The 62,405-nt window shown below is 32.8% G+C and overlaps 11 protein-coding genes and 1 long non-coding RNA gene across 12 annotated transcripts in view; 3 read left to right on the plus strand and 9 right to left on the minus strand.

The window, feature by feature from the left end:
• The window catches only part of LOC122610831 (V-type proton ATPase subunit D-like), a 747-nt gene extending 548 nt beyond the window's left edge, over positions 1 to 199 (plus strand). The window contains exon 1 of the mRNA XM_043783788.1: positions 1 to 199. This exon is cut by the window's left edge and continues 548 nt beyond it. Within this exon, the coding sequence (XP_043639723.1) occupies positions 1 to 199 (199 nt within the window).
• A 98-nt stretch (positions 200 to 297) lies between these two features.
• On the minus strand, positions 298 to 3,011 carry LOC122579675 (WRKY transcription factor 72A-like). The gene is made up of 5 exons (XM_043751893.1): positions 2,771 to 3,011; positions 2,527 to 2,568; positions 1,839 to 2,363; positions 1,630 to 1,743; positions 298 to 1,140 (listed from the first exon to the last, which is right to left on the minus strand). The coding sequence occupies exons 1-5, from the start codon at positions 2,891 to 2,893 to the stop codon at positions 508 to 510; spliced, it is 1,437 nt and encodes a 478-aa protein (XP_043607828.1). The 5' UTR covers positions 2,894 to 3,011; the 3' UTR covers positions 298 to 507.
• A 13,957-nt stretch (positions 3,012 to 16,968) lies between these two features.
• On the plus strand, positions 16,969 to 17,349 carry LOC122610832 (cysteine proteinase inhibitor 5-like). The gene has a single exon (XM_043783789.1). It carries the CDS (start codon positions 16,969 to 16,971, stop codon positions 17,347 to 17,349), a length of 381 nt encoding a protein of 126 aa, XP_043639724.1.
• A 1,887-nt stretch (positions 17,350 to 19,236) lies between these two features.
• On the plus strand, positions 19,237 to 19,647 carry LOC122610833 (cysteine proteinase inhibitor 5-like). Its single transcript, XM_043783791.1, has one exon. The coding sequence runs from the start codon at positions 19,237 to 19,239 to the stop codon at positions 19,645 to 19,647; it is 411 nt and encodes a 136-aa protein (XP_043639726.1).
• Positions 19,648 to 19,887: 240 nt separating this feature from the next.
• Positions 19,888 to 27,833, minus strand: LOC122579357 (single-stranded DNA-binding protein WHY1, chloroplastic-like). The gene is made up of 7 exons (XM_043751521.1): positions 27,478 to 27,833; positions 27,305 to 27,396; positions 27,053 to 27,145; positions 21,455 to 21,549; positions 21,308 to 21,381; positions 21,144 to 21,232; positions 19,888 to 20,436 (listed from the first exon to the last, which is right to left on the minus strand). The coding sequence occupies exons 1-7, from the start codon at positions 27,671 to 27,673 to the stop codon at positions 20,317 to 20,319; spliced, it is 759 nt and encodes a 252-aa protein (XP_043607456.1). The 5' UTR covers positions 27,674 to 27,833; the 3' UTR covers positions 19,888 to 20,316.
• A 531-nt stretch (positions 27,834 to 28,364) lies between these two features.
• Positions 28,365 to 30,636, minus strand: LOC122579173 (pectate lyase 1-like). Its single transcript, XM_043751286.1, has 4 exons — positions 30,436 to 30,636; positions 29,419 to 30,031; positions 28,748 to 28,990; positions 28,365 to 28,660 (listed from the first exon to the last, which is right to left on the minus strand). The coding sequence occupies exons 1-4, from the start codon at positions 30,543 to 30,545 to the stop codon at positions 28,433 to 28,435; spliced, it is 1,194 nt and encodes a 397-aa protein (XP_043607221.1). The 5' UTR covers positions 30,546 to 30,636; the 3' UTR covers positions 28,365 to 28,432.
• Positions 30,637 to 32,421: 1,785 nt separating this feature from the next.
• LOC122579172 (pectate lyase 1-like) lies at positions 32,422 to 34,518 on the minus strand. Its single transcript, XM_043751285.1, has 4 exons — positions 34,343 to 34,518; positions 33,577 to 34,189; positions 33,133 to 33,375; positions 32,422 to 32,651 (listed from the first exon to the last, which is right to left on the minus strand). Exons 1-4 carry the CDS (start codon positions 34,486 to 34,488, stop codon positions 32,424 to 32,426), a joined length of 1,230 nt encoding a protein of 409 aa, XP_043607220.1. The 5' UTR covers positions 34,489 to 34,518; the 3' UTR covers positions 32,422 to 32,423.
• Positions 34,519 to 38,071: 3,553 nt separating this feature from the next.
• On the minus strand, positions 38,072 to 39,404 carry LOC122610834 (pectate lyase 1-like). The gene is made up of 3 exons (XM_043783792.1): positions 38,772 to 39,404; positions 38,431 to 38,673; positions 38,072 to 38,320 (listed from the first exon to the last, which is right to left on the minus strand). The coding sequence occupies exons 1-3, from the start codon at positions 39,402 to 39,404 to the stop codon at positions 38,096 to 38,098; spliced, it is 1,101 nt and encodes a 366-aa protein (XP_043639727.1). The 3' UTR covers positions 38,072 to 38,095.
• A 2,402-nt stretch (positions 39,405 to 41,806) lies between these two features.
• LOC122579622 (pectate lyase 1-like) lies at positions 41,807 to 44,539 on the minus strand. The gene is made up of 4 exons (XM_043751828.1): positions 44,300 to 44,539; positions 43,524 to 44,160; positions 42,285 to 42,527; positions 41,807 to 42,191 (listed from the first exon to the last, which is right to left on the minus strand). Exons 1-4 carry the CDS (start codon positions 44,392 to 44,394, stop codon positions 41,967 to 41,969), a joined length of 1,200 nt encoding a protein of 399 aa, XP_043607763.1. The 5' UTR covers positions 44,395 to 44,539; the 3' UTR covers positions 41,807 to 41,966.
• An 808-nt stretch (positions 44,540 to 45,347) lies between these two features.
• LOC122609947 (alpha-amylase 3, chloroplastic) lies at positions 45,348 to 50,203 on the minus strand. Its single transcript, XM_043782908.1, has 13 exons — positions 49,857 to 50,203; positions 48,787 to 48,917; positions 48,524 to 48,578; positions 48,324 to 48,437; positions 48,132 to 48,252; positions 47,691 to 48,043; positions 47,013 to 47,611; positions 46,737 to 46,926; positions 46,550 to 46,656; positions 46,229 to 46,478; positions 46,028 to 46,150; positions 45,775 to 45,942; positions 45,348 to 45,683 (listed from the first exon to the last, which is right to left on the minus strand). The coding sequence occupies exons 1-13, from the start codon at positions 50,172 to 50,174 to the stop codon at positions 45,525 to 45,527; spliced, it is 2,688 nt and encodes an 895-aa protein (XP_043638843.1). The 5' UTR covers positions 50,175 to 50,203; the 3' UTR covers positions 45,348 to 45,524.
• A 1,072-nt stretch (positions 50,204 to 51,275) lies between these two features.
• Positions 51,276 to 55,932, minus strand: LOC122578404 (B3 domain-containing protein REM5-like). The gene is made up of 5 exons (XM_043750360.1): positions 55,692 to 55,932; positions 53,632 to 53,812; positions 53,277 to 53,547; positions 52,928 to 53,028; positions 51,276 to 52,463 (listed from the first exon to the last, which is right to left on the minus strand). Exons 2-5 carry the CDS (start codon positions 53,713 to 53,715, stop codon positions 51,822 to 51,824), a joined length of 1,098 nt encoding a protein of 365 aa, XP_043606295.1. The 5' UTR covers positions 53,716 to 53,812; positions 55,692 to 55,932; the 3' UTR covers positions 51,276 to 51,821.
• Positions 55,933 to 57,495: 1,563 nt separating this feature from the next.
• LOC122580353 lies at positions 57,496 to 60,402 on the minus strand. The gene is made up of 3 exons (XR_006320777.1): positions 60,185 to 60,402; positions 57,967 to 58,147; positions 57,496 to 57,874 (listed from the first exon to the last, which is right to left on the minus strand). It is a non-coding gene; the product is annotated as an uncharacterized LOC122580353 (long non-coding RNA).
• Between the last annotated feature and the right edge of the window lie 2,003 nt (positions 60,403 to 62,405).

Raw genomic sequence — 62,405 nt, forward strand, 5'->3', positions numbered from 1 at the left:
GGAAAACACCGTGGTTTATATCAAAGGCGAGTTGGATGAACTAGAAAGGGAGGATTTCTTTAGACTAAAGAAGATACAAAGTTACAAAAAGAGAGAGATTGAAAAACAGCAGGAAGTTGCCAAAAAATTCAATTTTGAGACGAAAGGGGCAACGTTCTTATCTGCAACTCGAATGAAAGATGAAGACATAATATTCTGATATCAAGGTTAGTCATGATAAATTTACCCCAGTTATTGCATTTTTCCTACTACTTAAGAAAGACTTCATTCATTTACCTAACTGAATAAATGTTCTTTTATTTGAACAATGTTACATTCCATGAACACCGACATTTATGTAATGCTTCATATTAATTTGGTCTATGTACACCAACAGTATACCGTTTACATTATGATGATGGCTTCTTATGGGATATGCATATATATGTTACGTTATAAGATAAACAAGAGAAAACGAAAACAAAACTGTGTTCACTTTAAACTTACAACGGAAATATCAAGTCCTTATCATATTCTGGCCTCACCTCCGACGAGTGATTTAAGTGATGCTGCCAACGCTGAACGGAAATTTGGGTTTGAGGTTAAAGCTTTGGTGGCAGCTGCAATTGTGTCTGCAGAATGTTGTTGTGAACCAGCACTAGAAATATTCTTGAAGTTATCATATTGTGTTTGTCTACCAAAGTATGAAAACGGAATAGAATTTTTGTAGTTGGATTCAAACGAGGAAGAAGAAGAAGACGATGGAGAAGAAAAGTTAAGACATGTAGATGAAGAGAATCTCGGGGCATTCATAAACAAATTTGTGGAATTTGATCTACTGAAATGGGGATTTGATGTGAGATCAAGGGTAATAGTTGGGTGAGATTGATACGTAGATATTGTGGTCTTTGGCAGATAAAATGGGTATTGAGATGCCCCTAAATTGTAAGGCTGCAGGCCATGGTTGCTTGACAAGGTGGTGGTGGAGGAGGCAGCAGAGGTGGTGAGACCTGGTTGTGAGGTTGATGACGTTGATTTCAACATTGAGGCGGCGGCTGAAGTGGTAGAAGCCATTGCTGTTGCTGATACCGAAAGTGGATGGTTATGGGTTCCTTCATAAGTGGTGATCAGTACTGATCTATCTTCAACACATCTTTGCACCTGAAACATGCTTGACTAAGTTAGAAATAATTAAGAATCCTCTTAATTAGGCTTGATGGAAAAATCTTTTTTTATGCATATTAATATGTATCACAACCAGTTTCGACCAGTTACAACCCGCACCGAACATTTAGCCATTTTGACTTGTTACCCAACCCGCCTAATCCACCCATTTTGACAGCTCTCCATCAAGCCTTTACTTATCACTTAAGTTAAAAGTTCTTTCTATGTTAACCTGTGACCTTTTAATCAACAAACAACTACACAAGTAGGCACTAAATATCTTGTGTTGACTTTCAAAATTCAACTTCTCAAGATGGTTTTTTTTTTTTGAAAGCCTAGTATTTTATTACTTCCCCAGTGGGCTAATTAATTATGTACAGAGTCAACTTTGTATGATGTAAGACCATATACAGTCAGGTTATGGAGTTATTCTCTTAGGAGTATCGTTCAAGAAATTAAAGCAGCTAGCAGGAAGAAGAATTTTACATGTTTTCTAACTGGGCAAGATGGTGACACCGTGCATCTGTAATATGCTCGAGGGCATGGATTCCCTTTCGCTATCTTTTGTCCGTATTTCCTCCATTGGCATCCATCATTCATCTGTATGTATGTTAGTTCATCAAAACTCAGCATACATATTTAGACTCTTATGTTAACAAACGTCATTACTTGAAAGATTATTAATTAATTATTACCGTTTGGGTGTCACATATAACTTTTACAGAAACTCTAGCTTTCTTCAATGGGATCTGATCTAATAAATTATCCTCGCTTCTTTCCGTCTTCAAACTAGGAAGTGGCAGCGTCCCCAATGAATGACTTCTTTCATCTTTCTTCATGTCGATAAAGTCAACTCTAGCAGGAGTGGGATGATCATATTCACAACCCAATCCTAGTTTAAGCTCTTGACCATCAGCGCCGCCTTCTTCTTTGTCTTTGCTGAAGTTATTGACCACCTTCTTTGAGTCGTCTCTCTTGAGTAGTGTACAACTTGAAAGAGTTCCAAGGCTCAAAGAAATGAGTTCATTATTCCCATCGCCTTCATGATTATCAGAATCCATCTTTTCCGGACTTTTAGGAACATCTTGTTGGAAAAAGTCATTAAAATGCATTTGCAATGACTTGTAATCCTGCAATACCCTGGATAACTTGTGTTTCAACTTTTCGTTTTCTTCTTTAACTTGACCCATCTCAGATTTAACTAATGAAACCCGACCATCCTGCAGGATAACACCAACATGCAAATTAATCGCGATCAATTAGTTTTCATGTACATATAGTTGACCACAAATCCGAAAGAAAACAACAAATATATATACACTTTCATATTTAAATAAGTTTGGTTATATATCATGTTTTACATTTTAAATACGTTGTACGCACCTGCTTGTAATCTTCAGTATCGATCTTGTCATTCTGCATTGCCTGCTTAACGTACAACGTAATTAAACACACAATAAGGTTAATTGACGAAGTCCTAATAAAATCATGATCAGGTTCACAACCTAAACAGATTATATCAGAGGTTAAGATTGTATGCTAACTTAACCTCTTATAGTTTGACCAGTACGTAACAAAAAGATCAACATAATTAATTAATGTAAGTCTGAAAACTAAAAGCACGTACCTGGGTTGAGGTTTTTGATATAATGGTCTGATCATCATCATCATCAAGATGGACGGTGGTGTTGGATTTTGCTTCTTCTACATCAACCTCAAAAAAACTGAACATAGGTTTCTCCATGTTCATGAAAGTTTAGCTCTATATTGATGATATATAGCAAAGATATAGCGAAATGCATAGATTGTGTTACTTATAATAGTCGATCTTTGAGATCACCAACTGGGTTTGACCAAAGGAACTTGTAACATACATATATATATATATATATTTTGTTAGACTTATTGTCTTTGCATGTTGCATGTTAGTTAATTGTATTTCAACTGGGTTTGTTAAAAGAATATAAATCTATTCAGTACAAGTTTCTTTATCATAATAGTTAATTAGCCGTCTTAAAACCATGTGGATGGACGAAAAGTCTATGATAATAAATTTTTTAAATATTTAATTGACTACTTAATTAAATGTTCTTTTTTTTTTTTTCTTTTTTTTTTTTTTTTTGTTGACGTATGTATCGTTGATTTCACTGGGATTTGTAATTTACTCCGTTATTTTTATTCATGTTGTATTTCAATATGTTACTTTCGTTTATGTAATATCAGAAATCAATACAACAATTTTATGAATGTCTAGATAAAAATGAACCATTGCCACGGTATGATGGTTATCATTTTCCTTAAAAGGTCGTAAAATCCTAGAAAAACTAATAACGCATAACAAGTCCATCATTTAGTAAAATAAAAAAAAAAAATCTAAGAAATTATGAAAATAATCGACATCGTTGCCAACTGCGATGGATGCAATCACGTTGGCCCGACAAGCAGGGCCGACTATTAGAGGGTGCATGGGGTCCTAGTGAGTCAGGTCCACCTTCTTTTAGGGGCCCACAATTTTTTAATTTTAAATGTATATTTTTTTAAGAAACTTATTTACTTTTTTACGTGCCCTATTATCAACCATAAAGTCCATGACTTTAGACTTGCCGAGTGCCGATCTGACATCTCAGATGCGGGATATATTCCACGTCATGGCCTTACAAACACTCTAACAAAAACGTCACATATTGGATACACAATTACTCTTTGAAACTTACCAAACAAAGAAAAATCAAGAGTGCCTGATTTGGTTACTGTCAACATTTATTACTCCCTCCGTCTCATATTAAGTGTCATAGTCTGACTTTTTGAGTCTTTTTCTTTCAACTTTGACTGTAAATATTTTTGTTTGTATTATATAACACTTGATATAACATATATGAATTGATTGAGTTTTGAACGTACTTTTTTATTAATATAACTTTAATCGACTTATATATAACACAAACAAATATATTTACAGTCAAAATCAAAAAAAAAAAAAATTCAACAGTCAAAATAAGACAATTAAAATAGGACGGAGAGGGTATTTATATTTTATGACCAATTCAATAATCTAATTGGAGGTTAGATTAATGTCACAAAATTTACGTACTGGGCTAATATAAGCAAACATTATCTATTAAATTTAATTACTTATGTCAGCGGGCATGAGTGATGAGATAAAATTTGATTAATATTATTATTATTAGTATTATATATAGTTGGACACCGGAGCAAAATAAAAAGAAAATCGAAAAGTCAAAGGGGTTGAAGATATGATTTAGTAGAAAGAGACACCAGGGAACCATGGCGGCGATCAGCTTCAATTCAAATTAATGGGCCACCGGTTTGACTATACGGGCCTATACCTCTTACCTTTTTTTCAATTCTCACGAACATCTTTTGACGTCAAGCTTTCGTTCCTTGACACGATGATTACGAATTAACACACTACCTACACTTGAAGTCCGTCTTGCCTTCGTGAAAATATATCACAGATAATATTTCACCTCCAGTACTTACTGTGGAGTTGATCTCCTTCGACTAAAGCCGGATTTATTCATATTCATTCCTTCCCGTAAAAAAAGGATACAACGATATTGTTACTTAGCCGTCGGCGTCATATCGATCTTAAAAACCTACTTTTTTTTTTTTTTTTTAAGTTAATTGCAAAATTGGTCATGGTGGTTTGTCCATGTTAGTAACTACTAGGGATCCATTTTCGCCTTTTCGAGTTTTATTTTAACGGGATCTCTATTTTGAAAATTTTTGGTAAAATTGGTGCCATTTTACAAAACGTGCCGTTAAGTCTTCACATGGCTATCACGTTTCATTGGGCCAACGTCATGGCCTTACAAACACAAAAGGGACTCCAATTCCTTGGTAAACCTCGAAGAAGAACCCCATTGTAAACATGAAAAAACCACAACGACTAATCTTGCAGTACACATCTTGAGATTTTTTTGATTTAATTCTAAACTGCAACAGACATGTGTCCGTGCGTCAAGTTTCTAATTAGTAATTTATATATACTTAAAGTTGTAATAATGAGATGTACTTTATATAATTTTTTTTATTTTTATTTGTTGAAAACTAATTGATATATAAACTTTTATTATTATTTTAGGTTATGAACTAAGATGATATTGCCCTTACACGTTATGGTCACTTTGAGACTTATCTCTACCTAGGTAGGTAGAGAGAGTGCTTACAGATTCTATCTAAATGGTTAAAAAGACCTCTAATTTTTGTATGGAATGAGGATTGAATCCTGATTTCTGTTTCAGAGTCTAAAATGTTTAACACTGATCCAAATCACATTGTATTCTTTCCTTTTCCATATCATCACACATCACCAACAATTACTTTAGATAAAACATATGCCACAAACATATCCTTAAACAAAGACATATGCCCACAAACATTATAACTTTGGATATACTCCAAATACATTGAAGATAGTCTTAAGTACTATATAACATGTATGTGTTGAATATTATTTGTATCACTATAGATAGATCTCAGCAAATATAATACGATCTAATAATTTACAATGTCTTTTATAATAGCACTAGGTTTTAGACCCGTGTCCGACACTGGACACGGGGTTTACGATATTATCAATATTAGATCTTCATACATTTAATTAATAAAAACTTATAATTTGGAAGATATACGGTTCTAAGTGATATACTTTGCAAATTGTAGTACAATAACCACATGTTCGTCACAATCATTATTAGCTAATACACATTGATGAGATGTTTGTAATAGTCATTCCACATGGCACATGCTACCATAATTTCTCTATTATATAATTTTTTAAAACCAATTGTACTCATAATGTTAATTATTATGAAAGATTATTATTTATTAAAATATAAACATACTTGTGATCCCGTATTTGACATTCAAGTATACGTGTTTGATCATGATACGACCCATAACATGAATATGTTTATTTTCAACCACTGTCCAATGATAATTAGATAACAATTATGATTGTTTTCATATTGTTTGATAACAATTAGGACTTTTGATTTGAGTAGCAATTGTAACTTTAAAAAATTAAATAAAAATACTTTTTGTAACGTTTTTAAAAAATTTAAAAAAAACCTTCTCAAATTGATGGCTAAAAATAAATATAATTTAAGTATTTATGGATAAAAAGTGTAAATTATTGATGGAAAACAAAAAAGTGTAAATTAATGAGACTTTTTCTACAAATTAATATAAATACCAATATAATATATTTGGATAATGATTATTAGGATTTCTAATTTATAGTTAATCTAAATGATGACATAAGCGAGAGTCAATTTGATACAATTGAGCGATTTGATTGATTAATAAGTCAATAGTTTAACTGTCTTATAGTATATATTAAGATTAAGATTAAGATAAGATTAAGATTAAAATTAAAATTAAAATTGTATAATTACTACTAAAATCTTAATATATTTACAATAAATTTAATTTATTTTTATATAATTAATTTTATATATATGATAGAACATATTATTGAATATATATTAGCTATTATTTTATTAGATAAATATTAGCTATTATTTTATCGGATATATATAAGCTATTATTATTTATTTATTATATTAAAACTGTTGAGTAAAAAGTGTAAATTTGTGATGGAAAACAAAAAAGTGTAAATTAAAGTCAAAATTGAAAAAAAAAGTCAACTTTAAAAAGCCGAGAGCTATAATTGGTCGATAAGTTATTAGAACAACTGTATTTTAGTATAATAAAAGATACTTAGATAGCTTGAATATACAGACAACAAAGTCTCAAGTCAAACATAATGAAAGTAACATGTACATATTTTTAATGCTTCGATTGGTTACTTTGCTTACTGAATAATGAATATTATGAAAATATGTAAAAAAAATTAAGGTGAAATTTTTTTCCGATTAGATGATTAATACAAATATCAAACACGTATCACCAAATATTTACACATTGATATTGATATAGATTAGGACCTACCATCGTAACATATATTGAACTTGATTATAGATTTAGTTACAAAAATCTCCCTATGGTTTGATAAACATTACAAGTTTTATCCCTAACTTTTATTATTTATATGGTTTTCATCCTTGAGTCTGGAGCTCCCTTTAATACTTTTGGTCCACGACATTAACAGCCGCTAAAAAAACCCATTAAGTCATACATGTGTCCTGCACATATGGGTATATCTGTCTTTTCATCTATATTGTCTTTTTCATTTTTGTTTGCTTCTATGATACATTGATACCAGATCTGTATGTATATCCAGCAAACCATTAACAACAACGTACATATCTATATCTGTATCCGTATTATGAAAATATGACAATTCTATTTGGTACATTCATTTAATTAGGGGTGTGCAAAAACCGAACCGAAAAACCAAAAACCGAAAAAACCGAATCGAGAAAAACCAAAAACCGAATCAAACCGATTGGTTTGGTTTTGGTTTCTTAAAAACCGAACGGATCGGCTCGGGTTTCAGTTTTGTATCAAAAACCGACCAAAAAATCCGAACCAAACCAAAACTATATATATCTAAATTTCTTTTATCTTTATATCACTTCATGAACAATCTTTTGGAAACGCATATAGTCCAAGATACCTCAAAGTCAAGTCAATTATGTAAACAATACAATTTGGAACTAAGTGATTTATATTCGTATTTCTCAAAACCAGACTAAATATTAAATGAACAAACCTCAAGGTTCGATTCGGTTTTAGAAAACGAAAGGTAGGGATAAGTCTTTTCGTCCTTTTTGATCAATAATTTATTTGATTTAATTTATAAAAAAAAACACGAAAAACCGGACCGAAATCGAACCGAGTCAAAGCCGAATCCAACGGTTTCTGGTTTAAAAAACTGAAAGGTTCGGTTTTCAGTTTTAGCCAAAAACCGACCCAAACTGAACCGTAGTGCTCACCCCTACTTTTTATCATCTATTCTTAAATATAGATTGTTTTTTTATTGTATAAGTTTCACATGTTGACTGAACGACGGGATTGAGCCTTGATGTTTAGTGAGTCTTAAATGTACGTAAATATATAGTCAAATTTAACAAGTCATGCGCACATTCAAGTTATCTGCCATTAAGTTAATATTATTACTATTAGGTAAATATGTCAACTAATCACTTCAATATTAGATGGAACATCTCAATCTCAATTAATAATATTTTGATTTGATACAAGTGTTCTTTTTCTATGTTCCGTGCTAGAAAGACGTACATCCGAATGCAATTTAGGACCGGTACGATTAATTGGTTGCACTTAATTCTGTTATCCGAACGTCCGCCATCTGCTAGCATGCACATAGACCAGCCATATGCATGCATGAGAGTGCGATGAAGCTTATATGACCCGGCGTAAGTATTGTGTTTTTGAAGAATCAACAAGGATTCGTAGAACCAAGGTATCTTGATTTGTCTTCTTGAAGCTAGCGGTATACGAGTAGATCATAGTGAAGTGCTTAACGAAGTGCTAGAGAAAAAGTCAAAGAATTCTGGATTTTTTTCATTTAATAGTATTTGTCATTCACACATTCTAATTATTTATCTGAACAAGAACATGTATCCGTGCAATGCGGTGGCGATAACGGCGGTATGATGGCGGCGAAGGATGGGGATGGTGGCGTCATCGTCAAATGGTGTAAGTAATTGATGTAGATGTGTTTGATTTAAAAATGGTTGCAGAGATACTTTAAAATATAAGAAACTATAGGTGTAATTTAATATTAAGTTGTTTATGGTGATTTAATTCATTAAGAGTGGTTTGGTCAATTCGCATATCCTATATTTTTTAAACTTTCAACATAAGGGTATAATTTTTATATAGTACGTAGTATAGATATAACAAGCTGTTTAATAATTTTAACATGACGTACTAGTCGTTAAACAAAAGCCAGTTATATGAACTAGTCCTGAATATACAACTAATTAAACAAATCACGTTGTCAAAGGAATGGATTACTTCAATTGACAATAATGTAATTTCCAATTTGCACCGACCTCATTAAAATATCTACCACTACGTTAAATATGTTTCAAAATTAACCCTTTTAACTTGATAAGTTATATTATCATTGTACTGTTATAAAGATACCCGTATAATTCGACGGTGTTGGCGGAGAATGGTGGTAATAACGACGAATGATGTAGGTAAGTGATATAACGTAATTGATTTAAAGGGGTAGTAAAAATATATTAGAATATAAATGACTGGTGGTGTAAATTAAATCATTAAGATAGAATGGTTATTTTGCATGTTCAAAAATCTAATTTTTTGACATGAAGGTTAGAACTTTTAAAATAGGAAGATAAAAGTGTAGGTATTGTTATAAGCACAACATCCTATGGTCGATGGTTTTTTTAGATATATTTAGATTATGAAATAAATCAAATCTATTGTAGTTAGAAATGATAGATATCCAAAGACCGGCTTTAAATAGGGTTGTTAGCTCGGCTCAAAAAAAAAACTGGTAGACTTAGGCTCGGCGAACTTTCAGTATGTAGGCTCGAACTCGATTTAATATAGTAAAATATGGCTCGAGCTCGGCTTGAAAAGTTTGAAAAGGCCCGAGCTTAATTAGCTTGTTATGTCAATAAATATGGCTCGAGTTTAGCTCGAAACTCTAAAAGCTCGAAATTCTCGACAGGACTTGACTTTTCAAGTATTATATATACAAATAAATACATAATATATTGAAAGCCCGAAAAGCTCGATAAGTATTCGATCGAGCCGAGCTATGTAAAGCTTGAGCTCGACTCGATAATTGTTTCGAGCTTGATATTAAGGTTCGGGCTCGAGTTCGAGTTCGATAATAGCTTGACTCGATCGAGTCAAGCTCGAGTTGCTCGAAAAAAGCTCTGCTCGATGGCAGCCCTAGCTTTAACTATTTATTGAATTATGTACATTGTTTCTCTATTTATATTAGTACTATTAGTTTAATTAAACAAAGACACATACATATTCTATACTGGTATTATTATATCTGTTAATACATGCAATTTGCCTTCGGTACCGTTGTACGTTCTTCTTCGTGCTAAAACATAAAGTCAACTCGCATTTTCTGTTGACCTTCATTACTAGGTTGTACTTTTTTTTCTTTCTTTTTTATGTATATGTGTTGTCTATTTGTAATATATAGTTAAGCAATGCCAAATTGGTATATAATACGTAAATATAAAACAATAATAGCAAATTCTAGGAAGGTTTATATTCTAACAAATAGTAATCATTGCTGTTTAAATCATTTTAATTAATTATAATCTTTTTCAAATGTTGGTTCCCGGCCCTGCAAAGAATTTATAGTGGTTATTGGACAATTTTCAGAATTATTAACTTATAATATATGAATCAGATACAATATATGGTTTGATTTCTCGGCCAGTCTTTCAAAAATTAAAAAGATATCATGTTCTTTGTGGAAAGGGGAGTGATATATCTACATTACTTTTTATCCATCTATAATAATTCTATATGTTTTACAGTACAATATACAATTATACAATGCATATATTGTTGTAGATGGAAAAAAAGCAGTTGTAGATATATAATTTCCCTTTTGGAAAAGGTGATATATATGATATATCAATACTCTGTGTATATAACCTAGAGAAGAACCGGTTGAATGTAGCTTTGTAGAGGTATCTCTTCAAAAATGCTATAAATATATGTTTACTTTATAACTTTTAAGTAATTTGGAGCCGAGAATGGACAAAGATTTCTTGAAAAAAAATTTAAAAATATTGTATCAAAAGGGAAAATATCACCCAAAAAAGCAACATTTTTAATCATCTTGATTTTTGTTTTTTAAAATGAACATATTTAGATTTCATTTATTTAAAGTATTACGTTATTATAATCTATACTATTATATAAAAGAAATAGCACTTTCTCTCATCAAATGTTGAAATGTAACCATGTGAATGTACAAGAATGCTCTTCCTTTATTTCAATTAAAATACATTCCTATTTAAACTAATTTCACAATTTCACCTCAATTGAATATCCACTTATATTGTTAATACGTGTATTTTTTGTTACTGTTGGTTGATATTGTAGCTACGGTATCATCGTCGCTTAATTAATTGTTCACTGATACTGTTTTTGATAATCACGACATCAAACGCATTGTCAATCGTATCCGCTGCAACACGCAGGTACCATGCTAGTCAATCAAAAAATGAGAATACCGTTAATCACCCTTTAAATGTTGACGTAGCTTAACAGGTCATTTGAATTTAATTTCACTTGGATGGCTGAGTTGGATTCAAAATCCTACCTGCGATCCCGGAATTTTTTTGTGTCTTTGAACTGTTTCTCCACGCACACATAAAACTTTTTAATGAAGTTTACTTTTATATATCTTCGAATAATGACGCCGGATAAATTGTTCGCAGATACAAAGGAGAGCTAGTTCCCCGGTCGTGGATATATATATATATATATATATATATATATATATATATATATATAATTCTGATCCAATTCAAGAGTTTATGCAAAATATTTAAAGACGTTTCAAGCCACGTTAACATTTAACGACAATTAGTTAAAAATTTAGGTTAAATAATGTTAATTTTGTGGAGTTTTCTCTTTTATCAAGTTTTAAATAAAAATTGTGATTAATCAATATGTATTAACTGTCTTTTAAGATTATTAATGAATCTAGAGATGACAATTACAAATGTTAAGCTGTTCTTCTTATATTATAAGTATAGTGGCATAGCAGAATATAGCCTTTCAAAGTATCATATATCTCATATCTGCCTCAAGATTTGAGTGGAAAATGCTTACAAGATTTGAAAAGGTTATCATGTTAATCATTACTTAATTCATTATTAGTAGTATATAATGAACATAGGTGGACAACTAAACCTAAACAATAGTGGCTAGTAAATAATGAAACAACAAAGTCAAGTTAAACCTGCTCTCACATAACATAATATGAAAGTTCTACTCTTATATTTAAATCTTTTAAAAATAGAGATTTTACTCTTACACTTTTATCTTTTACAAATCTAACCTTTAGAAAACTCTGTATCATGTCCTTCAAATACATATACTTAATTGTTTTTACTTTTAAATATTCTGATAAACAATATGCTTGGATGACAATTAATTCAAAGTAGACGGTTGGTGAAGCTGACAGCTAAAACTGTATTCTTATCTATATTTTATAATACTTCATAAAAATTTTCCTTTCATGTTAAAGAGTTAGAAAAATTAGATATGAGAATTATGATCACTCACATCAATTATCATTACATTAATTACCTACAATACTCGACGCTGATACCTACACCCACATTCTTCGCCACCAACACCATCGGTCACTACCATCACCATTAGGTGGCGCCACCACGTCATCGGCTGTCGCATTGCATGGATATCTCTCTACACATTGTCACATTATATAGATTTCTGTTTCCCTTGTTGAAAAGTTACAAAACTTGACATGTGAAATTACCGATATACCCATATAGCTTAAATGTTAATTAATACCTACTTTATTTTTATTTAGTCAAACTTTCAATTTTTACAATTAATTTAACAAAACTTATTGATTTATTTTAACTTATATATATTTTTCAGGTCTAGTCTTAAAAATGACAAGTGTAACTTGCAAAAAGAAATTAAACAAAAATGTTATTTTTAACCACCATCACCATAAAGAGTGATAGGATGTCACCGGCGAGTAAAAAATATATCTTCATGCGTAGGAATGCTAGTATTTATAGAGTATATACTAAAGAAAAATGTCATCAGTTGAGACTTAAGACCCACTACATTACATAGTTTTCAAGTTCATAAAATAATCTGTTGGTCAATGAACTAAATCTCACTTAAATCAACTAACCAATTTAATAAAAATCTTGATCTAGCATTAAGTTTTTATGAAGTTAAATAACTAAGCGTTGACGGTACATGTCGTTTGATCCGTTAAATCAAATATCTAAAATCCATTTTTCAAAACAGTTGAATTTTTATTTGATAGAGTTTTTTAAAAATTGATCCAACTTTACTTATAAAGTTGAATCATCTTTAATAATTGGATTAAAATCAAGTGTGTTAAGATTTAAATTTGATATTTTAATCTTGACCCTTAAATTTAATTTAAGGATTGAAGTTGTTTTAACTTTTTCTATAAACTAACTTTAAAGAATATCTACTCATTTTTATTATAGTATTTTATTTTGTCCATCTATTATCAAAACTCTTAAGTTAATCTCAGTCCATGCCTATTTGGTTAAATTTGGCTATTGTACTTGAGCCTTTTGTATCATCCAACTAATTAAAGCGCAACAGATACAACCTATAATTGGGTATAACTTTGTCGATCTGTCATGTTATACAATGTACACAAATCATTAAAAGCTATATAGACTATCGTCACACTTTTGAAAATTATAAATATTTGTTAGATTTCAATAAGGAAAATGTAAAGTTAATTAAGATGAAAATGATTTTATAGCCTTTTTTCTCCTCTCTCAAATTTAGTTTCAAATTGTTTCATTCTTTTTAACTAAATCAGAAATTTAACGCTGAGACCATCTTTAAGAAGTAAGTGAAAGGGGTGGGTGAATTGATGTGTACATAGATTGGTGAAAGGAGATAAGAGATATGTTTCACCTAAAAGAAAGAAAAGATAGTGGGTATTAATTTTAAGGTCAATGGTTAAAGAGAAAAAAAAAAGGGAAAAAATGTGAAAAAGTGATGTTAATTTATCAGAAAAAAATGTAGGTGAAAAGATGAACTGTTACACATAGTCTCACCAGTGACCACATATGGAATGGGGGGACCTCAGGGGTTTAAACCCGTGTGAGGTCTTATGGTTTCTCTTTGGAATGGTAAAACTGGACCATTGGATTTGGGCTCTGATCAAAGCTATTTTCTGTGTGTCACCCCTAGTACGGTTCCGGGTTTCCAAATCTAAGATTGGTTAACCGTAAAAATAACGAAATTCAATGTTACATTAGTATGCACATTATCATATTTACAATAATAATACGTCAAGAGCTCATCTACACATATATAAAACTATGTTGATGATTCTGCAAAGAAGAAAGTAGTTCATAGTTATAAAATCGTTGCATCACAATTCACATCTGCAAACATAATCTCATTAAACATTTGAGCCAGCACATCATATGCATTCTTATGTTAATGTATATTGTTTCAAAATCAGTGAAAATGAATAAGTCAAAACATAAGGTACAAAAAAGGAAGAATAAAGTTTGAATTATATTTATTAATTTATTTTTGAGACAATAAATTTTATTGAAGCTCATCCGAGGCATTTTAGAAGAACATTAAAGAATAAAGTTTGAATTAAATATCACGATTTGTTATTATTAAATAATAGTCAAATACAATATCGTAATTCATGTAAACTTATTAAATGTACTAATAACTCATCTATCACATTCTTCATATGATCTATTACAAATTTACAACCTGATTCTCTATGTGATATATCGATCTTATATATGATAGGATTATATCTCCGTGTTTCATATATTCATGTGACTAATTACTATAAATTCCTAGCAAATCCCCGACAATATTCACAGAACCCCCTCGTTCCTAATTTTTTCTTAAAGAAATTATAAAAAAAAATGGGTTCGAGTTACCAACCTCTTCTCTTTACAATAATACTCGTCTTCTATTTGGGCCATGTTTTCGTCGACATCTCCTCTGTATCGGGTAGCCGCACACTTGACGATGGTTGTACCCCCATCAAGGATGTTAATGACCCGGCCGTGGTGAAAGCTGGCAACTTTGCGGTCTTAGACCAAAACGATTATGCAAATGTTAGCCTTGTATTTGCCGGTGTGGTGGAAGGTTGTACCCAATCTAGTAACGGAAAACTAACTTACAAGCTGACTCTTTCAGCCAAAGACAGTCCAAGTGTCAATACAATAAGGAAATATTTTGTCATCGTTGTTGATGCGCCGAATGATTATTATCTTTATCTATGGCAAGGACCTTTGTAATGTGTGTGCAAAGGAATTAAGTCGATTAGTTAGAATTTGTAGTGAGCAAAATGTTTTGGCTCTTTGTTTGTACCATTGATAAAATGTTTGGCCCATTTATTAGCATCATCATGTATTTGCGTTGTTTACGTCCTCCAAATTCAGTGCCAAAACTAACCATAATTTCATCCTTCAAACGAACTTTCAATTAAGCATTTTATATCTTACATATTTTATAAGATCTAATACTATACATGTGAAGCTATATGGGCCGCATTATGTCACATGTTTCTTACAACCTATTACACCGTTGTATTTCATGTGAAATTACTAATATAAATTCAATTCAAAATAGCCTCATAAATTCTAAGCCCATTTGTTTTTCACTCCCCTATTCCTTAATTTCATAAATACACCTTAAATAGGTTCACTTCAACAAACTCTCTTCTTTACAATACTCGTCTTCCTTATGGTTTCTATTTTCTTAGAAATCTCCCCTGCATTGAGTGTCAAGACCATTAACGAAGATTGGCAACCCATCAACCCGAGTGACCAAATCGTGGTAGACGCAGGAGAATTCGCAGTGGAAACTCACGACTCCCAGGCCAACACGACGCTAGTCTATGACCATGTGATAGATGGGGAGAGCAACGAAGATAGTGGAACAAATTATAACTTGACCCTTGCAGCTAAATATAGTAATAGCGATCCTACAGTTAAGAACTATATAGCCCTGGTTCTTTTTAGGCCCTATCAAAACAATTTTGAGCTCAAGTCATTTGTGGGACCTATTTAGGTGTTAAGGGTGGGAACTATGATGTTGCCAATAATAAGTATATTGAACCCATTTTTCTATCTATGATATCTACAAATTGAACAGTATTTCACATGTTTTAATTAATTGCAGCATTTTATGTCTATTACAAATATACTAATTGATGCTCAACATCTTCTAAAAATTGCAACATTTTATAATGTATTCTCATTAGATTTAAATGTTACAATTTCTAGAAGGTGTTTAACATCAATTAATATTTGTATTAAAAGTTTTACTTTTTGTTATAAAAACTTTACTTTTTGATAAATTAATTATGTTATAAAAATTTTACTTTTTGATAAATTAATTAAAACAGGTGATATTTTATCACTTCTATATTTTAGAAGTTTCGTTTAACATGTGATGTTGTTGGCACGGCCTCGTCAACTTATTATTAGTCTAATGAACAAAAAATATTTAGTATAATACTTTTATCTTAATGATAATTAATGTAACGAATCATCTTGATTAGTTAATAAATTAAATTAAATAGTTAATGACATTCTACATTTTTTGCAACAACATATATCTAAGAATCATCTTATTTGTTAGTACATTATATATACGGGGGATGAGAATATAAGGCTGTCGGGTATCTAAGCTTAGGTGTGGAACATTCACATATTGTTTTTTTAATCCATAAAAATCATGGGGGCCCATGCATTTATTCATTATACAAGAAATAATAAAATATTAGTATGTGAGGGGTTCCACACCTAAGCTTAGGTACCGGACAGCCTTATATTCCCTTTTCCCTATATATATATATATATATATATATATATATTGAATTGACATTTAAAAAAATCAATAAGAATATAGTTAGTATGGATCAAGCAACATGCCCCGGCCCAATTTGATCTAACTATGAAGACAATCCAACATATCCATTTGTCATCTCTAATTATCAAAATATTTATTTGAATATTTCACATGTACTAGAGTAAATACATTTCAAAACCCCTCACAAGTTCTCTTGCTATTTCTTTTTCAATCTTCCCAATCTAAAATTTATTCTATAAGACACATAAAATGGGTTCGGGTTCGGCTCATCAAACTCTCTTCTATATAATACCCGCCTTCTTTTTGGTTTCCGCTTTCTTAGATATCTCCTGCGCATTGGGTGTCAATACAACTAACGATGATTGGAAGTCCATCAACCCGAGTGATCCGGACGTGGTGAGCGCTGGAGAATTCGCAGTGGTAACACACGACTCACAGACTCAGGCTACACTAGTCTATGACCATGTGGTACACTGTGAAACCAAGATTGATGGTGGAAGAAATTATAACCTCACCATTGCAGCTAAAAATAGCAATAGTGATCCCACAGTCAGGAAGTATATAGCCCTTGTTATTGATAGGCCATATAAGAATGGTTTTGAGCTTGAGTCCTTTAGGGGACCTATTTGAGTTTAAGGAAACTATGATTTTTTTTATTTTTAATTATGGGTACATTTAACCCATTTCTTTTCTATCATATATCTACAACTTAAATAACGTTTCATTTTACATGTTTCAATTGCAGCATTTTTTTCTATTACAAGTTTATTTCCTTTCCCTTGTTAATTTGACCGTTCATATATGACATGGCATGTTGTTGTAATTTGTAAATATGTAAGAGTAGTAACAAACCAATCACGATACTCGATACTTAAAATTTACGGAATAGGAGCGTTAAGACAAGTGTAACAAATATTTTCCAATCAGAAGTCACATTGGGCTAGCCCACATGATAGAAGTATGGATTATGGAACCATATCTTACTCTCCTTGGACATATATTTGGTGATTGTAAAACAAGTATTAAGTGAAAAAATAAGACAAAATTGTAGTATTTAGGTTATGATAAAATTAATACACGAAAATTCACGAAGCACAAGTATATATATTACTGTAAGGTGATTTTTATGTGATTTTTAATGAAAGAAAAACTTTTGTTTTATTAATTTTTCTTTAATGCTTGTTTTATTTTACCTGTAATCTATATATATATATATATATATATATATATATATATATATATATATATGTTATACATACAAACACATTTTACATCAGCTTGCTACCATTAAACCGTTTGAACATAAAAATAGTCGGTTCGCATTTATTTTAAATAATATAGGAAAAAAAGTATATAAAGCGTGATAATCTTTTATATATATTAAAAGAGAACTTTAAATCTAAATTGAATAAATCAATACCCTCTATAATTTTCCAACATTTAATACTCACCATTGGATCAACCTTGATGACATCATCTTTGACTAAACATTTAGTCTTATACCTTTTCGATCCCTCAACTTTAATAAGTATGAAATTTTTGACAGAATAAATTATTAGGAATAACAAATGCAACATCCAAATAGGCAATTTCATACTTACTCAACGTCACAGCTCTTTAATTTCATGTTTTCTCCTTGAATCTGTTAGGCTATTGAATAGAGGTGCTTATTTTATTTTACAATTCATATATTAATATCATATAATGAGATATACGAGTTGATTTTAAAAATAAAAAAACTAAACTTTTGACACAATAAATATTGAAAGGGAAAAGTGAATATAAGGTTGTCTGACACCTAAGCTTAGGTGTGGAACCCTTCACATACAAAATTTTTAATATTTTTTGATTAATGACTAATGTTTGGGCCCCCATGAATTTTATGGATTAAAAAAATAATTTGTGAGTGTTCAACACCTAAGCTTAGGTACCTATCAGTCCTATATTCCCATCCCCCATATTGAAATGATATTTATGTTAGGAGATATGCTGCTTAAAAAAAAAAAAAAATCATGTGTCGGTCAAAGGATGTCTCAATCCTGTTTTATTTTATTGGTATATTATATGAAATAAATTTATACGAAATACCTTTGAAGGTAACCAGTGAAAAAAAGTTGTCCAGTTCGAAGTTTTTCACCCAATGAAGCTCTCGAAAGTTAATTATTGTCTCATTTGTTACTTATGTGATTGTTCTTATTTTAGTTCTTATTATGTCAGTGTTTTTATATCTTTTATTGTATATTTTAGGTTATTTTTATATTTTCGATTATATTTTTTCAGTTATTTTGTCAGCCTTTTATATGTAAAATGCATTTTTCTTATGTATTTCTCTCGCGTTTTACACGGGCTATAATCTAGTATGATAGGAAAAATCTTGCCATAATGCATTTTTCACTTGTTTCTTATGACACGATACACCCTTACATTTCATGTGAAATTATCATAACCCAAATCCCTTTCTCCTTAAAGGAGTCCCATGCCTTTTTTTCGTTTGTTCATTTTTAACTTACGCATAACATGGATTCAAGTTATCACTTTCTTCTCGCTACGCTAATTCTCATATTTCCAGTAACCATTTCCGTCGACATCTCACCTGCGCCGGGTGGTGAGGGAGTTGTTGATGATTGGACGCCCATCAAGAATTTGAGTGACACACGGGTGGTGGATATTGGGAAATTTGCAGTAGCAAGGCACAACTTCCAGGCCAAGACTCAGCTAGCCTTTGACCATTTGGTGAATGGCAAGACACAATCACAGGCAAGAACAGAGTACAACTTAACAATTGCAGCCAAAGATGGCAATGCAGATGATACACTGAAGAATTATGTAGCAATTGTTTTCGACAGGCCAAATGAAAACTTTATGCATCTTGTTTCCTTTAGAGGACCAGAAAGAGTTTATTTTATAAGGATGGGTAGACTGTTGTAGTTGACAAAATGTTAAAGCCATCGTTCATCCATGACAATAATATATTGAATAACACATCAAAGATAATATTGGTACCAATGAAAATTGCTATACTGTAGTTCCTTTTCTATGAATGCAAGGGAAACCACAAATATACCATCTTCCATAGTTACCAACTTACCATAGCCTCGTGTGGACCCCATCATTTTTTTTACCTTTTCACGAGTAGTACTTTAATCACGTATAGGGGTTTTCATGAGGTTAATATTGAATTGTATGTTTGTTCATCTCCCGTAGGAAGGTGATTCATACATCCAAAAGATACACCCTGCACTACAACAGATGCTTTAACATAGCTAGTAAGATTAATCTAGAAAGTGATGATCCAAATTAAAAGGTTCACTACATTTGGCCTATCCTTGAAAAGAACCAGTTCAACAAAAAACACCATGATAGATGTTTAGTTGTTAATATACTACAGAACTTAATCACTGCATTCTAAGTTCTAAAACCATATCCATACGTGAATCCTAATAGACTTGATGCTTAACAAAGAGATACATAAGTGAAGGTCAAATTTTTGTTTCATAAAAGCAAGAGAATAGAGAACAAGATGATACCCTTGATAGCATCACATATACATCAACGGTCTTCAGAATTTCATTCTCTGAAGGGTGAAACAAGAAATGACTATCTGCTCCATTCTAAGTCAGCACCAGATCGCGGGTTAGCATTGTTGAAACGAGTAGTATCTTCTGGTCTTATAGAATTCACAAAGGTGTGCCAACCCAAAAGGTATGGCACAGCAAACTGTATACACCAAGTTAAAAGATGAAAACTATTAGTAATGTGCAATGTATCACGCACGAAGGTGGTTCAAGCATTTACATTTCTACAATCTGCCAAGAAAAATTCAATTTTTTTCGAGTTTAACGTGTCTTTAAGTTAGTTGCAATAATATGGTATCATTGTAACAACAAACCAAGTATAATAATAAGACAGGTTCACTCCTCACACTAAATATATTTGGACCGATTAAGAATTCATGTCTAGAATATCACTGACATGATTGTCAACAAGATTTAATACAGTAGAAGACTGGAAATATAAGGTGGGCAGATCAGGTGGGTTGGGCAAGGGATTTGGTTGGAAACAGGTAATCTTCAGTACGGGTTGAGCTGAACCAATGTATTTTATAATTACTTATTTACTATTTAAAATAACTAGCGTGTTAAATAATATTAAAAACACAATATACTTAATGACAAGAAAAAATTTTTTGAATAAGCAATTTAGGAGGTTTTAAGCATTAACAGTACCATTTTGGAGAGTTTGTCCTGTTTAATGCATTTTCTCATGTAACCATCTATATTTTTCAATCCATTAGAGCTACTAGATATGAATTCATATTATACAACCCACGACGACCCATTCATATATATATACGGGTTGAACTGCCACCTCTAATTACAAAATTAATGAACATACAGAGTTAAAGGACATGAGATAAAACATACATTGAAAGCTGCAACAAGAATTGCAAACTCTGCCTTTGTTACGGGGATATAAATGCTCTCATCCATGTTTATAAGCTTGTTTTGAACACCTTCAATTCATAAGAGCACTTAGTTAAATGTTATTTTTCAAAAATGAAAAAAGATTAGTAGGTAGTGATAATTACTCAGATTGAAGAAGTGGCCAGATCCGTCTGGGAGAGGCTCTACCTTCAAAACCTTCCTAACTCTGCCTTCATCGCTGCAAAATGTACAGTTCAGCATAAAAATATTCACTGGCCTCAAACTGATCATGGTTGAAAAAAAATATAAACCTTTTTCCTTTGAAAGGGTCATGAAAGAATTCACATGAATCCCTTGCACCAAGACTGATTAAACTTCCGATTTCAGTAACAGATAACGAGAATACCTAGAAATATGGAAGAACATAGATGAAAAGAAACAAATATTATTAAATTCAAAGAATGATGAGTATGAGGGAAGTATGATCAGCAAAAAGATGCACAACAATTTTACCACAAATAGTAGAATGAAATTTACCACCATGTTAGGCTGATTACATTAGGCACAGTCTTAACAACTCATATAAATAGTACTAATATATGAATAATGCAGTGAGCATAATTTTAAAGGGCATTAGGTATAATCTTACCACCATGTTAAGCTGGTTACTGTATAAAGATTATGTTAGCGAAGTTTTAAATAAATAAAGAGACGGGTAAAGTATATTAGAGACACAAATAGTGTTCATTTGCATGAAGTACACAATTTCTGTGTTTAACTTTAAAGACAAATTTTACAACTTCTGAAAAAGATATGTAATAATTCATAAGAACAAATTCATACATTTAGCTATAACCTTTTCCAGATACGCAGCATTTTACTCAAGAAGTCACCTTATTTATCTATATTTGCTAAAGCATCACGTCGTCTACCCTATTATTTTGGTCATGTAGCATCTCCATTGTGTGGGTCCCGTGTGGCCGTACGAAGAGGTAAAAAGAAGAGCAAACGTGATAGTGTCCCATTTACAAGATACGGAAAAAAATAAACCATGGTTACTATCTAAATCTTTGCATATGATGAATCAATTTCACTAGTTATGTTGTACAAAAACTCACAAAAGAAAAAGGAGATCCTAGACAGCTGCTATGGTATTGTGCAAATTACACCTCAGTATTTTTATCCCGGAAAATACTGCTACGCGCTACCTTTGTTTATCCTAGTAGTTAAGAGATATAGAACTGAGACAATAAAACGATAAAAAAAACGAATATAGCGTTCCCTCTTTCGTATCTCAAATGTTTCTGACAATCAACTATACCACTGTCTTTTGCAACTGATAGGCCATACCAGATATACACGAGTCTTACAAATTACAATCTAATATACGACACTGTATCTCACATGTTTATTAAGGAAAGATAACATCAAAATTATTTTTTAGAACGGCAAAATATCCTACTCCTAACTACACGAATGCCTAGGATAGAACCTCAAGGTCAGGGTCAGGGACCTTACCAATGGGCCCCATATCTCACATATACATCTACTACATACACCAGAGCATATTTCAAATGAGCTTACTATAGACTATGTATCTCACATGTTTATTTAAAGAATTCACTATCATATTACCTGTGAGATTACAATGGGCTCACATGTTCGTTCTAAAAAAAGTATGATAGCAAAAAAAAGTATGTTACTTTCAATCTAATTAAAGTATCGATACTTCTGATTTAGCAGTTTCAGCTTTTTAAGCCATATCTCATATGTTTCAAACCCTATAATACAATTACAGGCATATCTTACATGAACTTACAATAGACCCTCTATCTCACATGTATTTACTAAGATATTTTTTTAGAACAGCAGAAATATATAGTAAAAGTAACTTTCGGCAAGACACCGAAAGCAATTTACAAAGTCACAACAAATATACTAACATACTTTTTTCAGAACAGACGAATATACTAACATTTTACATATGAGATCACAATGGGACCCATATCTCACGTATACACATTCTACAAATAGTACTGGTAACTAAAAGTTATCTAAAAATAGGATGCTTTTTGCTCTAATTTCAAATAAAGTATTCTTACTGTGTATTGTATTTATGACATAACTTTATTACCATGTAATACAATTACAAAAGCATATTTTATATATCATATGGACATTACAATGGGCCCATATCTCACATATACATTCTAGAAATAAGATAAATAATAAAGACTTGTTTATAGATAGAATTAATTGTGTTTCATTCTGATTATAGTATTGTTACTTTGTATTCCTCTATTTATGTCATGCCTCACATGTTTCTTACCATGTAATACAATTACAAGAATGTATTACATGTGAAACTACAATAGATCATGTACCTTGCATGTTTATCAAGAGTATATACTATCGTATTTCATGCAAGATTAGAATGAGCCCCAAATCTCAGGTATACAACATTCTAGAAATAGGATAAGTAATAAAGAAAATGCTTGGTTGGAATTGAGCTTGCTGGAATTTTTCATGCAGAATTATTGTTTTGGAATTTAGTTTTGGTTGAACTGTAAAGGATAGGAATATTGTAAGGCATGGTTGTATCCATGTAATCTTGTATTTGTTTTGTACAGTTTGTAAATTTGTGCATAATGAAATTCACCCTTTAAAGTTAATGAAATTTGTTTTCATTCTAAAATTGTATTTATAATTTGTATTTTGCTATTTATGCCATACCTCACATGTTTTTTAACATAAAATGCAATTACAAAAGCATATTTCGTATGAACTTACAGTAGACCCTCTATCTCACATGTTTATATAGAGAACATACTATTGAATTACATATGAGATTACAATGGGGGCCCATATCTCACACATGAACATCCTAAAGATAGGACATGTAATTAAAATTTATCAAAAAATAGGATGATTTTTACACTTATTCTAAAAATAGCATTCTTACTATGCATGCATATGTTGATTACCATGTAATGCAATTACAAGAGCACTTTACATGTGAACTTACTGCTATAAATTCCTACGTAAGCCCCGAATAAACTCCCATCTCTCATTTCAACTCTGATTCCGAATTAATCATTCTTAAACAAGAAAATGGTTTCAAATTACCAGCCTCTCCTCTTCACAATACTCGTATTCTTTCTGGGTTTCCTTTTCATCGCTCCCACCCCTTCATTGGGTGCCAGGATGCATGTTGATAATTGGGCTCCCATTACAAACTTAACTGATACAAGGATGGTTAAGTATGGGAAGTTTGCAGTGGAAAGACATAATCAACAGGCCAAGACCAAACTCATCTTCAACCATTTGGTGAAAGCTGAGTTCCTTCAAGGGTATGGAATACAGAACAGGCTAACTATCGCAGCCAAAGATGGTGCCCGTGCTGGTAAATTGAGAAATTATGAAGCTGTAGTTGCTGATGTGCAATTTACGAATAAATTGGTTCTTTACTCTTTTAAAGGACCTGTGTAGGTGTTAATGATGCTGATAAATGTGAATTATGATGTTTAAATAGAGAGTAAGTTTTGAGAACTATGTGGTTGACAAAGTATTTTAATTTGTTGTTTTACTATGCTATTTACGATTTAAATAACAAATGTCATGCTTTTACCTTATTGCTTCGAAGGGTAACACTCCGGTGAGAACACTCTTAAAATAAGAACGGCGAGAACACCTTAAAAACATCATTTTTGATGCATTAAAAGTCCATAAAACTAACATAGTGCAAAACTAATTATCTTTATTTAAGTGTTTAACAACAAATTCATCCGTCAAAATCGAAATAATCATGTTTTTTGTTTTGTGCATCCATCTTGGATGCATATTCATCAAAATGATGCATCCAACAAAAAACGTGATTTTTTCGATTTTGATGAATCAATGTGTTGTTAAACACTTAAATAATGATAATTAGTTATGCACTATGTCAGTTTTATAGACTTTTAATGCATCAAAATGATGTTTTTAAGGTGTTCTCACCGTTCTTATTTTAAAACTGTTCTTATTTGATTGTCCCCCTTGCTTCGAAAATATATATATATATAGTATAAATATATATATAAACTAAAATAATATATTTTTCTGAATCTGATAAATTGCAACACTTAGATTATTGGGCCAAGGAGTTGCTGCAAGAAAACGAATTTGTTTTCAGGATACCTATAAACTTATCTATCACAAACTTTAACAAAATGGATCATTTGATTCTTTAAGTCCCAATAATCATTTTACATATGAACTATGACTTTGGTCTACGTAAGTCAACAATGAAATTTGACATGATTAAAATCAGGCTTTTAGATGCCCAACTGCCCATAGCAAGATTCATAAAATGGGTTTTTTTTTTTTAATTTCTAAATAACTTAAATACCAAATTAAAATAAATCAACTGTAACTTCAATTGAAAACCAGGATAATAAAGTTATAGGCTTTCTACTCCAATCATATTGACAAACACCAGAAGCAACAGCCAGCACACACAAATTGAGGAGAACCAAAACTGGTATTCATGACTATGGTGCACATCTCCTACCTTAATCTTATTATAAATAGAACCAACCTCAGAGCATCCCAATGGGAGCTTGATCATTGACTTTTTTCAAAGCCTTTTTATGCATTAAAACTTAGAGCTTTTCAAGTCATTGAAGATGAGTTAAAAATGATAATGCAAATACATTTTCGTTTTGAACTCCCATCTATTGTCCTTTTTATTTAATACGCTGATCAAAAACTATCATAACAAGTACATGGTCGTTCTAGCTAAAAGATAACCCTATTTAGCTGAAAAGGCTTAATCATCCTAGATGTATATAGACAGCTTTTTATATCAGTCCTGTTTCTAAAACAATCCATATCTCACATGTTTCTAACCATCTAATAATTCACTCAATCACATTGCATTAAAACTTACAGTTACAAAGTCCTACTGAAACCCCCAATATCTCCAAGGCCCATTTCTCTTTCACCCTCTCATTCCTAAAATCTTTCTGCACACAAAATGGCTTCGATTTAGTCACTTTTCTAGACAATATTGTTGTACTGTTAAGGTACCATTTTCATCAAAGATTCCACTTCATCAGGTTGCAAAAGTCTAGTCCATTACCGGACTCTCATCACTGACTTAAATGACCCAAGGATGATAAACCGTGGGAACTTTGCAGGGGAGCAAAACAATGACCTGACCAAGGCCAGATTATATCCGGACAAAAAATCTCACTAAGTTGAAATTAATCTAAATAAAGATATTACACTTTCTAGCTTTACATAAGAGAAAATATCTCAAAATATACTTAACTTAAATAAACAATATTTAACTTTTTAGCCTTCTACTTGAGAAAATAAAATCTAGCTAATTAAAATTTCCCACAATTCAACTTAAAATTCTTCAACAAGTTATTAATGATCTCTATTTCATGTATAAAAAAAAAAAACTTTTTATTTCAAATACATACAAATACAAAATTAAATATTAAAAAGGTTTGAAACTGCAGTGAGCAAAAAATTTCGGAACATATTAGTTATATCATTATCATTCATATATATTAGATGAACTAATGAATATATCAAATAATTCACATAGACCTTTTGAATAGCTATTGCTTTTAAGTTATATTGTGCTATATTTATCGTAATCTATTAATCGAGAATATCAAGTCACATCAAAATTCTGAACTGTTATTCCATACTAAATTTACATTATCTGTATTAAATTTTGAGTATATAATATTTTAATGTAATGAAACCCATTTAATCCATAGATGAATTTCAAGACTAAATAACAATGTTTGGAATGCTTACAGGGGTGTAAATTCTAGTAACAATAACACCACCAATACTTATTTGTGCGAAAACTAAAATTGCCATCAATCAGAAAGCAGGGGAAAAAAAGTTACCTGCTTTCTACTCCAATCATATTGACGAACACCAGCAGCAGGCGCAAACTGAAGCAACACGAACCCCTCTTTCGTTAGCTTAAACGCCCCCGACTGCACAAACAACCGCCCCCATAAATTAATGAACTTTACAGTTTTTCAAAGAAACTATATCCAAAATTTGTATCCAATGAGCAGTAGAAACAATAACCAAATACATAAACAATGGAAAAACAGATACAAATAACATAATGTTAAAAAGCATTTGCATACATCTAAAGGGGCGAATTCGGGTGGGCGAGGTTCGACAGTAAGCGCAGCCTTCCCTTTGTAAATCGAATGCCCAATAAAAACCTTTGGAGCCTCTATTCAACAATCCAAACAAAACCCATTTCAATTCAAAACTAAAAACTTCTATTTAGGGGAAAAAAAAAACAGAACATTACCTTGTCTAGGTTGTTGTTGTTGGTCAGAATACTGACATTTCAAAGTGAGTTTTGTTAAGTTATTGTGTATGAATTTGAGTGTTGATGGAAAAAGGGTTTTTTGTGGGTTTAAGGTGAAATTGGATTTAGGGTTTTGGAGTATGCAACTTTCTCTTGTTGTTGACAGAGAAGGAGATATTGAGAGATTTATTAACATTTTCTTGTTTGTTTTAATTTTTGATTCACAAGTGATATAGTGAGAATATATCTCCTCACAAATTAAAAATCTTTGAAATTGTCTTCAGAGACAGAGATGTCAGAATCTTGATAAACCCCTTTGATGTTTGAACCCCGTTTTGTGTCAACGTAGGGTGTGTTGAATTATTGGTAAAACAATAAACCCTTTGTGCCCAAGACTAACCATTTGACTCAAAAAAACTAACTCACAACTTATTCGGCTCGTGTATTAATCAAGTCACACGTGTTGTGTCAATGCTTGTACGTCGTGATCTGGAATGGATTATTTAGGGTCTAAGAAACTTTAACCCGTCAAACCATGTATTCTAAAGGTTGTTACCTTTTAAATTTTTAAAAATATATCTGTACCATCACAAATGAGACATCATTTCTGACTTGTTACCGTATGCTGAAAAATTTGTATTTGTTGTAAATTAACAAAAGAATACTTGTATCAGTATCATTTTCTTTTAAAATTAAATTCGCAGCATTGAATGTATGTAACAAGCTTCTACAATTAACAGGTTTATCGTTACTTTAAAAACTATCAAGTCGTACATAAAAGTGTAAAACCATCGAAGGAACACCAACATAGTAAAAGGTACATTTGACAATTTTCATTTCGTCTTTGTATAATTGTAGACGTTTGACCATTTTATAAGTTAATAAAGTAAACATTGTTACAATGTCAATTATGTTAAATTATAAGGTTGCAGAACGGCTCATCGACCCGGCGTGGTTAACAAGGTTGTCCGATCACACATGAGAGTGCACCAACACAACTGGTGAGTTGTGGAACGTTAGTTCCCGGTTCAACTGGAATCATGCCAGCTTGTTGCTCAGGGGTTAGTTGCGGGTCAGACCCGGATGCTTTAAAGATAGCACCATTCTCGAATACATCATTTGAATCTGTTCTCCAATTCCAATTCTTCCATTCTGATTCTTGAGCGTTAGCCCTTTGAAGCACCTTCAAAAAATATATACAAAGATAGAATCATACATATATTAATCACGTCGTGTAAATATTGTTCATTGGGTATAATTTAAATTATACGTTTTTCTTGTTAGCCTCATCCGGAGCCAAAAATTTGTTGCCTTGGCTAAGGATAGTAGGAGCTGCACTGCCACCGATAGCATACATTCCCCATTTGTTGTAGTCGTTGTTAACGACTTGGAAAAAGCCATGTCGACATCTAGGCATTCTTTGGACACATCCTTGATCAAACTTGTTATACGCAACCGTGGCTAGCATTATTTTATCTTCAGTGTGGCTATCATCTGCTCCGAGCAACATGACCTATATATTGATGTTTTCAAAAGTTTAGTCATGTAGATATATAGTTTATTATTATATGCGTAAAATAATATCATCAAAGTGCTTTTTCATTTGTCATTTCCAATAAATTAACTATTTTTCAACCAATCAAGTTATTAAAAGATTATTTGTCGTTAGTCTTTTAATAGTATACTCAAGGTTTGACTGTTGTCCCGTTTTAACAGTTGAAATTTAACTTTTAAAGTCTTTTCTTTTCAATATTAACCGTAAATATTTTTGTCTATAATATGTACTAATTGTTAAAAGTTATATCAATGAAAGAATACATTTTAAACTCAATATATTCATATATTTTATATCGAGTATTATATAACACAATAAAAAAATACTTATGGTCAAAGTTGAATAAAAAAAAAAGTCAAATTAAGACATTTGAAGTATGGTCTTACTTTGTCATGATCGCTAAATTTGTTGTTAGAAAGTGTTACGGCGGTGCTACCGACGGTGACATCTAGGAGCCCATCTATACCTCCACTAAACGTGCAGTGGTCGACCCATATGTTGGACGAAGTTTTAACAGCAATAGCATCACCATCGCAACCTGATCTTCCTGAATAACCTGGCATTTCTCTTGTGTCGTGGATATTAATCCCATGAATGATGACATTTTTGACAGTATGGACGCTGATGCCTGCACCAAAAGCGATCTCAACTTTCGTGCCTCTACCATCAATAGTCGTGTCACTAGTGATTGGAAGTGCGTGTTTCAAAGTAATGACCATATCTTTGTCAAAAATGATCCAGGTAGGATGTTTTTGGCAGGCAGCATGACGCAACGTTCCTTGCTTAGGATTCTCAGGGGTGTCGTCTGAACAATCAGTCACCGTGTAGACTTCCCCACCCGCGCCGCCAGTGGTTCCTGCTCCGAAACCAATCACACATTGGGTTAATGCTTCTCGGTTGTCCGCCCAATCTGCTTTGCACCTCCAACACTTATCTATTGGATTTTTGTCTGCACATTCATGTAGGTCCCTCCTTGTTGAGTTCCTTTCCGTTATAGACCTACAAGTTTGGAAACATATATAACTTGTTTACATCTAAACGTGTGCGAGTCAAATTTGTAATACTAAATCTAATTAGGAAATACTCGTAATAACAAAACACCCTAGCTAGCCTATGTATAAAAACTTATTACATGCATATTGAATTACTATATTCCATGAATACATGAAGTGGTTATATAAAATAATGTACAGATTACTTATGCATATATATATGAGGATCATGAGGTTATATTTATCATTTTTCATAATCGCTTTACACATATACACACATGATCAACAAATCCATATATAAATGTGCTAATAAACAGAGGTTTTGTTGTAAACTTGTAATGCATGTGAGATTTATTACAACGACCAATCTCGATTGACTTTTAATTAACAGTGATGGAATATTAAACTTACGCTTCCACATCTCCAGCAAATTTTCCAGGAAATTGCTCGGGGTTATATGCCCCATTCTTATCATCCAAACCAGTTTCCCCTCCATAGTCCACGATATCTGCAATGGTCATGTCATCTTCGGACGACCGAGCTAAACTAGACGGAATCAAAAAAGCAAAGGTGAGGGTGAAAATTAGAACAGGATAATAAATTTTATGATTCTCCATTATTTCGACCATATATATATATATATATATATATATATATCGATCGTACCAATTACTAGCTATATCGTATAAATACTTTTTTTCTGTCGGGTCCTAATTAAAATGGCTCACTTATGTATTGGTTTCTTGTTGAAGATAGATAAGAAAACTTTGTTTTATATAAATAAAATTTAGTGATAAGCGGAATACCAAGAGATACATTCTCACCGTTTTTGCATCGAAATGCTCGGAGCCAAGAGATTTTGCAAGGACCAGAATAGAAGGAGAACATATACATACTACATTATTAATTTGATCAATTTTCTTCGGGGAGTGAAATGAGAGATAGAGAGTGTCTCTCGAATTCCTACTATATATATAACCAAACTAATTAATAAAGGCTGCCTTCTAATTATTACTAGTAGTATATTTTAGTCGAACATATGTAACTAAAAGTATTTTCATTATTAGTTTCGTGTATAATTAATATTATATATATATATATATTCGACTAATATATTTGTTGTATATGATTGTCTTTTTAACAATCAGTCGGTATTCGACATCAAAGAACATTTCACAATACAATGGTGAAGCCTGACACGTACTCCAAACTACAAGATGTAGACCATGACCCATTACACGTACTTCAAACTTACAGACTTGTCACTCTTGAGAGTTGTACCTAGAAACTGCGAGAAAACCAAAAATGAATCTATTAGTTGAACTGGCTTCATTTGGTGTTGTATATGATTGTTAACATATGATTTTACAAAGTTCATATTAGAGTGGACAATATGTAAGCAACCGGTCTCTATATATGGCGAGTTTGGATTGAGAATAGATTTAAGTTATCATAAGCGGTAAGCGGTCCACACGACAACTCCGTCTTAATGATGAGTTGCCGGTTAAGGTCTCAAGTTATGTCTAGATCGATTGGCGTCAGTTGTTGTATTTATAGATTTCTTTTAATTATGTTTGTACTTTGTTGACCGTTAGTGTTTTACTAGCCTGGTCATGTGCATATAATTAATATAGTTTCTTGTTGTTAAAAAAAAAAAAGTTAACTATTGTAACTTCATTTGTTTACTTCCAGAAATACTAAATAAGTTTATATTTTCTCTTCTTTTTATATTTAACCATGAATCTTTTAAGTGTTTTGTTTGGTTATAGACTTATAGTTATGTCACAAATATTTATTAATTAGCTAGGTACATGCAAAAATAAAAATGTTGAGACTTTCAGCTTATAATAAGTTCTACCAAGTAGCTTTTAACTTTTTGCGCATTATAAATGTGTCGATACTCGATACAACTAACATGCTTTTTAGTTAGACTGATGGTTTGAATTCAACCTTTTGATATGATCGATTATTATAAACGTTGGATATTTCGTGTTAAGCCGTTAAGGTATATATGAACATTTGACTTCTCACCCTGAACAGAACACTATTTGGAACTCCTAGATGTGTATATATAACATACATTAGGTTACAATAATGCAGTAAAATTAATAGTTTTAGTAATTTGATGGTATAAAAAAAAAAAAAAGTTTTACAACCCGTATATATATAAACAAAAATTAAAGGGGACAAGTTAATTATTCATTACGTACGTTTCAAGTATTGGATCCGTCATATGTATACATAAGAAAAAGGTGACAATTACAAGTTTATATATAAAGTAAACATTTTATATATATATAATATTATTGACAGAACGCCAATAAATTATGCTCTATAAGGTTGCGGATGAAATGAATGGCTGATCGATCGTATCTACGACCATGCATATGCATGAATGGTTAACAAGGTTGGCCGACCACACATGAGAGTGCACCAGCACAACTGGTGAGTTGTGGAACGTTGGATCCTGGTTCAACTGGAATCATACCGGCTTGTTGTTCAGCACTTAGCTGTGGGTCAGACCCGGATGCCGTAAAGACAGCTCCATTCTCCAATACATCATTTGAATCTGTTCTCCAGTTCCAATTCTGCCATTCTGATTCTGGAGCATCACTCCTTTGTAGCACCTTCAAAAGATAACATATACATAATAATTAGGCCGGTTCTAATAGTAGTAAGAGTCCTCAGGAGTCCTGACTGTCACATCAGCAGGACTTCCCTCAGGACTCTCCCTAGGACTCTCACTGCCTATAAAACAAGCTTCCTGGAACTTCTTCACCACATCATCAATTATTTTATAATTTATCTCTCACACACAAATACACACATATATAAAATAAAAAAAAGGTACAACTACCCCACTTGGTACCCCACAATGGAGAGTCTTGAGGAGTCCCTGGGAGGACTAATTTGAAAGACGATGGGCAAAGGACTCCCCATGCTTATAGTGTCCTGCGTCTTTGAATTGAGGGACGGAGGGAGGACTCCCTTATAAGAACAGGCCTTATTATATTATATATATATATATATATATATATATATATATATATTCAAACATATATATATATATATATATATATATATAGCTATATATTTGGTTTCACATACATTTTTCTTGTCAGCCGCATCTGGAGCCACGAATTTGTTGCCTTGGCTAAGGATAGTAGGAGCTGCACTACCACCGATAGCATACAATCCCCATTTGTTGTAGTCGTTGTTGACGACTTGGAAAAAGCCATGTCGACATCTAGGCATTCTTTGGACGCATCCTTGATCAAACTTGTTATACGCAACCGTGGTTAACATTGCTTTATCTTCAGCGTGGCTATCATCTGCCCCGAGCAACATGATCTATTCACGTTTAATTTCGAAAGTTAATAATTACGGAGTAGTACGTATATATGGAGGGGATCCCCTCAAGTTGTTTTCAACTTGTGGGGTCAAGTCAAAGTGTGCCACCAACCTCATTGGCTGAATATCTGTAGTAATTAGTTTTGAAATGTATAATCGCGGTAAGCTAGAATTATATATATGAGTTATATATGTTCTTACTTTGTCGTGATCGCTGAATTTGTTGTTAGAAAGTGTTACGCCTGTGCTACCAACAGTGACATCTAGGAGCCCATCTACACCTCCACTAAACGTGCAGTGGTCGACCCATATCTTGGAAGAAGTCTTAACAGCAACAGCATCACCATCACAACCTGTTTTCCCTGCATAACCTGGCGATTCTTTTGTATCGTGAATGTGAATCCCATGAATGATGACATTTTTGACAGTATGGACGCTGATGCCTGCACCAAAAGCGATCTCCACTTTCGCACCTCTACCATCAATAGTCGTGTCACTAGTGACTGGAAGTGCGTGTTTCAAAGTAATGACCATATCTTTTTCGAAAATGATCCAAACAGGTTTGTTTTGGGTAGCACCATAACGCAACGTCCCTTCCTTGGGACTCTCAGGGGTATCGTCTGATGGATCAGTCACCGTGTAGACTTCCCCGCCCGCGCCACCAGTGGTTCCTGCTCCGAAACCAATCACACATTGGGTTAATGCTTCTCGGTTGTCCGCCCAATCTGCTTTGCACCTCCAACACTTGTCTATTGGATTTTTGGTCGCACATTCATTTAGGCCTCTCCTTGTTGAGTTCTTTTCCGTTATTGACCTATATAAGATTTTTTTTTATATATGTTAATGTAATTAGTCACACTTACAATGACATCCATCAAAACAAAACAATTTTTTTGTTCTGTTTTTGTGCATGTGAGAATACAACAATCAAACTCAAATTTCAAAAGTGATGGAATGAGAAACTTACGCTTCGACATCTCCAGAATATTTTCCAGGGAATTGCTCAGGGTTATATGCGGCATTCTTATCATCCATACCACTTTCGCCACCGTAGTCCACGACATCTGCAATGGTCTTGTCATCGTCGGGTGACCGAGCTAGAATAGATGGCATCAAAAAAGCAAACGTGAGGGTGAAAAATATAACGGAAAAATTATAATTCAAAACTTTATGATTCTCCATTTCGACAATAGATCGATCGTAGGAACTATAAGTAGTTTATTTATGTCGGATCCTAAAATGGATCACTTATGTATTGGCTTTATTATGTTTCTGCTTGTTGTTGAAGATAAATAAGAAAATTTTGTTTATATAAATTCCGTAATAAGTGGATTACCAAGAATTACATTGTCACCATTTTTTGCATCGAATGCTCGGAGCCAAGAGAAAATGCGAGGACCAAAATAGGAGGAGAATTAATACTACATCTGATCAATTTTCTTCTGGACAAGTGATGAATGAAATTAATGAGAGATAGAGCTAGACTGTCTCTCGAATTCCTCCAACATAACCAAAATAAAAATATAAAAATAATATATTTCCAATTGATTTTTTTTTTCTTTTAAAGTCATTAAGGCCTGTGCTTATAGTACTGAACTTTTTGAAACTTCTTCAGTGTCACATTAACATCACATAATTCAGGATTCTCCTCAGGACACTCATTGTTTATAAGGACAATTTTTTCAGAACTTTTTCGCCACATCATCAATTCTTTTATCATTTATTTAATTAACAAAACACCATTCAAATATAATAAAAAAACACATTTTATTAATAACACACAAATTATATTACTTAAAAATAAAAGACAACACAAAATATAAAAAACATAGTACTTGATTAAAAAGAAAAACGAAATACATAATCATTAAAATTACTATTCATCTTCATCATCTTTGATTGACATTTTCCCTAAGCCACGGTAAGCAGCTTCGTTTGCCTACCACTTGTCGTGTTGCAGACACTTGCAGAAACATAGAATATGTCTCTTCGTGCTTCGAGACCTTGCGACCTGGTGCTTGTATTGCCTCAAGCTGATGCTCGCATTGTCGCCTTTTCTTCCGTAAGTAACCCATTTGGTTAGAGAGTTCAGTTTGAAGGAAAGTATCCTCTTTGATATCAGCCATCTTAAAATTGAATGGTTTGAGGAGGATAAAAATGAGTTGAAAGAAATTGTTTAGTGATTTGAATTGGTTGTGTTAAATTGAGAAAATGTTAGAGTTTAAATAAGGAAAAGTTAATTTGAACGTTGAGAAACAAAAATAAAAATAAAAAATCAAACGGCTACAAATGGCCCACACCGAGCGTTTTTGAACTTCTTGGCGAAGAACAAGGAAGATGACGCAAGGATGAGGACACCCATTGTCAATAGCCATCGAGCGTCCTTGTGGCCTAAGACGCAGCCGGGGACGCTTTATAAGCACCGGCCTAAGTATTCGACATCTAGTATAACTTCATTATACAATGATGAAACATTGCACGTACTATTAATTCCGTGATGCCATGAGTCATTTTCGATGATTCAGGAAAAAATTTATAGACTTGTTAACTAGTCAAATCCAATTAATATATTTATTTTATTAAATTGTTAACTTATGAATTTATTAGTTTATATTAGAGTAGCAATTAACTAGAGTGGGAATTTTTGACCCTCCCTTTGTATACAGCAAGGTTAGATTGGGAATGAACTTAAGTTATAACTAGCATATTACCCGCGCAATATGGCGATATTTGTGGCGGCGATGATGTGGTGGTGAGGGAAACTGTTGGCGATATAAGCGATGTCGAGTGGTATAGATAATAGATAAAAAAAAATTGATGTAAAGGGTTAATGAAGACATTTTAAAAGATAAAGGACTGATAGTGTAATATAATCATTAAGGATTTTTCAGACATTTTCTACATGTAACTTTTAACATGATGTTACTATTTTTATAATATATTATAGAAGTATCGATAGTCATGCCCAATAATTTTAAAATCATCCTTATTTATAACCCAATTGAACAATCTTATTTATTAAAAAATTTAGTTTTTCTCTCCTATATTTGTTCAAGTCAACTACAATCATCTTTTATACTCATATTAATAACCCATCGATCAGTATATTTTTTTAATAAATAATACGAGTAATGTTTTAAAAATGATATTTCTTTTAATTAATAATTAGTTTAAAATATTAGAAATACTATTTTGATTTAATGTATATCAAGTTATTTATCAACCTTAATAAAAAAAATGGTTAGATTAAAAATTACTTCACATTCATTTCATATTTAACAAAATATTTTTGAGATTAATTTAGTTATAAATTTGGTAAAATTTATAAACTTGGTGATGACGTACCCACCCAGCCTTCAGCACGCAGACTACACCTAGCCTTCAACACGGTATACGTGACCTTGGTATAAAGATAAGCACGGATGGAACTCTTCCATATCATTTCCTGGGATAGCATGATCTTCACCATAAATATAGAAGATTTAACCGCATTCTCAACATTCTCCTCAAGATACGCTCCCACTATATAAAGGGAGGAAGAGGCAACAACAAAGGATATGCAAAGAACCCTAAAAACATACATACGATATAATCACCGGTGTACAAAGGAGCAAGCTCCCACCAATAGAGAATTGTCATTAAAACCCCATACACATTGTAATTCTTTCTTAAATCTTAAAACCCCCGATCTGTACAAACATTTGGTAAAATCAAATAGAAAAGTATCACAAGGTAATGTTTTGCTCATGCTGATTATGAATTGATGATGTTTTCAGCATTCAATTCGAATTAGTTATCATTATCCCTTAACTTTTTTTTGATAGTTTTTAAACCTTTTTCTTTTTATATGTTCTTGGTAAAGTAATAACAAATACAAAGTTTATGATGCAAACATTGAAAAAAATGTTAAAAAGTTGGGGATGATAAATGATATAGTGTATGAGAGTGTTTAGATATAAAGCTGATTAATTCTTCTAACTAAATAGCTTAAAAATTATTTTAATTATAAGATGATGGCAAATGTCAAAATCAAGAGATACGATTACGAAAAAAAATGAGTGAAATCTACATGTCAAAATCTTATGGTTTTAGAATAATTTTTAAGCTAATTTTTAAGAGTATATATGATTTCCCTTTTGATATTACTCGTTTGTGTCGTAAACTATTTACCAATAGATCGATTTCAATTCAAACTATAACTTTATGGTAGACATTTTTGTGTATATATGTAATTAATTAATTAAGTCCAAAAAGGATATGTAATTAATTTCCTATTAGAAAATTAATAACTTACGGTATAAAACTTCAGTATAAGTTAATTTGATGCATTAAAATTTGTACTTTGTCTTGTGAAAATTTAGGGGGCTGTTATTGATATATAAAGTACTATTTTTTATGCATGTAATAAGCTATTAATGACAATCCTTAGGGCTGTCATTATCATTTTCGAAAACTTTAAAATACTACAGTGTATTAACCTATTTCTAACAACTATAATGAAACGAATAATAAAACTACGCCGGCCTGTATAGAAACTAAAGCAAAATAAGACTCATTTACATCAAAAGATGATGAGTTGGTTAATTCAATTAACAAATCACATCAAAACTACAGTGTTTGGCACATCAAAAAAAAACAACAACCTAGAATAACCTCTTTTTCTTTGCAAAAAAAATAAAAAAATCACAGTAGTAGCAAAGAAATGAGTTGGTTAATTCAATTAACAAGGTGATCCAGGGGTACATGAGAGTACACCAGCAGCACTAGTGAGTTTTTGAGCAGACTCTCCTGGCTCAGCAGGAATCAAGCAATTCTGTTGCTCGGAGGTCATCTGTGGATCCGACCCAGATGGTGTAAATATAGCTCCATTCTCCAGAACATCCTTCTCTGTTCTCCAATTCCATTGCATGGACTCTGACTCTGGTGCATCAGCCCTCACCACCACCTTTCAAACCATTTTAAATATTAGCTAGGAACTTTGTAATCATGCATTCTAATAATATTTAAATGTGTCCTAACTACCTAAGGCGTGATAGATGTAAGTAATTGACGTACATTTTTCTTGGCTGCATCGTCGGGAGCCTTGAATCTATTACCCTGACTGAGGATAGTTGGAGCCGAGCTACCACCTATGGCGTATGTTCCCCATCCATCGTAGTTATTGTTAACGACTTGGAAAAACCCAAATCGACATCTAGGCATCCTTTGATCACATCCTTCAGCAAACCAATTAAATGCGACAGTTGCTAACATATTTTTATCGTGATGATGTCCATCGTCTGCCCCGAGCAATATAAGCTGTTATATATATGTCACATAAAATATATATTAATTAAGATGGCATTAAATTCCCCAATTTGATCTCTTATATACATAGTTGTTAATTTGTTACGTACCTTATGGTGATTGGTGAATTTGCAATTAGAAATGGTTACGGCTGTGCTACCTAAGGTGACATCAATGAGCCCGTCTACACCCTTACTGAGTTCACAATGATCGATCCATATCTTGGACGAACCAGTAACGCAAATACCATCACCGTCGCTCTTTTGTCTCAAGCCTGGTGGGCCGTCTGAATTCTTAATCATACCACCAGGGGTTTCTTTAGTATCATGGATACAAATCCCATGAATGATAACATTTTTAACTTCATAAAGGGTGAAACCGGCTCCAGTGATCTCAACTTTTGCACCCCTTCCATCGATAGTCTTGTCGCTTTGCACTACAAGCTCATGTGTCAAAGTGATGACCATATCTTTTTCAAAAATGATCCATAAAGGCTTGTTTTGAGTAATGCCAAACCGGAGCGTCCCTTCCTTTGGATTTGCGGCATCTTCATCTGTTGGATCTGTCACCTTGTATATTTCCCCACCCTTGCCACCAGTGGTTCCTTTCGCGTATCCTTGTGCACAATCAGCTAATGCTTGACGGTTGTGATCCCAATCGGGTTTGCACCTCCAGCACTTGTCTATTAAGTTATTTGCTTCACATGCGGTTAAGGCCCTCCTTGATGAATTTGATCCCGACATTGTCCTATACACCAAAATTATTGGTACATTTTAATTAATGAGACTTACATTATTCCTACTAAATAATCCTGCTAGAAATTAAAATGTTTTAAGAATCATCATTTTAAACAATTAATATATAAATATATAAAAATATATATATCAGGATTCCGAAAGAACACAATTCCTAACGCTTCGAGTTCATTGTTAAGCTCAACGCGTACAGCTTGTGCCAAAGAAACGATGAAGGCAATGGTAAAAACGACAACGAAACAATGTTTCCCCATTGTATGAACTCTTTTTGTTTTTTCAATTTTTTTTTTCCGTTTTATTTGTGTTTTTATTCTCCTATTCTTTATTATGATTTGTTAAAGCGAATTATTTCATTGTACAAGACTTGTTTATTATGGGTTTTTCTTGAGAATTTTTTTCATTTAAATGATTAGAAATGTTTATATATATACTTCAGACATAAACGGTTTACCAAGAATTGACCTGGTCAATATGTTTGCAACAAATTATGTGAGCCAAGAGAAAATGTGATGTGAATAGTAATTACTTGTATAATTTTCGTATTTTCTTCATGGGATTGATCAAACATAAAACACAATACCAACAAATTATTATCTAATCTTTCATGTAAAATTAACCTTTAATAAATATTTCTAATTTACAAAATCAAAGTCTCTAATTGAATTATTACTAGTAGTCACTAAAAGAAAATTTTGATTAGCGACGAGAATTAAATCGTGAATAGCATTAAATTTTTCACTGCCCTTGTTAATTAGAGTTATGTCCGGTCTTTTTCTCACTTGCTTCAGTCACTAAACCATGAGAAGTAATCACTAAATCGGTTGAGTTATATGAACAACATATTTTATAATTAAAGCCGCATCACAAAAAGTGTCAACTTTGAGGCTAATCCAAATCCTAGCTAGCTAGCATGACCTGTAATTTGTGAAAGCCTGCTTAAGAGTTCTTTCGACATAATTCCATGTAACCTGTTTTGGTCAAAAACTGAAAATATATTAAAATCATTCTTTAATGAATTAAATCTTTTCACATTAAAAATATGAAAATTGTTTATTTTATGAGTGATAAATTCACAATAACTTCTAATCATTCACAGCAATACATGTTTTGTACATTGCAATATAAAATATTCATTTATTGTAAATTACTAAAAAGTGTTGTATTTTCAATAAAAGAAAAACAAGTTTTTGATACAAAGTCATTTTGCGACAACACAATATCGTCACTATAGAGTCACTAAATGACCCAACATAAGTTGTTTTTTAACTTGGAAAGTCGAATTGACCTTTTTGTGACAACAATGTCGTCATGGAAATTTAATTTCTTCTTAATTTAGAGTTTTATTAAATGTCAAAAACAAGAATAAATTGCGAGACCATCTGCAATGATAATGCTGTCGCTAAATATATATACTTCAAAAAGGGGTTTTGTGATTTCCTATAAGTCCGATAACCCGTTTTAAAACATTGCCTATTAAAATTCAGAGTAATACAAATACTTTTGACAATCCAACTAGATTTGTTGCGGTCGTGGTGGATATCGATTCAATAAATTGTGTGTATTGTGTTTTGGCAGAGATGTGAAATTTTTGTGTTTAGTCAAGGGCATTTTGGGTATTAAAAATGTCTGAATTAAGGAGGGTCGGTTTGCATTATAAGGGAGTATAAATATAGATAATAACCTGCGATTTATTTGTGAACTTGTATGACCGTTGATCATGGATATAAATGACATATTTTATCCGTTGGTGGATATTTGTTAATTGGTGGATTATAAAAAACTCGTGGAGATGATAATGGAAAAGGGGTATCGCATCAGTTACGTACCCGCAATGCCATCTAATATATAGATATGAGTAGTTTTTTAGAGATAACTTTTATTGAGTAAAGGACAACATGTGATGTGACAAATCAGAGTAGGTAAATTGTTAAAATTGTAATCTACCGGCCTAAATGGCAATATATATGATGAAAGTATACAAGCATAATGCCCGCGCGTTACGGTGGCTAGACTGTGAGGACAATATAAAAGGGAAGCGGTGGTAGAGATCGAGGGAGGCGGTGGAGAAGGAGGGCGGCGGCGGAGGGTGATAGAAGGTCGATGAAAGCGTATAATGATTAAAGAGAACGGGGAAAGAAGGGTATATAAGAGTTTTATGTTTAAGTATGGTGTAAGGGGTATTATGAGAATACCAAAAAAATGATTAGTTTCTAAAAATAAAAAAAAAAACAATATGCTTTATAAAGAAATATAGATAGATAGTGCTTTGTCAAACATAAATTAGGTGTTTTTCATCCAAAATGAACATTTATAAACATATTCAAAGTAAAAAAGAATGTGAGGTTATGAACTATCTTATCTTTAAATCAAATAACTCTAAAGTCTATTTTTCTATATATTGTCATATTCGAATCATACATGCCAATATGATAAAATGGCTCATTTTCCATTTTCTTAATACATATATATATAAATGTTAAAAATGAGATTTTCTTCTTTGCAAACAAAATCCAAAATTTAATATGCAAAGAAATGGGGTGGTTAATTCGATTAACAAGGTGATCCAGGCGTACATAAGAGTGGACCGGCACAACTAGTGAGTTTTGGAGCAGACTCTCCTGGCTCAGCTGGAATCAAGCCATCCTTTTGTTCAGGGGTCATTACTGGATCAGACCCAGATGGTGTAAATATAGCTCCATTCTCAAGAACATCCTTCTCTGTTCTCCAATTCCATTTCATAGACTCTGACTCTGGTGCATCAGCTCTTACCAACACCTTTAAAAAACCATGTATTAAAGCATTGACTTTGTAATTACTTTTCAAATATGTTTTTATTATTAAGGTAATATATTTAAGTAATGGGCATACATTTTTCTTGGCTCGATCATCGGGGGCCTTGTATCGGTTACCTTGACTGAGGATAGTTGGGGCCGCGCTACCACCAACGGCGTATGTTCCCCATCCATCGTAATTATTGTTAACGACTTGGAAAAACCCAAATCGACATCTAGGCATCCTTTGATCACATCCTTCAGCAAACCAATTAAATGCAACAGTTGCTACCATATTTTTATCATGATGATGTGCATCATCTGCGCCGAGCAATATAACCTGTTTATCAAACAAAATTTATTGAACTTGTATATATATAGAGACACACACATACATATACATATATGGGGTTGTATTCCTTTAAGAATGTTCTTAGTTTTACAAATGGTGATAACAATTAAAAATACAAATTGAGTGCTGGAAGTTCAAAGATTCAACATAATTAACACGTTAACATCACCATTGAAGTGTTTACTAACATGTTTATGTATTAAGTTCTTTAAAATCATAAATTTTAAGAATGAACAAATCACTCTTTTTCAAAAGATATGATATTTTGCATCAATGTATCTACAGAGTCGGCCCAATAGTAGTGGTGGGTCAGGCACATGCCCAACGCCCCTAGAGCTTCCAAAATTTTAATACATTGGGCGTACCTCTATGAGGGGGTCGGAGTGTCTTACGCTATCACAACTCTCTCCATAGTCCCTACTCAATTTCATGTTTTGGGGTAAAAACTAAAAAGGACTACAAAGCAGATGTTTTATTTGTTTACTTGATTGGGTAATCTCATTTTTCCCTAGTATAGTTATATCCATATTACAAATCTTAAGTGACTAGGGCCCGTTTTTTTTTAGTCATTAAGTGCAGAGTATATGAAGTGGCTGAATGCATTAAGAATGTCTGTATTTATTAAGTAAAGTATAAGTAATTGACGGTAATCTTTGTTTATTAAGTCAAAAAAGAAACATGAAATTTGACTGAATGGTTAAGTTCTTAACTATTAAGTTTATTAAGTTAAAAAGAAACAAGGCTGACTCTTATTCTCTATATGTCTTTTCTTCCCAATGCTGTTGATCTTACAAAAAGAAGAGTTTGATGGACTTAGTGGATCCTAGGTTGGGTAATGATCTCAACATAACCGAATCTGTGTATGTTTGAGAATTGAGATATAAATTTGAGAACTTTATAATTAAATTTGTTGATTATCATGAACCGAATTTTATAATATGTAGTGTTCTTACCATCATGTTAACTATATAACTTGTTTCTTACCTTATGGTGATGGCTGAACTTGCAGTTAGAAATGGTTACGCATGTGCTACCTAAGGTGACATCAATGAGCCCGTCTGCACCCTTACTGAGTTCACAATGATCGATCCATATCTTGGACGAACCAGAAACACAAATAGCATCACCGTCGGTCTTATGTCTCATTTTTGGTGGACCTTCTGAACTCTTAATCATACCACCAGAGGTTGCTTTAACATCATGGATACAAATCCCATGAATGATAACATTTTTAACTTCATAAAGGGTGACACCAGCTCCAGTGATCTCAACTTTTGCACCTCTGCCATCAATAGTTTTGTCGCTAGTTACCACCATCTCACATTTCAACGTGATGACCATATCTTTTTCAAAAATGATCCACAAAGGCCTATTCTGGATAACACCAAATCGGAGCGTCCCTTCCTTTGGATTCGCAGGATCATCATCCGTTGGATTAGTCACCTTGTATATCTCCCCGCCTTTGCCACCAGTGGTGCCTTTTGCGAAACCTTGTGCGCAGTCAGCCAATGCTTGTCGGTTTTGTTCCCAGTCGGGTTTGCACCTCCAACACTTGTCTATTACATTATTTGCTTCGCATGCTGTTAAGGCCCTCCTTGATGAATTTGATCCCCAAATTGTCCTGTACAAAAGAAAAAAAAAATTTCATTTGTTCCCACTAAATATTCGTTTTGGAAAATGTTTCATATTTAGAAACAGTTTTCAAACAATTATACGAATAATAAAAACTAGCAAGGCGCTAAAATAACAGAATTACTCACGCCTTGAGTTCACTATTAAGCTCAACGCGTGCAGCGTGTGCCAAAGTGACGACGATGGCAATGGTAAAAAGTACAACGAAAGAATGTTTCCCCATTATATGAATGTTTTTTTCACCAAGTTTTTTGGTTACCTAAGGAACCTTATTTGTGATTTTTATTCTCTTAATTTTAATTTATTATGATTCGTTAAAGCGAATCATTTCACTGTACAAGCAAATGACTTGTTTATTATGTTTTTATTATTTTTGGTTAGAGAGCTTTGTCATTTCAAAAACAAGAATGTTTATATATGTATACCTTCAGTAATAAACGGTTTGCCAAGAAATGGCCTGGTGAACATTTGTGCAACAAATAATGTGCGCCAAGAGATAATGTGAGAATGACAATAAGCAAATGCTATCCATCTCTTAATTAATATGCCTTTTTATTTTAACAAAGTAGCTTCATAGTTCATTTCACATTATATACTACATAGAAATGGAAAGCAAGCGTACAGCAAGTTGTCCCCTTAACTTTTTTTTTTTCTCCTGGACAGCAGAATAAAACATTTATAAAAAAGAACTATAGAATTTAATTTCCTTTCAAGCTCTGGTAATTTTTTCAAGATTTTTAGATTACACAGAAAATGCAATACCATCAAGTTGTTTTCGAAATATGATGTGAAACGTTCAATAAATTATCCCTATCAACTGAGTGGAAGTCACTATTTTAATTACGTTGTCACTACAAAACAAAAATACTTTATTAGTGACGAAAATGATTTTGTCACAATTAGTATTGAATTTTTCTGTATAAATGTATTGATCAGCTTGCTGACAAAAGTTTGAGTAGTCTTCATTAGTCACCAGACTTCTGTGGTGTAGCTACGGATTTCAACATTAACATAGGCATCGTTGCTTACGTTGCTTTACCAATTTCAACAATAATAAATATATATCATTTGACGATGGCACACAATGAAATGATGTTGAATTTGTTGGATATCATAAATTCCAACTTTGTTATTTAGCACAAGAACATGCTAAACAATAAAATTGATACATTGTAGTTTAAATCGGGAAACTTATGCTGTTATTCATAACTTTGTAACTAAGATTAAGGGTGACAAAGCAGCAGTCTTAGTTACAAACTTTTTATTAGTTGATACTCTTCGGATACAATATTTATGTGCATACTTGAAAAATGTTTCATTGACGATACAGAACAAATGGCGATGAGAAGGATTCTATGATGCTTCCCATACCTTGTAATCATTGCCCTGAAGAGCCAACGACCATTTTTGGGATCCACTATGGGGTTCATAATGTCCTGGTCCAATCTTCATTGCCACTTTGTCATCAATTATGGCTGCATATACATCTCTTTCCGACTTGGTGATGTTAATCTAAATGGCAGATCATTCACATAAATACAGCACAAAATTAGACTATATCCCGTGATAAAATGTAGCAAAAAGTAAGTTTTATGACACTTACTATACTCCGGCAATTTATCTTGTTGCGATTCCTGAGTGAGATAAGTGCCGAAATTTCATTTTTGTAGCGGGAGAACAAATGATCATAGAAAACCGATGGTGTTCCAGGGTGAGTCAGGATGTAAGCATATCCTTGCATCTCCTTTCCACCAGGAAATCTCCAGTGACCCTTTAAAGTGCAATGTTTGTGTTAGCCACTTAATCCACGCCACCAAAATAAGAAGACACACAAATTAAGAGGCAAATTTCAGTACCTGTGTAGAACCAGTGTCATGGTTTTCAATAAACGTGACTGCACGAGAGGGCCACCATCCAACAACGCCTGGAGGTTTTCCATTTGAATCACATAATCTCCAGTATTCACATCTTTCAATTGCCTGTTTTAGATAGATACAATGAAAATATGATACAAAATCTTATGAAACTATAGAATAATGTTGGAAATATGTACTTACAGAGTGAAGGATTCCTTTTGTTGTGACATCAAACGCTCCAGCGGTTCCATTAGTATCATTTATCCAGTTAACAATCCTTTGTCGATGGGCATCTTGGTTGTGATCCATCTCACCATATGTATAACTTAGAGAATCCCAATACTCCCCAACAGAGAAATACGGTTTACTTGCCTCCATGTACTCCTTTACATAACCACCCCAAAAGCCACGTACATAATCCAGCCTCCATCCGTCATACCCGATCTCTTTCCTGCAAAATACAACACTTATAAACAACTTATAAGACAATAACAAAAACTACATTGAGGTAAGATGACTAACCTAAGCCAGCATAACCATTCCTCAAGATCTTTTCTCACAAACTCTTGTGAATGATCAATATTTGGTGCGGCATGGAAATTATCACCACTACTCTTATTTCCTCGCCCCTACAACGGAAACCAAGAAACTTTTAGAGTGGTCTATAAAGCCACCATCAAAAGAAAAGAACAGATTTCAAAATTGATACCTGAAAATGGGGATCATCAGCAACAACCGCACGATCATCCCAATTCATTAGACCACCAAAAATGTTCCAAACACCATTTTGATTCTGATAATGTGCACAACGATGATTTATGACAGCATCTCCAAGAACTCTAATACCAACTTGATGGAATTTCTTCACAACAGCCTTCAACTGATCAACAGTTCCATACCTGAGCAACATTTCTAGATATGTTATGTTGATGTTTTTAACAAAGTACGAATAGCAGAAAAAACACAGACACGCAGAGAAAAGTACTTTGAGTTCAAATTATATAGATCCCTTGGCATGTAGCCTTCAGCTGAAATGGATTCTGTTGGTGGAGGCAACCAAATAATAGTGAACCCAAGTGCCGCCAATTCAGCTGCTTTTTCTTCTAGTTCCAGATACCATCTTCCGGACTTGTTAGACTCCCAATTAAATCCTTGGAACAAAATTTCAGAACCAGAACCAGTTGCTGAATTTATCTTTACAGGGGATTCAAGATCCACATCTTCTTCTATGATCGCTGGTGACGTTTGAACAGAGCTTCTGAAGATACCATATGCTTCTGCAGCTAACTTTTCAATTTCTTGAAGGATCATTTCTTGTGCTTCTTTACTTTTTGTTTTTTGGTTCCCTTCAGACGATATGCCACTTAGCAGATGTCTAATTTCATCAATAATTTCATCGGTATATACAGAACCCTCTTCATTCACTTCAACATCTAATTTACTTTCCTTCGGAACAGGTATGTAAAAATCCTTTCCCATATTATTAATCCATGTGTTATCCTTAAGTTTCAAAACAAAAAGAAATCCGGCAGTTTCTTTATCAAGTGGAAATACACCAGAGCGGCCATCCTCCCCTTCTTTTTTCTGCAAAAGAAGATGAAGTACCAATTAGCATCTGGCAGATCACTATCAATGAGTAATTATTAATTAAATTAATATATACCTGCAATTGAGTACGCAAAGCTTTGTTCTTAAAAACCGTTGTATTGTCTGGATAAGGCCCAGAAGGAATTTCCCATTTCTTGCTCTCGTCTTTGCAAATTCCCCAATGAACAATAACATCATCAAGGATATCGGTTTCTATATGCACAAGATGATTGGAAGCATCCGAACCCTTCTTCATGTATACATTCATCGAGTTCTCAACTAGAGTTTCTTTTACAATCGAGTGCTCTTCACAGAAACTTTCAAGAATCTTCTTTTGCTGAACAGACACCTCTAAGTTACCATTATTATTATTATTTTCATCTTCAGAAACAGCATCTTCTGATTGGATCACCATGCTAGGAAACCTCCCTGACTTTGTATAAATCTTAAGTTAACAAACATAGGGATTACTAAAATAAGACCACAATAAATCAGGAAATGCATTGTATTGACCAACCTGGCCATACAGCAAATCCCACTTTAGTTTGTACAACATTGTCATCTTTGGCAGAGAAATCAATTAGTGGCACTTTAAAATCTCTCCCTTTGTACTGATACCAAGATCCATTTTCCGCGTCCTAAATTATTACTCCAAAATCGTCAGTGCAAAGAAAAGTAAAGATCCTAACGTAACAACTTCGGTTAGTACCTTCAACACAAAATTTATAGCTGCAAGTGAGCTTTTAGTGTTAAAATCGATCTTCACTTCATAGAGTGAATCTGCTTCTGACGATTTTGTCAAAGGCGTCTCAACTGCATAGTCCTGAAAAATGAGGTAATAATGTCTAAGTATTTCACCAAATAGCATCAAGTATACTTGTCCATACGAAACATTTACAAATCGCATACCTTAATGGTAATAGAGTCCAGAGGTCTCATCTCAACAGGGGGCTGATCCCATTCACTATTCGCATTGAGCAATAAAGTATGAACATTACTATAACTTGAAACTTTTGGAACATAAATATATCCAGGATCAAAGAAAACAGAAAAACATGTAATGGTCATGAAAAACCTAATTAAAACCTATATACAGTATACTGCAATAGTTATAAGCTTGTTTAATGTATCGATACATATAGTGTAACAGGAGTGCAAAAAGCTAAACAAACCTGCCAACATCGTCGACATAATTAACTCCCCAATGAAGAACCCATTTCCCTTGAAGGTTACATCCTATAGTTAGCTGCCAATTTTCCTCATCCTTACCACTATCTAATCTGATTAGTATCTTTCCTTCCACCTGTCAGTCATACTTAATCATTAAAATCTCAACAAAACTATACATTCAACAAGCATATGATATTGGACTTGTGATTAATGCTCAATCCTCTATAAGAAGGAATAAAGACAAGTATAATTAAGAGGATTTCTGTTTCCATTCCCTTCAAACCTAATTTCTTGTGATTGATATAGCTATTTGTCATTTAAAAACACAATAAACAAATAAAGGAAAAAACGTGAACACCAACTCAAGGATTTGACATGGTTAGGCAGACATGTGGGTCAATGTCTTTTCCTTTGTGACAAAACCATATGACAAATTAAATTAAGTTTATTTTTGGTAACTTTATACTCTATCTTCCAACGCTGTTGAAAATGAGCCACATTTTGATTTTCCAAAAGGTAAGTTTTCCAAAAGTCCCAACCCAGATCATGTCAGACCAAAATGTGAATCAACACTACTACTTGTTAATCTAAGTCAATCAAAAGTACTAGTAATACTCATATAACCAACTAAAACAACTTTTAATCAATCATCAAACAAAGTTGTTAGGGATTTGGGGCCCAAAAAACGCAACCATGTGACAACGATCACACCCACATACAATAAACAAAAACTGAAAGTAAAGAAATCAATAACACAATCACAGTAGGACATGGGAATATAGCATGGTTATAGTCACCAAAACCAAGATTAGATGATTAGTTTAATCCACAGGCCAAAACTAGAAATGAGATATTATTAGTTTTGGTGGCTTAGACATGGATTTCCTAATCCGATGAGCCCGCTTGGCATGTGGGCTTAGTTGCAGGTCTAGCCCGAATTCAGTTTATTAGTTCCTCACCCAACAAAAGCAATGCAGAATTCCATACTACAATGCACTTTCAACTACTATATCCAAGAAACATAAACACGCATATATACATACATAAGACAGAGTTCGAATGAACAAATTACCTTTTCGACGAGTTGCAGTGGGAACTTTTCTTGAAATATGACATCATCGGAGACCTCGGTATCAAGTAGAGCCGTATCAGAAGTAGAACTATTAGCAGATAATCTAGCATTAGTGCTCATTACCCAATAAGAATCAAAACCAGGCCTTGTTTTGGAAGCTTTGCCGCCACATTTATTACTATTATTAAGCATAAAATTACTGTGTTTCTTGTTGTTGTAATAAAAACATGATTGTTTGGAACTGAACTTATTATTATTAGGGGTGGTTTCAAAAAGACATGAATGGTGGAGATGAGTTCCCAGGGGAACTGTTGCCATTTTTTTCAAAGAGTTTGTGTTGATTGATTTTGTGTTGTTGCAGTTGTGGCTTCTGTTAGTATTGGTTCAAACTCTTGTTATTATTAACACTTTACACCTTCAACTTTTATTTTTGTTATTATTGTCACTATTATTACTACTATTATTGTTGTTATAATTATTGTTATTATTAAACTTTAAAAGTTTTTTAAGAGCACAAAATTCATAAAATAACATTCAGTTATCTATATTTAATATGTTCTTTAGACATTTACTGTATCTCAAAGAAAATAATAACATTCAGTTATCTATATTTAATTATTCTTTAGACATTTACTGTATCTCTTTTTTTGCTACATAAAGTATTCTGAATGTATATGTAGAAACTTTGTAACGTGTGAAAAACTGAAAATGAAAATCGAAGATATCAATGGTAACAAATTGTGGTTCCAAAAACACGTTTTGATCAAAATTATAGTAGAGAATAAACCATTTTAAAATATCTTTCAACATACGGATATACCCAAATCATGACACTACTTTCCAACCATGTCGACTAGATTGTGACCACACAAAAATGATAGTACAAGGTCCCACACACGTTAGTTACTGAAAATTTGAAATGATCGAGGGACGATACTGTCATTATTATATTTTGAAAGGGCTCCTTATTGAAATATTTATGATGTAACACATGTTTCTTTCGATTAATAGTGACTAGATACTTGTCGACATTTCTTTTGGGTTATTATTGAGTTATTTCATAAGTTATTTGTTCAAAACATTCTTGATGTAAAATGGCTGTATTCATCTTGGGATGTTTGAATGAATTGCTTAGAATTGACTCTGAATCAAAATAAGATATACAGTTGGTTAAGAGTAACACTTTATATTAATCTAGTTTTTTTTTTAGTCGTTAAGTGCCGAAAGTATTAAGTGGATGAATGCATTAAAAATAATTGTATGTATTAAGTAAAATACAAGTAATTGACGGTTATTTTGTGTATTAAGTCAAAAAAAAAAAACATGAAATTTGACTGAATGATTAAGTTCCTAACTATTAAGATTATTAAGTCAAAAAGAAAATAGGCCTTGATCAGATTCTTCGTAACTACTCACCTGTTTCCCAAAGCTGATTACTTTGGCTTTAGATATAACATAAAATAACCCATTATTCACTATAATACTAAAATTAAACAGTCTTGGAAGTGGCCGGTGAAAAGGTTTGGAAACGGTCAGAATACCGAGCCAGGCTATGTTCATCCAAATCAAAGATTCGTCTTATCCAGGTAACCTAAATAGATAAATATCAAGTATTTGAAAGTAAAAAACTGATGAAGACAACCCTAAATCAGAATGTAACCATCGACTTACTAATATCTAAAAGTTCATCTTAAGTAAAGGTCAATTAATACTACTACCTACCATGTTCATCGCTAACTGGTGGTTATACTCACTCAAAAAGCACACCCACATCAGTCACTATGTAATCGTCATCTCATTTTATCCACGACCATGGCCACATTGGTTGTAAGCCCACCGTTTTCTCTGTTCACCAACACCTCGGTACCATGTTTTATTCAGGAAACACTAATTGATAAGCATATACAATCTCCTGATTTTGAATGGCAGCTTTTCACAATCACCATCAAAATAATCGATATAAGGTTAAAAGTAAACAACACCCATATTTCTAACCAATCTCTCAATCCCAGGTTTAACTTGCACCTCTACACTGCCACCAATGTCACCAGGTTTCTCAAGTGATGGCCCGCCCTTCTTTCTTTTCCCCACCGCCACTTCTGCAAATGCTTCATCTTCGGTCTTAACTTTCAGACCACCACCATCATCACAAGATCCCTTCAGTGGCAGCTTTCCCGTCTTCCTCTTTTCCCCTTCCACCTCTGGACCCGACTCATATTCAGTCTTGACCTTCACAAAGCCATCATGTTTCTCTATTGGCGAACACTCATCTTCAATCTTAACATCCCGAACACCCAAAGGACGTGGTTGTCTTTCCCTTCTTTTCGGGGTCCCCTCCGTTGAACTTTCCTTATTGACTGGCCTTTTGCTCTTGATCACCTCAGTTAGATACAGCACACCTTCTTTCTTGCTGAATTTAAATGAGCAGATATCACCTTCTGATATATGATGATGTTTTCGGCAAAGTAACCATCCAGATGATAAGTGTCTGATTCCATCTCTTTCTATTAGTATCCCAATTTGCCATTCATGTCCTTCAAAGTCCTTTATCGTTATGCTCGTTTTGTTTCCCAATCTTGCATCTCTCACAAATTTCTTCGGCAATATCTAGAGACCACAAAGGAAAGAAAAAAGCTATTTACATAATCAGATCATATGAATTAATTTCCACCAAAAGAACATTAAGACTTGTCTATTATAACCACATGAGCAATTCGGAAACTCAATTTTAATCACCATGTATACACATCCAGTGTCAGACAGATGACAAAAAGAAATTAATAAAAAGAAAGCTGGGCCTCTTTACAAGGGTCAAAAGATGATTTCAAGGCATTGTACAATTTACATAAGATCATGTATACCTAATATAATTATAAATAAATAGATAAAAACATGTAGTGTTGATTGCAACTTTCATTGGTAAATCTTTTGTATAAACTTTGATAACACAAGATACAGCCACTGTTGGCATTATAATGTACACTAATCAATAGATGAAGGCACATACCCCACCTCTCACGGGATTGGGGATTGTTGTTGCAACCAAAACATGAAGGAATTATAAGTATTACCCAGCTATATTTGTTCCGAGGCATTTGTTTTTGAAAGACTACATAATCATCTCGCACAGCTTTATCATCAGCATGATTCCGGACATTAGCACCAACATCATCTGCAAAATATTAATTAAATCATTCAAGACCCCGTTTACATTGGGTATGTATGTACACATATATAATTACAGGAAGGAAAATAGAAAGAACAGGGGGAGGAAATATAATTGGTGTTATCACCGTTATCAAGATGATCACCATCATCTGCAAAATCTTGATCAAATCATTTGAGACCCAATTTACTTTGTATATGCATGTACATAGATGAAACATGAAGAAGAAAGTAAGAACAGGGAGGAAACGTAACTGGTGTTATCAATGGGGAGATCTTTTTCACATCCATTTTCATTTAAGAACGATATTAGAAAGGTGCAGGGATCAATTAGCCAAAAGACAACAATGTCCCTAACACACAAGTGGGCATCTTTAACCAATTTATCCCACCCGCTAGAAAAACAGTAATCTTCACCAATCTTTGTGATCTTTAAATTCCATGAATGCTCCCCTGTTGAAGTTGTGAGAATTGGGTTTTTAGGGATCTTGTCCAAATACCTCTCCACAAAAACCTTTGGCAATGCCTACAAACAATATTCATGCTTTCATACATTCACATACATACATATACATAGATTTTGGAGAGACTTGAGAGGTTGGAAGAATACCAGATGAGGAGAAGAAGGGTAACGAACAACCTTGAAGAAGGAAAGAGAACCTTCTTTTGGCTCATAACTGCTACTAGTAGACATTTGTATTTGACTATTTGATAAGGGTAGTATGGCCTGGCTACCTAGCGGGCGTAAGCTGGTAATAACTGATTCAATGGCTGATTAACATGATGGCTTCCTGCTTGCATTTATAAAATTAGAAGTTAAAAAAGCAAGTATTGTCTTGAATTATGAGTATATATTTTTAAGCAAATCCATCTCATGTCAATAGCCCAATAATGGGAAATAATATAATCAACAACACACAAGGAACGAGCTTTTTAGGCTGAAAAATCTCTCAAGATGAGAGTTAAAATCATCAGACCCCGTAAGGCTGCTTATAATCCAATGGACACTACTATCAAAAAATACAACGTGGCTTCTCTAGATATACTAGAGGCATATAATAATCACCATACTATTGGAATAAAGCATCAACATGTATGAAATCAAAAACTCAAGCAGAGAGTAAGAAACAGCATCAAATTCTGCCTGTTGCCCACCCTCGGAAATCCAACCTTCAGACCTTCAAATCTGATGCCCTCCGTCAAAAAATTTGGCCCGGGTACTGTGAGGCTTCCGTCCTAAACTCCGTGAAGCGCCACTCGATTGTAGCTAGATTCATAAAACCAGGAATACCAAAAAACCTCTCTTTTAGTTCTCTCTAGAGTATAAAGTGGCAGCCAACTCTCTCACCAAAAACCCTAGAATATAAGGTAAAAGTTTTCTATTACTGCTACAAATCAGTAAAACCCAAAGCCATCCTGTCCGAAAATAAAAATACTGCCCATGAAATACTATGAACAAACAACACTATTCAAACAAGTTTAAACAAAATAATCGACCCGTGAGGACTATAGCAGTAAAACGTAGTGACTCAACCTTATCGGGCATCTTTTTACAGATGAAACTTAAGAAATGATAATACTGTAGTTGCAGTCCTAAACAAATCTGCAGACTTCTAATATATGAATCCCAAATCCAATGTCAATTAACCAAAGAAGTTTGAACATTGTACTTACAGCATTGAAAAGGTTATACAGAGTAGAAGAGTGGTAGAGCAGTAGAACACATGGGTTAAGAGGATATTGAATAATTCATGTTTTAATATAAGTATACGCTGCTGTCGAAACTAAACCAGATTCCCTTTTCACATACAAGAGTCACTAACAACAACTACTAACAGCCGTAAAACCCCTCAACATGGTAAGAAACCTAAAAATGTATGTTTTTTTGGTTTATTACAAGTTTATACCCTCTTTGGTTTAGTTTCTTATGTATATAAAATATCAATGGGGAACTTCTAAGAGGTTGCGATCTTGATTTCGACCCATTTACACATCAATACCGGGTCAGACAGGTAATACAAAAAACAGTAGATAAATTACATATGCCCCGAAGCCGGGCAAGTGGGTCGAAACTCGAAAGTCATATTAAGTGTACTTTTAATGCATAAAACCTCCCAAAAATACTTTAAATGCTAAAATATGAACAAAAATTAACTTCAGAATTTAAATTGGACAATTACTTGTTTACAAAAAAAAGAAAATTTAAAGTTTACGAAATCATAGCTTTTCGGGTCAGATCCACCCAAACTGTTCAACAAAGTTGCTTGCTTTACTACCCAACCCGTTAATCTGTATAATTGAACTTATCCAGATCATAGTATACATTAAAATAATGCAATGGGCTGATATTTTTGACAATTTATCAAAAAAATATTTAAAATTATGCAAACTTTTCATTGTATCAGTATTAAACCAAAAGTAACAAACTTTGCAACATAGAAGACAAAAAAGATAGCAACTTTGAGTGTAATTCTTAAATCTTGAACTTTATCAAAGATTATGGGTTTTTTTCTATATATACAAGCAATGCATCATAGTTAACAGGCACACACAGGATAACTGAATTGCAACTAGAATTACCAAACAATAGATAATTATTCAATAATTACTTAAACATCTACAATCATCAAATGTAGCAGAACTGTAGAAGAAAAGAATTAAACATATTACCCAACATCAGCATTTGTTTTCCATGTTTCTTTCCTGCATGTAATTGTTGTTTGTTTGAGTATAATGGATGAAAAGGTAAATATAGTTTAATTATTGAAACAAAGAAGAGAAATTTTTTAATTTCTAAGTGTAGTTTTCTAGGGTTGGGATGAAAAAAATAAGTTGATCCAAGGAAGAAAAAAGGGTAACAATGAGAAAGAGAAGATGGGAAAGAGGTCCTATGTTCAGTCTCCTAGGATAAATTTGATTCTCCTGTATATGTCAACTCATTGTGTTAAAATAATGCTAAAAACATTAAATTAAAATAACTAATATTGTTTTTCTCTTTATTACTCGTAAATGCTATAAACACATTTGACAGGTGTCTTTCGATTTTTATTTTTCCCATATATTTCCTACTTTTTTATAAGAAAAAAAAAACACATGATATGTGCACCTACGCGAAGCGGCAAATGACAACACACAACACGCGCAAGATGTCGTGACAACGTAAATTTCAAATCGAATACTTGTGTAAGATAAAGATAACATAGTATCCGCGCGACGTAAATTGATATATGGTAAATATGTTTAATTGTTTATAATACGAAAGCAAAAGTGTCTAGAAAGAGTAGTATGCATGCTCAATTCTTTCAAAGAGAAATGTATTTACATTTTATTTTTAAAACAAAAGTAGTAATTTAGTGCATATAAAGATTAAAAAGACAAAAAAAAACAACCGTTTTCTATTTATGGTGTTTCCCTTCAAGCAATATGTCTTGAGTTCATTTCCTCTTGCCTACAAGACTACAAATATATTTTAAGCTTTTCATTTGAGTTTAAGAAAGACAAATTTAGATATTTCAGTTACTTGTAAAGATAAATAATATGTTTTATAAGAGTTAGGCATAAAAAGTATCAAAAATCAGCATCATGTCGACACAATAGAGCCATATATATTAATATTTTACATTGTAATAATATTAGTTAATTAAGTTTAGAGAAACATAGTAACATGTGATTTAAATGAAATTGCAGTTCCCTTGGATTGGTTTTAGGTAAATCTCTAGAAACTACTAGATTCCTATGAATATGCAATTCCTGAAGATACGGATTTGAAAACAAAAGTTATCCTCAGAAACTAAACTCGCTCAAGTTTAACCAAACTCTGCACGAGTTTACAATTCCCTTGAGATCCGCAATGAGAGAACTGAAACAGAGCCTTAACTCGGACGAGTTTATCTCAAACTCGGACAAGTCTAACTTTTTTCTAACATGAATACTTGTTGTAAAACAAATCTGAACTAATGGATTATCAACCTGTGGCTCTGATATCACTTTGTATGGCCCTATCCACCTAGCCCTACCAGATTAATTACTATATAAGTATATAACCAAGTGCGGAATCTTCAATTATACTTAATTAGATCAACAAATACGAATAATGCATATAATGTTTAACCAATACGCGAAGACTTATATTGATTAACATAACATCATAATTAATACATTCATAATACAAGCTATGTTAAAACACAACTAAACTAATTACTAACCTTAAATGAAAGGGTTAACACTGCTTATAATTAACCTAATTGAGTTGGTCGAGTTTACAGATACATGGGATGACTTAAACTCGACTGGATCCACTGCTAAACTCTTATGAGTTTATTCCAAACACTTAGAAACAAACTTTAAACTTGGTACAACAAAAAAAGACTCAACATTAACTTCTAGAATGTTGTTGTCATATTGATCTATAGGTACATACGTATATATGACATTGTTGAAAGAAAATTATGACACCAACAAATATGCATACTTCTTGAAAAAATAATGCTTTTTGATTAAGAAGTTACGAGACTCTTTTTACATTTTAAAATGTACTATGAATCACAACTAAATTATCATTTAGAGACACATAAATTGAACAATGATGTTATGTTCTAAAAATCTTTTTCACATCCATGTTCATCTAAGAACGACACTAGAAAGGTGAAGGGATCAAGTAGCCAAAAGACAACAATGTCCCTAATACACAAGTGGGCATCTTTGACCAATTTATCCCACCCGCTAGAAAAACAGTAATCTTCACCAATCTTTGTGATCTTTAAATTCCATGAATGCTCCCCTGTTGCAGTTGTGAGAATTGGGTTTTTAGGGATCTTGTCCAAATACCTCTCCACAAAAACCTTTGGCAATGCCTACAAACAAAATTCATGCTTTCATACCTTCACATACATACATATACTGATATACATAGCTTTTGGAGAGACTTGAGAGGTTGGAAGAATACCAGATGAGGAGAAGAAGGGTAACGAACAACCTTGAAGAAGGAAAGAGAACCTTCTTTTGGCTCATAACTGCTACTAGTAGACATCTGTATTTGACTATTTGATAAGGGTAGTATGGCCTGGCTACGTAGCGTGCGTAAGCTGGTAATAACTGATACAATGGCTGATTAACATGATGGCTTCCTGCTTGCATTTATAAAATTAGAAGTTAAAACACCAAGTATTGTCTTGAATTATCAGTATATATTCTTAAGCAAATCCATCTCATGTCAATAGCCCAATAATGGGAAATACGCTACAACGATAACAAAAAACAACGGATATAGACCTTTGTTTGGCAATACTTCCCTGACCCGTAAGAACCTATGAAGATGCAAACAAATAGGGTAGTCTAACGCAATTCAAACCACCATTAATAACATAATCAACAACACCCAAGGAATAAGCTTTTTAGGCTGAAAAATCTCTCGAGATGAGAGTTAAAATCACCACTGTAGGCAGCTTATAATCCAATGGAGACTACTATCAAAACATACAACGGGGATTCTCTAGATATACTAGAGGCATATAATAATCACCAAACTATCGGAACAAAGCAACAACATGTATGGAATCAGAAACTAAAGCAAAGAGTAAGAAACGTCATCAAATTCTGCCTATTGCCCACCCTCGGAAATCTAACCTTTAAACCTTCAAATCTAATACACTCTGTCAAAAATGTTGGCCCGGGTGCTGTGAGGCTTCCGTCCTAAACTCCTTGAAGCGACACTCCATTGTGGCTAGATTCACAAAACAAGAAATACCAAGAAACCTCTCTTTTAGTTCTCTCTAGTGTATAAAGTGGCAGCCAACTCTCTCACCAAAAACCCTAGAATATAAGATAAGACTATTCTAGTACTGCTACACATCAGTGAAACCCAAAGCCATCCGGCCCAAATATGAAATTACTACGCATGAAATACTATGAACAACTCTGTTCAACAATTTAGACAAAATCAACGAACCGTTAGCACTATAGCAGTAGAACATAGTGACTCAACCTAATCAGGCATCTTTTTACAAATGAAACTTCAGAAATGTGAAATGATAAGACTAAAGTTGTAGTTCTAAACAAAATCTGCAGACTTCTATTATATGAATCCCAAATCCAATGTCAAATAACCTAAAAAGTTTGAACATCGTACGTACAACATTACACAGGTTATACAGAGTAGAAGAGTGGTAGAACAGTAAAACATATGGGTTAGTAGGATATAACATCAAACATGTTTCAATAAAGTATACACCGCTGTCGAAACTAAACCAGATTCCCCTTTCATATACAAGAGTCACTAACAACAACTACTAACAGCCGTAAAACCCCTCAACATGGTAAAGAACCTAAAAAATGTATGTTTTTTGGTATATTACAAGTTTATACCCTCTTTGGTTTAACTTTTTATGCATATAAAAATTTGATGGGAAACTTCTAAGAGGTTGCAATCTTGATTTCGACCCATTTACATATCAATGAGTCAGTAGCTTGTGTTTTCCATACACCAGGTAAGACAGGTAATACAAAAAACTATAGATACGTTACAAATGCCCATAGCCGGGCAAGTGGGTTGAAAGTCATAAAAAGTAAACTTTTAATGCATAAAACCTCCTAAAAATACTTTAAAATTTAAATGGTAAATTATGAGCAAAAATTAGTTTTTATAATTATATTTGACAAATTACTTGTTTACAAGAAAAGAAAAATTACAGTTTACAAAAACATAGCTTTTCGGGTCAGATCCACCCGAACTGTTCAACAAAGTTGCTTGCTTTATTACCCAACCCGTTAATCTGAAGTATTGAACTAATCCAGATCATAGTACATGAAAATAATGCGATGGGCTGATATTTTTGACACAGTTAATTAAAAAAATATTTAAAATTATGCAAAGTTTTCATTGTATCAGTATCAAACCAAAAGTAACAAACTTTTAAGCATAGAAGACAAAAAAGATAGCAACTTTGAGTGTAATTCTGAAATCTTGAATTTTATCAAAGATTATGGTTATTTTCCTTTCTATATATACTAGCAATGCATCATAGTTAACAGGCACACACAGTGACACAGGATAGCTGAATTGCAAATAGAATTATCAAACAATAGATAATTATTCAATAATTACTTAAACATCTACAATCATCAAATGTAGCAGAATTGCAGAAGGAAAAATTTAAACGTATTACCTAACATCAGCATTCGTTTTCCATGTTTCTTTCTGCATGTAATTGTTGCTTGTTTGAGTATAGTGGATGAAAAGGTAAATAATAGAAATAAATTACAGATTTTTTTTTTGATTTTAAGTGTACGTTTCTAGGGTAAGTTGATTCAAAGAAAAAAGAGTAATAATGAGAAAGAGGGAAATGGGAAAAGAGGTCGTATGTTTAGTCTCCTAGGATAAATTTGATTCTCCTATATATGTCAACTCCATGCGAATAAAACGAGCAAAGTAACCGCATAACATAGAAGCTATAGCGAAGATGGCAATCTAGTGGTGGTGGTGAAGGTGTCAAGTGATGTAGGGTGTTTGGTATGATAGAATGAAAAGGGAAGAAAGAGAATGGAAAAGACTTTCCTTGTTTGTTTGCGATGAAGAAAGGGAATGAGAAATGAGAAAGAGGAATCAATTCCATTCTCTCCATTCTGTACAAATTCTGGAGAATGAGTGAGAATGGAAAAAAAAAAATTTGAAGATGTTATATGTAATAAATGTATTATTATTTAAAATTTTATTTTTTATATATATTCATTCTTTGTGGATACCAAACAACGGAATCCATTCTCTTTCCAAATACTCATTCTCTTTCTCACTATTTTCATTCTCTATTACATTTCCATTCTCTATGATTCCCTACTACCAAACACTCCCTAGGTTGATGTTAAGGTCATAATGAAATACCCGTATTTTAGAAAATAAAGGTTTAAAATGTTACTTATTAAAATAAGGGTTTGGAAGGTAAATTAATTTATTAAGAGCAAATTTGGTAATTTATAAAACTATTTCCATAGTGAGTGTTTATTAAGGGTAATTTCGTAATTTCTTATGTAACTAATGTGTAATACTTTCTAAAATTGGGGAGTGTGATAATTTTTATAAAGTAGTATAGATAATTAATTGTGTTTTTCTCTTTGTTTAATGCTAAAAACAGATTTTACATAGGTGTATGATGTGTTTCAATTTATATTTTTCCCAGTATTTAAGGATACCTGCAATAGCTGTGGTGGCGACAGGTAATGGTAGTGGCACTCGTGGTAATAACGGTAAGTGGTTATTAATATAAAAGTAATTGATTTAAAATATATATTGTAGTTATTTTAAGGGTTAATGGATGTAAGTTGTAAATAATTTTATTAAGATTATCATAGGTATATTAGGTGAAAATAATTGAATTAGTAAATAAATGAGAGTAAAATTTGAATAGATAGAGTTAGAGAAAATTTTAGGATATTCCAGATAGATGTAGTATGTGGCTTGATAATGTGTTAAAAGTTAAAGATATTTTAGGTTTTTAAAGCTAAAGAGTTGTTCTATAAAGAAGTAAATATACTTTTAACTTTTTTATAGACAAGAAAACACTATAGCTAGGGATGAACAAGAATACCAAAATAGTGAAAGTGAACCGGTACCAATAATCAATACCGATAAAGATTTAATATTGGTACGAGGAAACGGATCACTAGGCCTGATTTTCTAGTATTTCATGTTTTGCTAGATTTTATGTATATATGTTTTCTTCGTTTAATACTTTAATGTAGTATCTTTATCTTTATCTTTACTCTTTTATAAAGAAAATAACATCTTTTTATTTTAGGTAATTCTACTTTTGAATTATTAGAATTATACTTGACTTTTTATATTTTGCCCTTAATGAATTATAACTTACACTTTAAACTTTTATCTTAATAATTAACACTTTAAACCCTTATCTTCTAAAAATTTCAACTATCACAATTACATCAACCTACACCACTTGACACAGCCACCACCACCAATAGTACCATCACCGACACCACTAACCCTCCTTCCCTATCACCGTCGCCGCATTGCGCGGGTACCATGTTCTTTGTAAATCGAGATTCTTTATGGCATTAAAAGCAATGTTTTAGATACCGGTGCGTACTGGTCGGTGCTACCCTTACCGGTACCGGTCAGTCGTCCAATACGTTGTATCTGGTTTTTGTTTGGTATTTTTACTATTCCTTACTACCGATACTTTTCAGTTTTAGCCGATATTTCCGGTATACCGGTCTCATAAAACCGGTATATGTTTTTTTTTAAAATATATTTTTTGAATATTCTATTATGCAATTTCTTGTTTGTGAACTTGAAAACTTATATTTTGTTATTAAATACATATCTTAAGCATAATCTTAATCTCATCTTAATCTTAATCTTAATATATACTA

The sequence above is a fragment of the Erigeron canadensis genome, chromosome 8, assembly GCF_010389155.1.
Source record: "Erigeron canadensis isolate Cc75 chromosome 8, C_canadensis_v1, whole genome shotgun sequence".
NCBI classification, from domain to species: domain Eukaryota; kingdom Viridiplantae; phylum Streptophyta; class Magnoliopsida; order Asterales; family Asteraceae; genus Erigeron; species Erigeron canadensis.

Excerpts from the sequence above, each read along its gene's own strand:
- LOC122610834 (XM_043783792.1), bottom strand. The coding sequence starts at position 39,404 with ATGTCGGGATCAAATTCATCAAGGAGGGCCTTAACCGCATGTGAAGCA. Across the intron at positions 38,674-38,771 it reads AATTCACCAATCACCATAAG|CTTATATTGCTCGGGGCAGA; the intron begins GTACGTAACAAA and ends TATATATAACAG. Across the intron at positions 38,321-38,430 it reads ACGATGCAGCCAAGAAAAAT|GTGGTGGTGAGGGCTGATGC; the intron begins GTACGTCAATTA and ends ATGGTTTGAAAG.
- LOC122579622 (XM_043751828.1), bottom strand. The coding sequence starts at position 44,394 with ATGGGGAAACATTCTTTCGTTGTACTTTTTACCATTGCCATCGTCGTC. Across the intron at positions 44,161-44,299 it reads CTTAATAGTGAACTCAAGGC|GACAATTTGGGGATCAAATT; the intron begins GTGAGTAATTCT and ends TCTTTTGTACAG. Across the intron at positions 42,192-42,284 it reads ATGATCGAGCCAAGAAAAAT|GTGTTGGTAAGAGCTGATGC; the intron begins GTATGCCCATTA and ends GGTTTTTTAAAG.
- LOC122579357 (XM_043751521.1), bottom strand. The coding sequence starts at position 27,673 with ATGTTAATAAATCTCTCAATATCTCCTTCTCTGTCAACAACAAGAGAA. Across the intron at positions 21,550-27,052 it reads ATGATTGGAGTAGAAAGCAG|GTATTCTCGTTATCTGTTAC; the intron begins GTAACTTTTTTT and ends CCATATTTCTAG. Across the intron at positions 21,233-21,307 it reads TGGCCACTTCTTCAATCTGA|GTGTTCAAAACAAGCTTATA; the intron begins GTAATTATCACT and ends TATGAATTGAAG.
- LOC122579675 (XM_043751893.1), bottom strand. The coding sequence starts at position 2,893 with ATGAACATGGAGAAACCTATGTTCAGTTTTTTTGAGGTTGATGTAGAA. Across the intron at positions 2,569-2,770 it reads TATCAAAAACCTCAACCCAG|GCAATGCAGAATGACAAGAT; the intron begins GTACGTGCTTTT and ends TACGTTAAGCAG. Across the intron at positions 2,364-2,526 it reads ATACTGAAGATTACAAGCAG|GATGGTCGGGTTTCATTAGT; the intron begins GTGCGTACAACG and ends GTTATCCTGCAG.
- LOC122610833 (XM_043783791.1), top strand. The coding sequence starts at position 19,237 with ATGGATTCAAGTTATCACTTTCTTCTCGCTACGCTAATTCTCATATTT.
- LOC122610832 (XM_043783789.1), top strand. The coding sequence starts at position 16,969 with ATGGGTTCGGGTTCGGCTCATCAAACTCTCTTCTATATAATACCCGCC.
- LOC122609947 (XM_043782908.1), bottom strand. The coding sequence starts at position 50,174 with ATGGCAACAGTTCCCCTGGGAACTCATCTCCACCATTCATGTCTTTTT. Across the intron at positions 48,918-49,856 it reads CACTGCAACTCGTCGAAAAG|GTGGAAGGAAAGATACTAAT; the intron begins GTAATTTGTTCA and ends TATGACTGACAG. Across the intron at positions 48,579-48,786 it reads TATGTCGACGATGTTGGCAG|TGAATGGGATCAGCCCCCTG; the intron begins GTTTGTTTAGCT and ends CAATGCGAATAG.
- LOC122579173 (XM_043751286.1), bottom strand. The coding sequence starts at position 30,545 with ATGACCATTGCAGATATCGTGGACTATGGAGGGGAAACTGGTTTGGAT. Across the intron at positions 30,032-30,435 it reads TTTGCTGGAGATGTGGAAGC|GTCTATAACGGAAAGGAACT; the intron begins GTAAGTTTAATA and ends CCAAACTTGTAG. Across the intron at positions 28,661-28,747 it reads ATGAGGCTAACAAGAAAAAC|GTGCTTCAAAGGGCTAACGC; the intron begins GTATAATTTAAA and ends TATTTTTTGAAG.
- LOC122579172 (XM_043751285.1), bottom strand. The coding sequence starts at position 34,488 with ATGCCATCTATTCTAGCTCGGTCACCCGACGATGACAAGACCATTGCA. Across the intron at positions 34,190-34,342 it reads TATTCTGGAGATGTCGAAGC|GTCAATAACGGAAAAGAACT; the intron begins GTAAGTTTCTCA and ends AATCTTATATAG. Across the intron at positions 32,652-33,132 it reads ATGCGGCTGACAAGAAAAAT|GTGCTACAAAGGAGTGATGC; the intron begins GTATGTGAAACC and ends TATCTTTTGAAG.
- LOC122578404 (XM_043750360.1), bottom strand. The coding sequence starts at position 53,715 with ATGTCTACTAGTAGCAGTTATGAGCCAAAAGAAGGTTCTCTTTCCTTC. Across the intron at positions 53,029-53,276 it reads TCTCCCCATTGATAACACCA|ATGATGTTGGTGCTAATGTC; the intron begins GTTACGTTTCCT and ends AATATTTTGCAG. Across the intron at positions 52,464-52,927 it reads CTCGGAACAAATATAGCTGG|ATATTGCCGAAGAAATTTGT; the intron begins GTAATACTTATA and ends TGTGGTCTCTAG.